Source organism: Schistocerca gregaria, chromosome 7, assembly GCF_023897955.1.
Source record: "Schistocerca gregaria isolate iqSchGreg1 chromosome 7, iqSchGreg1.2, whole genome shotgun sequence".
NCBI classification, from domain to species: domain Eukaryota; kingdom Metazoa; phylum Arthropoda; class Insecta; order Orthoptera; family Acrididae; genus Schistocerca; species Schistocerca gregaria.
In genome coordinates this window covers 506,252,856-506,324,944 of record NC_064926.1, presented here as the reverse complement: position 1 = coordinate 506,324,944, position 72,089 = coordinate 506,252,856, and positions in this window count along the sequence as shown.

Sequence of the window (72,089 nt, the reverse complement as noted above, 5' to 3'; positions counted from 1 at the left end):
GACAGTGCTGTCGAACGTTAATATTGAGCGTGCCAAGTTCAACGTGCTGCTGAACGCTCAGGAACGATGCGACTTGTGCACACGGTACGTGGGCCCCAACGTGGTACACGCGATCGCAACGCACTCAAGTTGCAGTTGCGGGGAGTTTCTAGTTCGTAAACCACACTGTTTACTCAACGGTCTTGCGTAAAATCCCCACATTAGATCTATTAAAAGGCACATTTCCTCCATCGTCCACGAAAAGGAAAGTACCATCTTAAATCAATAAGGACGCAGGCTTATAAAGTTCTATTACAAACAGTGCGGTACAAATTTGGGATACTTCTCCGCATAAGATAAACATTATTTCATCATTCCCACATTTTAGTAAAACCTCAAGGTCAGTCTGACTTAACCACTGTTCCTACCCAGCAACTGAATCTTTGCAACATGTGAATTACGAAGCGTAAAAGAAAAAGGAGCAAAATATCTTCATACGAGTAGTAAATGGTGTCCTGTAGATGAAGACAATCGAACAAAGTCACCCCTCAGAAACAGGTGAACTTATATTTACACAACATCAAATATGATAGTATATACTTATATTAAACTAATAATAAAGTATCAGAACCTAATAAAAACGTGAATGTTTGGAAATAAAATTTAGTAGTGTCAAGACGAGAGCCACCGCCCCAAACAACTCAACACAAGACAGTGACACCACTAGGGTAGTGGCAGCCTCGGTGCAATTTTGATATCAAATTGATATGCAAATTAATTAAATTGATCAATGAATCCTCGCCCGCACCCCGAGGACGACGCCGACCCCAGATAATGTCACATGTTTTCCCAGCTGCACATGTGGCCCAGTCCCCTCCTCCCCCCTTCCACCCTGCCCCCAACCTACCCTATTGGCAAACATTTTGAATTTTGGCGGGAATTTCGAATTTTGGCGGTAATTTCTTTGTCCCAGGGCTGTGCTAACATCCCACCCCACCTCACCACACACCAAGACCTGGGAATTGGTGGGAAAATGACTCAGCCTGTGCCGAGTAGCGTGTATATATGTCTTTTGAGACAGTGCGTCCATCTGATTTGTTCACCATGGTGACCAGAGTCCAACCGAACTAATACACAGCACTGCCACCAGAGGTCACCATCATCCCTCCGCTGACATAATCCAAGATGACAGTCTGGAGGGGAAAAATGGCGGCAAAAGGACGCAGCCTGTTCTGGGCTGCTGGAGAATGGAGGGAGGGAGTTTTATTGATTTTTGGAACAGTTTATATAGGGACAGATTTCACGTAGTTTATTTATTATGCTGATACAAAACACTCACCCTGACGTGCTTGAGGGTGCAGTAAATAGTCTACAGACCTGCAAACTACTCGTAAATAATGCGGTACACTGATGTGGAGAGAGGAAATCAACTTGTAATTTACCAAAATAATGCAGTGCACAGCATAGAGACATGCAAACTGCTCATAGATCACCAAAATAATGCTTGTGTAACGATATGAAAACATGCTCACAACGCTTAACCACCCGAAAATAGTGCAGTGCACAAACACTCTGCGCACTTAAAAAAAAGACAAAGTATCAACGACTCGAACCCTGGTCCTTCAGGGCGTAAAACCCAAGCGCTCTTCCCTAACACAATTAAACCACCAGAGGCACTTGGAATTGACGGGAAATTAAAAATGGCGGTGATCCTCGACTGAAAGTCCAAGTGCATCCCCAACATATGGAAACTGTCCAGATGCAGGAGAGGAAGGTTAGGTTAGGGTACTTTATTTATTTTGGTCGGGAAGCTGAAACAAATATCGATCCTAATTATTTAATTAATCACATACATCAGTCCTAATTATACAACTGTATGAATAGCGCTGCACAAAGACAGGATAAAATCACAATGCAGCGCAAAAAACTGACAATACCATACAACTGTTGTTATCCTGCCGGGAAAAAACTTCGCAATTCCACTCGAAACCAGCGACGGAAACACTCAAACTCTACCCTACATTTACAAGCTGATGGGAAAAAACCTGGGGTATAAGGTACTATCTTTATTCTTTTTTGTGGGAAATACGTTCAACTGACTACATGCTGGTGCTGGACAGAGAGGAGTTTAAAAAGTGCATGACCTGCAAGCATACAGTATTTATCATTGATTGGCATCAGAGTTTGCTACAGACGCCTACTAAAAATCGCCCTACAGCCCAGGTAATTGAAGCCAGTACATGTTATCACAGCTGATGGAAAAAATGCTTCACAGTTCTAATTAAACTTCGAAACTGTCGTGGAGAACCGGCACTCATATTGAACATGTCATAATGCAGCATATGTACTGGGGAAAGTCGTCGCCCTAAAAGACTGCAGAGGAGGTGGCAGTCGAACTTGCGTTCCCTTTGATGTACAATCTCAAACTACCGAATTTCGGGTCCCTCTCCCTTTCTGCCACCAAGCACCTACAGGGTGGATGGACAGGTGGAGGAAGTCACCCCACCAGCAGCCTCGTGGCACGAGCTGACAGCTGTCCGCCTTCAGGCGATGGTCCTTCGCCAGCACAGATATAGTTAACTGAAGGGGACAAAAGAACAGTTGTCCCAAATGCATCTTGGTTGTCTAAAGTATAGTGACACAGCCACCCCTAATGGTTAGAGGTTCAATTGCGGCAATAAGCTGTCACAGACTAGACAGGTCCTTAAAGCCTCCAATAGGCCTCTCGTTCTGGGATGGAAAACATTTTTGTTTATCGTCACGTAGGATGCTAGAGACGGGACCGAGGGAAAGCTATGGTCTCGTAGGAAAGTCGCCCACCGTTCTGTGCTGGACTATCAAACATCAACTCGACTGCTGTAATAAAGCAACTATTAAAAAAAGAAAAAAACATTCATGATGATAATAAATGTCCTCGTTCACGAAAATAGACGAAGTCCATTAAAATCGGTATATCTTTGTATGTTCGACTGCACTCACATCTCATTATTTAGTGATATCCAGCAAAGTGCACCACCACCAATCACAAATGATCAGCAGAGACATGCCCACCCTGCGTAAAATCAAGGAAAGGAAAAAGTTTACTATTTTGATTTGAAAACTACCGATCACGGCAGAATGTCCTCGTTATTTCGAAATTAAATTGATCATGAGAGTCTCTTCGCATGGCGAGCAATTTTTTTTCCTGCTGTCGGATTACACTCACCAGGTAAGTCAAATGGGGAATTCAACAGTTGTACAAATAAAAGTATGTAACACCGAGAAAATCCTAAATTCAGTTTAATGACAATCGACTATATTAGACTCTAAAACCATTATGAAAATTAAAATTAACTTTGGAACATGTAAAATGCAAAGTGCAGAATACAGAATTACATCATTGTACCAAAGTGACTGCCTTTCATGACAACAAAATAACCTTATTCAGAAGATCAGCTAGAGCAACAGCTTCACAATAGATGTAAAAAAGATATGTGCAAGAATATTACAGCAAGGAATCGTCATTAAAGGCGGTAATTGGTATTAAGAGAAATTGATACGCAGCGTAATGATTTATTCACTGAAATGTTTTAAAAGACATCATGATGTTCAAAATGTTTAACTGAAATTATTATGTATATTGATGAGGCGCGTAGCGAATGAATCACATCCGAAGGCGATAGTCAAGTGTTCAAGCCGGCAAGGTAAACACTGCAGTTTTGAAGGTATCCTAGACGTAACACGTTGTTAAATAAATTAGAACGGCACGTGCTTCTATTTGGCAATATATTCAATTTATAAAAAATAATATGTACTGTTTCTCGAACATAATTTGTCACTGAGTCCTGATCTAATTTCAGAATTTCTATAACAGCCTCAGTTTTCATGGAACAGAAGTTTCTCTAATTTCTTAAAGCAGCCTCTGTGTTGTATAATTCTGTTAAACTGAGATACTTTAGCAACAAGACTTCCAAGTGTGAAACAGTAAAAGAAATCTATCAGGAGATGAAGGAATCAAAGAAATGAGTAACATAGGAGTAAAGAAAAGTAAAGAATTTTACTTAAAAATACTTCCAATTGCCTGTAATTCTTTGTCTCAGGAACGGGATTAAGGACTAGAAGTAGTTGGGCAACACTCCGGTACTCTGTTTACGGTGTTGATGTTAAGCTTACTGGATTATGTGGTCATCGTAGCATCAAAGCTAACAGGTTTGCACATTTGTCGGTGATTTCACTGATAGGTTTACCATGTTAATAGTTCTAATAGTTGGTATGATTCGATATGTCTGTCCTTCAGTTTAACAACGTATTCTGTTAGAACTGTAACGACTTACTCTGTTATTGTACCCAATGGTTGTTTGATGAGTATCGATATAACAAATATTTTCAGACCATATACTCATTTTTAGAAAAGTCTCAGTGACAACCTTGTGAAGAACCTACTATGAGTGTTTCAATTTTTCCAGCAGCATTTATAATGTGTGTCCTATCCTGCTCCACATACAAACGGTAGCTGAACGTCCCGTCCCTTTGATAGATAATATCCTCGCTGTTCCCTTGTCTGTGCTAGCGTGTCAGTAGTTTTGTTACGGTAAGTGATGATATGTAAGCTACTGGAACTGCAATAACGTCAGCTGCCTCACGTGTCTGCCTTTTCAGATAAGCATAGAGCGTGATGTGTTGTCCGCCCACCATCCACACCCTTCCACCACCTCCAAGAGCCAGAACACATGATGTGGCGCCAGGGTGTCGAGCAGTGCATGTGGAGGGGTGTGGTTTGTGGCCCGCATCTGTGTACTGATGTTTGAAGTAGTTATATACTGTACAAACTGTACATTATGAAACAAATTTAATAATTTCTTAACATTGTGTATTTTCACTTACGTGAAAAATAATGCTTTGTTCTCTACTTCACCCACTTATGGGTATTTTTTTTTTTATTTCTGAAGTACGCCATGTTCTTCCTCATTGTTCAAGCTATCTCTCTATGCTTCTTTGAATTCGGTTCAACAGTTTAGTATGGGAATGTGGATTAAACACGCAGACTACAAGTTTGTTTGCATGGCCATCCTCCGCAGCAAGTACAGAAATACTTGTAAATAAAGCCGCCTCTTTCTGCTACCACATAATTTATTTTTCCCAGACGGGTTTTGCTTTTCTCTTGTTCTATGGCGCCATAAGAGGGATCTATAACGATACAGGTTTTTTTTATTTTTAGGTTATGAAACAGTTCACGCCGCGATATTTTATGTAAAAAGTACTAACGATTTGTGTGGTCTGTGTTTCCAGTCCTCTGGTTTGGAGGTCGCACTACCGCTATATTCCCGATAGACCACATGAGAGGAAACGCAGACCACAGCAAATCGTTAGTAATTAAGTGACAGGAGGAAAAGGAGGTTTTATTTGCAAAACAAGTAATGCTGAATACAGTATAAGCATTGTAATTACGTTGAATCGTATTACGTAGAACAATTCAACCATAAAAGAATTTTGAAAAGCGTCATGTAGTTCAAAAGTCACAGAGTAAATAGCTTTTTTAAAGAGTAAATTATTTCCCTAATCCGCGTACTATTCTTCAAATCGATAAATATCTTCTGCTACACACTTTCTTAAGTAGCCTGTTTTCTTTACACAGAGTTCACATTAAATTTCATCCAGATCGGTTTAGCTGTTTAGTCGCAAAAATGTAAGACACGCAGCTACTTTCACCTTTGTACTATTAGTATGGATAATATCGCTCACAGTCGTCGGCGTCAGTGAAACCTCTACCAGCAGTTGTTTTTCCTATCCGTACCCTGCTACTCATACCACCCTCCAGCTTTTACATAAATGTTAGCAGACATCTGTTATTGGCAGTGCACATTACTCTGAAGCTAAACAATCTGTGACGTGTGACGATAATAGACACCTGTGCTCAGTAAGGTCGTATCTGTAGTACGCAACCGTCACCGCAGATGGGTGAACTACTTACAAGACAGGGCGTCGACTAGCCATTAGTACAGCAAGACTCCCACAACTGAAGCCCACTAATGAACTACCCAAGATTTCTACCTTAGAGCCCCTTCAAACAAGAATAAAATAATTACGTACTTACAAATTACTGGAGACACATCATAACAAAGCGACCAGGCCACAAACACACACACACACACACACACACACACACACACACACACACACACACACACCAGACCACAGTACCACAGTAAGACCTATAGTCTAATCGATGCCAGCATTCAGGTACGAGGGCGTTCAATAGATGACGCAACACCGTTTCTCTGCCAGTTTCAGTACAAATGATGCGGAATTTGCTGTAGGACATGGTGCGATATTCCTGATTCAGGCCCTATAGTTCCATGAAGTTTCGGTGGGTGGCGCCGCGATACGTAGCCCCCAAAATGGCGTCTGTAACGGAGTGGCATTCCAAGCAGAGAACTGTCATTGAGTTTCTTTTGGCAGAAAACTAAATGATCGCAAGTATTCACAGGCGCTTGCAGAATGTTTACAAAGGCCTGGTAGTAAACAAACACGTTGAGACGTTGGGCGAGGTGTCGGTCGTCATTGCAACAGGGTCGCAGAGTCGTTTCCCGATCTTCCTCGTGCCAGCCGGCTCCAAAAAGCTATGACTCTTAAACTGCTGGAACGTGCGGACACTCTCACTCCAAGTGATTGGCGGATCGCTGTCAACCACATCGCTGCACAACTGGACGTCTGTGTTGGTAGTGCTGACACGCTCGTCCACCATTTGGGATACCCAAAGCCTGCTGGGTTCCTCGCTGCACATCAGAAGACCATAAAAAGCAGGGCCATGTGCGCGCCATTGCTCGCACGTTACGAGGCTGTATCGATCGTCGTCACGGCCAGTGAAATATGGGCTGATCACTCCAGACCGGAAACGAAACGGTAATCCGTGGAGTGGCGCCCCACCACTTCTCCTCCGAAGGAAAAGTTCAAAGCCGAACTCTCGGCCCCTAAAGACATGGCGATGATCTTCTGGGAAAATGAAGGGATTGTTATGCTTGAACTTGAGCCTCATGGTGCAACGATCAACATCGAAGTATGTGTTGCTACCTTCAGGTAACTGAAGAAACGACTGCAGCGTGTTCATCGCTACAAAAATGCTAACGAACTTCTCCTTCTCCCTGACAACGCAAGGCTTCACGTAAGTCTGCGCACGCAGTAGGAGCTCACTAAACTTCGCCGGACTGTTCTCCCTTATCCACTCTACAGCCCGGATGTCGCACATTCTGGCTTCCCCCTGTGTGGCTCTCTGCGGAAAGAAGTACGTAATGCAGCAAGACGGTGGCTCCTACGTCGGGCAGCAATAGGACCAGTAGAGAGGTACCATGAAGGCATACAGACACACTGCCCCCCCCCTTTCCTGTGTCACCAGTAAGGAGGCGTAAGGCCGTCATATTGAATGATGTTATAATGAAAAAGAGCGTTTAGCAGTCGAAAGAGTGAGGAGTGATATGATGTAGCCTATCGAAATCCTGAATAAAACTAATTTGCTTTCAGGAAAAAATGGGTTTCATTACTTATTGAACTCCCTTCATAATTATACACTACTGGCCATTAAAATTGCTACAACACGAAGATGATGTGCTACAGACACGAAATTTAACCCACAGGAAGAAGATGCTGTGATATACAAATGATTAGCTTTTCAGAGAATTCATACAAGGTTGGTTCCGGTGGCGACACCTACAACGTGCTGACATGAGAAAAATTTCCAACCGATTTCTCATACACAAACAGCATTACACCAGCGTTGCCTGGTGAAACGTTGTTGTGATGCCGTCTGCAAGGAGGAGAAATGCTTACCATCACGTTTCCGACTTTCATAAAGGTCGGATTCTAGCCTATCGCGATTGCGGTTTATCGTATCGCTACATTGCTGCTCGCGTTGGTCGAGATCCAGTGACTGTTAGCAGAATATGGAATCTATGGGTTCAGGAGGGTAATACGGAACTCCGTGCTGGATTCCAACGGCCTCGTATCACTAGCAGTCGAGATGACAGGCATCTTATCCGTATGGCTGTAACGGATCGTGCAGCCACGTCTTGATCAAAAATGGTTCAAATGGCTCTGAGCACTCTGGAACTTAACATCTGAGGTCATCAGTCCCCTAGAACTACTTAAACCTAACTAACCTAAGGACAGCACACTCATCCATGCCCGAGACAGGATTCGAACCTGCGACCGTAGCGGTAGCGCGGATCCAGATTGAAGCGTCTAGAACCACTCGACCACACCGGCAGGCACATCTCGATCCCTGAGTCAACAGATGGGGACGTTTGCAAGACAACAACCATCTGCACGAACAGGTCGACGACGTTTGCAGCAGTGTGGACTATCAGCTCGGAGACCATGGCTGCGATTACCCTTGACGCTCTATCACAGACAGGAGCGCTTGCGATAGTGTAATCAAAGACGACCCTGGGTGCACGAATGGCAAAACGTCATTTTTTCGGATGGATCCAGGTTCAGTTTACAGCATCATGATGGTCGTATCCGTTTTTGGCGACATCGCGGCGAACGCACATTGAAAGCGTGTATTCGTCATCGCCATACTGGCGTATCACCCTGCGTGATGGTATGGGGTGCCATTGGTGACACGTCTCGCTCAGCTCTTGTTCGCATTGACGGTACTTTGAACAGTGGTTCTTACGTTTCAGATGTGTAAGAAGCCGTGGCTCTACCCTTCCTTTGATCCTGTGAAACCCTACATTTCAACTGGATAATGCACGACCGCATATTGCAGGTCCTGTACGGACCTTCCTGGATACAGAAAATGCTCGACTGCTGCCCTGGCCAGCACATTCTCCAGATCTATCACCAACTGAAAACGTCTGGTCAATGGTGACCGAGCAACTGGCTGGTCACAATACGCCAGTCATTACTCTTGATGAACTGTGTTATCGTGTTGAAGCTGCATGGGCAACTGTACCTGTACACCCCATTGAAGCTTTGTTTGACTCAATGCCCAGGCGTATCAAGGCCGTTATTAAGGCCAGAGGTGGTTGTTCTGGACACTGATTTCTCGGGATCTCTGTACCCAAACTGCGTGAAAATGTAACCACATATCAGTTCTGATATAATATATTTGTCCAATGAATGTCCGTTTATCACCTGCGTCCTTCTTGGAGTAGCAATTTTAATGGCTCTACTAAACACCCATATTTCAAAAACTCAAAACTCCAAAGTTTCTAACACTATGTTTCTGTATTAAGCATATGTTAACTAAATGTAATTAAGACATTGTGTGTATAATCCCTCCTCAAATGTAGGTATATTTAAGTCTGGCGTAAGTATATAACCGAATTCAACTTACAATTTTTGTATATTTGTTGATTTCTGTACGTTCTAACATACGAGATTGCTTCTTATTGCTACCTACCCAACAGTTCAGTAACCAAATTTCCATTTAGTTTTATCAATTTGTAGCTAGTACTTACCTGAATACTTTTGCTACTATTAATTCGGTAACAAAAATGATTTACCTTGTTTTCTTAACCTGATAAATACAAACTGTAACGCACTATGTCACAGTGCCATAAAAAGTACTGTCATACGAACGTACTAACAGAAAATTACAATAAATATTTGCAAGCCAATGGCTAAAAAAGCAAGTGAAGCACGCTCTAGAATAGGCTGGTCTTGTCCCTGAGGAGAGTGGTGCGGTGTACTGGGTGGGGGCAGAACGAGGGTAGGCTAGTGTAGGTGAGTAGGGAAAAACTAACCCGAATTGTTGGAATACGGCTTTAGCTGTGTACTGCCTGGAACAGACATGTAAATTAAGTACCTAGGAGTAACACTCCAAAGCGGTACGAAATTGAACGAGCACAATAGTAGGGAAGGCAAATGGTCGATTTAGGTTTATGGGGAGAATTTCTGGAAAGAGTGGTTCTATTGGAAGATTAGTGCGCCCCTTTCTTGCGTACTTCTCTACTGTTTGGGAGACCCAGCAGGCTGGATTAAATGGAGCAATCAAAACAATTCAGATGCAGTCTGTTAGATTTGTTACTAGTCGGTTCGATGAGCACGCATGTATTGCGGAGATGATTCGTAAAACCAAATGAGAATCCCTGGAGGGAAGGCGGAACATTATCGAGAAATTTTAGAGATCCGGTGTTGAAGGTGACTGCAGAACGATTCTGCTGCCGCCAACATACACTTCGGCAAGGACTACGTAGATGAGACAAGAGAACTTAGGAATCGTGTGGAGGTATACAGACAGTAGTATTTCCTTGGCCCAACAGGAAAGCAAATGTTCTATAAAATTTCGGACGCACAGCGGCATGAATTTATGCGGCTGCATGCTCGAAATTTTATGAAACAATCACTGCGTCGCTATAATAATAGTACTGCGTCGCTAAAATATAAAGATGCACAGGAAAGGAAATGATTAGCAGTGGTACGGGCTACACTCCACCACAGACCATACGGGGGCTTGGAGTGTATCTATGTACATGTAGATGTAGATCAGCGAAAGGCGATAAAAAGTTTTAATGTTATAACATTCGTAGGACTTTTTATATACACCTTGCATAACAGCGCATTACGAGCACATTTCACGTAGCACGAAGTATTTTTCGAGTAAAATGAGCCGAGCTTGGGCTAGTCTGTCTGCAGGCAGGTAACCTGTCCGGTGACGGTACGTTAAGCAGCGAGGCAGTAAAGCAGGCGTTCCAGCTCCAGGCACCCCACCGACCGCAGCTGGAGACGCCTGCTGGAGCCTGGCGCCGACGCCACAACTCGGCGCCCCGCGGCGACGCCTTCTCACGGTTTTTGTCAGCTCCGGGCAACGCTGCGCTGTCCGTCGTAAAACAAATGCGTGGCTAGGAGTTAAAACTCTTCTCCGTTTTATACCACTCCATCACTGACAAAACCCGTACAAGTACGACGAGCCGAAATCTCCAGCAAAAGGAACACGAACTGGGAATGGTCTCCAAACACTGACGCGATACACTCAGTCGAGGATCACTGGTGACGAAGTCGGGACGGGCAGAGGTTCAGCTGTCTCGACGTACGAACAGCAAGCTCTGTTGTTTAAAGTACATCAGTGTTTCTTAAGTGAAACCCTTTTTAATGTCCTCTTTTATCGGGGAACCCCTGGTATATTTCTGTAGTATGTTCTTCATGCAAAATTCTACAGATGCGACGATTTGAAACAAAAATAACAGTTTCTAATAACATTTATTTGTTTCAAAAAGTAGTTTCAACATTAACCCAAAATCTATTAAACTAAAATCCAAGACATACCACCACTCAGAGCTTTTAAATATTAGTTTTAATGTGTTGAATAATAGTATTGTGTCACTAGTTTCACCTGCAATATGCAGACGACAGTTCTTCTCAAAGCTCACACAACAGCAGAGTTTCAGCTACCAGTAAATTGCTTCAGTAGTGAATAGGAACGGTTTTACCTGAACATCAACAGCCAAAACCAAAGGTTCTCGCACAGTCAACTTCTGGAACTGTTTCTCTTGGTTTCAGGATACACCTTTGGAATAAGCACACCATCAACTGACTGATCATGGGGAAAGGACTTGGAGAACAGAATGTGTGGTGATTAAGTGTTGCCTTTGGACGTCTCACTCATCGAATCTTCCAGAATAAAGATTAGACGTTACATACGGAACTAATGGTTTATGGAGCAGTTGTTGCTTCTACCCTGCTCTATGCTTGCTAAATCCGTTAGCTGTATCGCCGTCACCTTAAGAAACTAGAAGGTTCATCCAGAGGATTAGAAACAACAGACTTACTCGACAAAGTGAAGTGAACACAGCCAGAAGCCCTCATGTCTCTTCTCTGAAGAAGCACTATAAGGAACAATTCAAGAATAACTTAAAGAGTCTAAACATTGGCCCGAGGATGTGCCACAGCAGACTGGTGCACGTCTGCCTCAGCTGCTGTTTTACATTTCGAGCAGAAACATCGGAAACTGGAAAGTGAGAAACGTCAGATATGCAAGCAGGCGCAGCCGCGCCCTCCGCTCTCTATTGTATATAATCTGTATCGTCGCATTTTTCATGCCAGGATTGGTCTGCTAAGCCTTGAAAGGCAGCTCCACACCTGAACTGCAATGCAAAAACAGAAATAAGGAGAAAAATAAAAACTCATATAAGAGTATTAGCAGGCGACGAGGTGTGTTGGTTCCAAATTTGGCAGATAACTTAATATTAGGTTTTACGGGTGAAAGCTAAATTCTCATAGCAGGTTCAGCATCACGTCTGTTGCGATATTTGTTTTTTTGCCGCATATAGAAGAGAACGTATAAGAAACTATGTGGGTTGTTGGGGGTATAAGTGCAGATACTTTTATTAGTGACCGAACAACATTGCATCAGTATTTACTTCATTTGAAGGCTATTAATTATACCTGTTAGGAGTGGTATGTTTTTAGGTTGGTTAATACCTCCAAGTATGTTGGCCAGAGCAAGCCATTAATTGTCTCTCCTTGGCAGTAAGTCAGATGTTGATGTGTGGAACCATGGATGCAAAACGATTGGTCAACACTGACAGATGTAGTCCACTCAGTGGTGCAGTTACGACTGTGCACAAAACATCTGGTAGTAAATTGTATGACAAGTTTGCAGGAACACCCTCTATAGTTGCAGATGTTAAGAGAAGAACCAACAATGACATACCCCCCTGTTGAATATATCTTTTAAATTCCACTAGAACTATGCTAACGATATTAATTCAAGGTTTTCTTCCAACGATGAATCAGATATCAGTTTAATAAAAGTTTTGTATTCTTCTGCTGACATGGTCGAAGGCTGTTTATTGACAATAATGGTTCAAATGGCTCTGAGCACTATGGGACTTAACATCCGAGGTCCTCAGTCTCGTAAACCTAACTAACCTAAGGGCATCACACACATCCATGCCTGAAGCAGGATTCGAACCTGCCACCGTAGGGGTCGCGCGGTTCCAGACTGAAGCGCCTAGAACCGCTTGGCCGCACGGGCCGGCGACTATAGACAATAAACCGGAATGTAATCTGTGTTATTTACTCTTCAACTGGAAAATACTGATTAGAAGATTCATTCAGATCCTTCAAGTATTGAATAACATTTTCATTAAAACTCTCTCCTACCTCAACCCTTTGCTCCACCAAACCGCCTTTTGTTGTTGAGAACAAGATCTCTCTCTCGAACGCATTCAAATATTTTGGAGGGAAGAGTTATTTCGTGACCAGTAACTACTTTGCCCTGACCGATTAAATTAAGGTAACTGGCTACTGATCTTATTAAAGGCGCCTCTTAAGCGAGTAATTGCAAGCAGCCATTCTGTACCAAATAATCAATAATTCAGTTCGAAACAGTTTTCTTGAAGGAAAACATGCACCGCTTCCGTCAAGTAAGAAATACAGGTTAATTTGTTTCTGAGATACTGACCTTAACAAGTAAAACTAGCTAGGTTACCCTCCATTCAGAGGCTGTTGCACGCAGCGACTTTATTGACTTGTAAATAATAGATTTCATCTATCAGTCCTCCTTTTGAAATTTCATTACAGATCTAGAATTCAGCTAGAAACTACCCGTCCTCAATGCACAATTCACAGTTCAATGAACTGTGAATGAAGCCCGACCAACAGGCATTACATGCATTAATCAAAAATGGTCGTGCATTGAGGATGGCTAGTTTCTAGCTGAAATCTAGATCTGCCAATAAAATTGCAAAAGGACGACTGATAGCTGAAATATATTATTTACAAATATAACTAGCTGCGCATGCACACTTATTACGTCCTCACGTAGTATTTTGAATAAACGATTACTTAGTTAGTGATTTTAATTCTCTCATCAAGAGCATACCAATAACTAGGCTTTGTTTTCTTTAGCATCAAGTGCCTGCTTATCGATCATGCAGTGTTTACTAAAACAGTTTTTGGCTATATTTTTAATAATCTACACAGCCCCGTTAATTATATCCCTCATCGGCAGAGATATGAAGGAGTTGTCGCACAACATGTTATTCCATTAAAGAAAAGAATTTGGGAGCCCACATATTTCAACTACAGTACCACATGATGACAGAGATTTGCTTAAAGAAGATCCTTTTGTGTTGATACCTAATTACAATATTACAATTAATACTCAGAGTCCAGCTGCATTGTTAGATTCATTCAGAACTAGGGAATTAGTCATTAAAAGAAGGACGATATTCGCCAGAGCTGGAACTTCACATGAAATTTCAATCACCAACTTTCTCCTCAGAGTGTGAAAATACTTCGTTAGCGCCCATCTACGTAGGCAGAAATTATCGTCAGAATAAAATAAGAGACGTAAGAGCTCCCACGGAAAGATTTAAGTGTTCGTTTTTCCAGCACGCTGTTTGAGAGTGGAGCGGTAGAAAAGTAGGTTAAAGGTGGTGCGATGAACCCACTGGTAGGTATTTAACTGAGAACTGCAGAGTAGTTACGTAAGTGTGGATGTAGAGGTAGCTCACTTTAACTATTAGCTGCAGACATTGTCTTGCTTATTTCAAGAGAAATCAGCACAAAGAAACGAATCACGTGACGAAAACGAATCACTATAATTACGTAACTATCGTCCGGAAAGTGATGTGGCAATCGCGAACAAAGCAGAAAGGACGACCAAGCTAGTTATCCGGTTGTGTGTCGCTGTGGGAGTTCTTTTGCAAACAACTGCCGATCATTTTATTCTGATCCGGGTGTACATCTATGAGTGACTCATGAGTTATTTTTTTTCTATCAGTATGCAGACTTACACTAATAGTTTTAAAATTTATTTGGTTTTTCTCTAATGTGCTGGAATAATGTGATCCCGAACGACCAGTTGTTCCATGTGTGTCTTACCACAGAATTAGAGTGCGAAACTGGAGCTTATAATAATCGTTAAGTACGAAGGGTGTTCCTAAACTATTTTTTTCAGATTACTGCAGAAGGTAGAGAGCATTAAAACAAATATATTTAGCTGTGGTCCGTGATGGCCATTTCTGATGCAAAGGACTACTTACACAGAAGATAGTTTAGCACGCTAATTACAACACTGGCCTTCGCAGGAACTGATCGATTGCGTGGACATCGTCCTGTGTGCACCTAGCACATTGTCGAACCATTGACTGTCGGGTCCGTTCGAAGATTCCTGGCATGTCCGCCATGGTACCATAAGCGACAGCAGTTGCAGCGACAAGATCTTCGTTGTCCACAACGGTTTCACACACTGGTTGCTTCCTATGCCACTGGAGGAAGAAATCCAGACACGTGAGGTCAGCCTCAGGGCACATCGGCCGATCTGTCGTGTCCCTAAGGGGTCTCTCAGGTGATTCGAAACACCCTACATGTAAATATATTGCCGGTCGCTGCGGCCGAGCGGTTTTGAGCGCTTCAGTCCAGAACCGCGATGCTGCTACGGTCGCATGTTCGAAGCCTGCCTCGGGCATGGATGTGTGTGATGTCCTTTAGATTTAAGTAGTTCTAAGTCTAGGGGACTGATGACCTCAAATGTTAAGTCCCATAGTGCTCAGAGCCATTTGAACCATAAATATATTTTCTTGATTTGCTCAATAACTGGATCTTTTTAACGACACCCGAACTCAGAAGATATAATTGCTGAATAGGTCAAAGACAACCTGAGTCTCATTTCAAATATGTACCCCACTCATACCATATAGCCGGTGGTGACTTCAATCTACCCTCGACATGTTGGAAAAATTACACGTTTAAAGCCGTCGGCATGCATAAAACGTCATCCGAAATTGTACTATAAGCTTTCTCAGAAAATTATTTTGAACAATTAGTTCATGAGCCCACTCGAAGCGTAAATGGTTCCGAAAGCATACTTGATATCTTAGCAACAAATAGTCCTGGACTAATAGGATAGTGATGAATACATTGATTAGTAACCACAAGGCAGTTGCTGCTAGGCTGAATACCGTAACACCCACAACCATCGAAGAGAAATGCAAATTACGTCTATTTAAAAAAGCTGATAAAAATGCTCTTAACGCCTTTTTAAGAGACAGTCTACACTCCTTCCGACCTGATCACATAACCCTAGAAAAGATGTGGAATGTGTTCAAAGAGATAGCATCGACGGCAAATTAATAATTGGTGGTACTGATCCCCCATGGTACACAAAATCGGTCAGATCGCTGTTGGAGAAGTAACGAAAAAAAGATGCCAAATTTAAAACAACGCAAAATCCCCAAGATTGGCAAATTTTTGCAGAAGTTCGAAATATAGGGCGTACTTCAATGCGAGATGCTTTTAGTAATTTCCATAATGAAACTCTGTCTAGAAATCTGGAAGAAAACTCCAAGAGGTTCTGGTCATACATAAAGCACACCAGCGGCAAGTTGCAATCAATACCTTAACTGCGCGATAACAACGGTGAAGTCACTTTTTCCGTAGCTCCTTCTCCAAAGACGACGAAATAAATATTCATGAATTTCAATCAAGAACAACTGTCAAGATGAGAAACATAGAAGTAGATATCATCGGTCCGCAGCTCGTGGTCGTGCGGTAGCGTTCTCGCTTCCCGCGACCGCGTTGCCGGGTTCGATTCCCGGCGGGGTCAGGGATTTCTCTGCCTCGTGATGACTGGGTGTTGTGTGCTCTCCTTAGGTTGGTTAGGCTTAAGTAATTCTAAGTTCTAGGGGACTGACGACCATAGATGTCAAGTCCCATAGCGCTCAGAGCCATTTGAACCAAGCTATAGATATCATCGGTGTAGCAGAGCGGCTTAAATCAGTTAATAAAGGCAAGGCCTCCGGTCCAAATTGTATACCAGTCAGGTTCCTTTCAGAGTATGCTGATGCAATTGCTCCACATTTACCAATTATATACAACATATACTGTGTTCGGACATTAAGAATTGCCTAGAAGAAAACGATTTATTGACACACAGTCGGCGCCGATTCAGAAAACAGAACTCACTGTTTATACTCATGAACTAATAAGTGCTATCGACAGGGGATGTCAAATTGATTCTCTATTTTTGGATTTCCAGAAGGCTTTCGATACCGTTCCTCACAAGCGACTTCTAACCAGACTGCATGCCTATGGAATATCGCCTCATTTGTGCGACTGGATTCGTGATTTCCTATCAGCAATATCAGCAAGGTCACACAGTTCGTCTATTGTTCCTGATCTACATTAACGACACAGGAGACAATCTGAGTAGGACAACTGTTGCAGATGATGCTGTCATTTGCCGTCTTGTAAGGCCATCAGATGACCAAAACGAATTGAAAAATGATTTAGATAAGATATCTGTCTGGTGCGAAAAGTGGCAGTTGACCCTGAATAAAGAAAAGTGTGAAGGTATTCACATGAGTACTAAAAGAAATCAGCTATATTTCGATCACGCGATATGTCACACAAATCTGACGGCTGTAAATTCAGCTAATTACTTAGGGATTACAATTACAAATAACGTAAATTGGTACGATCACGTAGATAATATTGTGGATAGAGCAAACAAAAGACTGCGATTCATGGGTAGAACACTTAGAAGGAGCAACAGGTCTACTAAAAAGACTGCTTAACACCACGCTTGTCCGCCCTATTCTGGAGTATTGCTGTACGGTGTGGGATCTGCGTCAGGTGGGACTGACGGATGACATCGAAAAAGTTCAAAGAAGGGCTGCTCGTTTTGTCTTATCGTGAAATAGCAGAGATAGAGGCGCAGACATGATTCGTGAATTGGAGTGGCAAACATTAAAACAAAGGCGTTTCTCGTTGCGACGGGAACTTCTCATGAAATTTCAATAGCCCGTTTTGTCCTCCGATTGCGAAAACATTCTGTTGGCAACCACCTACATGGGGAGAAATGATCATTACGATAGAATAAGAGAAATCAGGCCTCGCACAGAAGAATTTTAGTGCTCGGTTTTCCCATGCGCGTTTATATAGTGGAACGGTAGATGATGATGTTTGGTTTGTAGGGCGCTCAACTGCGCGGTTATCAGCGCCCGTACAAACTCCCAACCGTTGCGCAATCCAATCGCCCCGCTTTGATGAATGATGATGAAGTATGAGGACAACAACAAAGATCCAGTTATGTCGAGGCCGGTGAAAATCACTGACCCCGCCGGGAATCGAATCCGGGTCCCCGTGCTCGGGAAGCGAGAACGTGACCGCGTGACCACGAGCTGCGGACTCGAACGTTAGAGAGACAGGTTGAAGGTGTTTCAAATGGTTCAAATGGTTCTGAACACTATGGGACTTAACATCTATGGTCATCAGTCCCCTAGAACTTAGAACTACTTAAACCTAAGTAACCTACGGACATCACACAACACCCAGCCATCACGAGGCAGAGAAAATCCCTGACCACGCCGGGAATCGAACCCGGGAACCCGGGCGTGGGAAGCGAGAACGCTACCGCACGGAAGGTGGTTCATTGAGCCCTCTGCCAGGCACTTTATTGTGAATAGCAGAGTAATCACGTACATGTACATGACGTACACTCCTGGAAATGGAAAAAAGAACACATTGACACCGGTGTGTCAGACCCACCATACTTGCTCCGGACACTGCGAGAGGGCTGTACAAGAAATGATCACACGCACGGCACAGCGGACACACCAGGAACCGCGGTGTTGGCTGTCGAATGGCGCTAGCTGCGCAGCATTTGGGCACCGCCGCCGTCAGTGTCAGCCAGTTTGCCGTGACATACGGAGCTCCATCGCAGTCTTTAACACTGATAGCATGCCGCGACAGCGTGGACGTGAACCGTATGTGCAGTTGACGGACTTTGAGCGAGGGCGTATAGTGGGCATGCGGGAGGCCGGGTGGACGTACCGCCGAATTGCTCAACACGTGGGGCGTGAGGTCTTCACAGTACATCGATGTTGTCACCAGTGGTCGGCGGAAGGTGCACGTGCCCGTCGACCTGGGACCGGACCGCAGCGACGCACGGATGCACGCCAAGACCGTAGGATCCTACGCAGTGCCGTAGGGGACCGCACCGCCACTTCCCAGCAAATTAGGGACACTGTTGCTCCTAGGGTCTCGGCGAGGACCATTTGCAACCGTCTCCATGAAGCTGGGCTACGGTCCCGCACACCGTTAGGCCGTCTTCCGCTCACGCCCCAACATCGTGCGGCCCGCCTCCAGTGGTGTCGCGACAGGCGTGAATGGAGGGACGAATGGAGACGTGTCGTCTTCAGCGATGAGAGTCGCTTCTGCCTTGGTGCCAATGATGGTCGTATGCGTGTTTGGCGCCGTGCAGGTGAGCGCCACAATCAGGACTGCATACGACCGAGGCACACAGGGCCAACACCCGGCATCATGGTGTGGGGAGCGATCTCCTACACTGGCCGTACACCTCTGGTGATCGTCGAGGGGACACTGAATAGTGCACGGTACATCCAAACCGTCATCGAACCCATCGTTCTACCATTCCTAGACCGGCAAGGGAACTTGCTGTTTCAACAGGACAATGCACGTCCGCATGTATCCCGTGCCACCCAACGTGCTCTAGAAGGTGTAAGTCAACTACCCTGGCCAGCAAGATCTCCGGATCTGTCCCCCATTGAGCATGTTTGGGACTGGATGAAGCGTCGTCTCACGCGGTCTGCACGTCCAGCACGAACGCTGGTCCAACTGAGGCGCCAGGTGGAAATGGCATGGCAAGCCGTTCCACAGGACTACATCCAGCATCTCTACGATCGTCTCCATGGGAGAATAGCAGCCTGCATTGCTTGCGAAAGGTGGATATACACTGTACTAGGGCCGACATTGTGCATGCTCTGTTGCCTGTGTCCTTGTGCCTGTGGTTCTGTCAGTGTGATCATGTGATGTATCTGACCTCAGGAATGTGTCAATAAAGTTTCCCCTTCCTGGGACAATGAATTCACGGTGTTCTTATTTCAATTTCCAGGACTGTATATTACCAGTATCTCTGACGTAAGACATCGGAACTGCACATTTCGAGACGTGGTTCGACAAAACATTTGCTACAGTGGAAGTGATATAGAAATGTGTCTGATTGGTGAGAGACTAGAACGTATTTTATCTAGACCACGGGCAAGAGTGCCGTAGAGTGTAGCTTCGCCACACACTTCTCCCATCGCCACGCCATGCTGTCTGAGCGGCAGGAGGGGGGACAGGTGAGACTACAAATGAGCCGTATTTAAATGGCAGTGCAGTGGCATAGCACATTACTTGGTTTTACGTTTCAAATTTCTCAGCAACATAAATCACAAGCAAAACAATTTTTCAGTGTAATTTAATGCTTTTTGACGCGCTGTAGACATTATTTTTCTCTGGCACAAATCGTCGGCATCCAAACAGATGCAGACAATTTAACGGAGTTTACCACTCCAGCTGCCACGTAATCGCGACTTATTTGTTTTCATAACTGAAAAAGTTCTACCTGCCAACAGCAATGTAGACATCCTGGACAGTTTTAACGTAAAAGTACTTGCCCTTAAAACGAGAATCCTCTTGCAGGTCAGTCAGTTACATCTGCACATGAACAGGGCACTTTAAACGTTAAAGCCAGTAGGTCTGGAAAACAGCTCGAAAGCAGATGTAAGACTGCGTCCTTAAAACCTTTTTAATTGTTTCAAAGCCGGAATGAATTCTTCAAACCTCGTGTTTTTTTATAACGTCACTGAGCTTACGGAAGTGGACTGTGTTTGAAAAAAAAGGTCTCCTTTCTATAAAGCGATTTTCTCATTAAAAGCACCCCCCCCTTTTTTTTGTCATCAGTCTACTGACTGATTTGATGCGTCCCGCCACGAATTCCTTTCCTGTGTCAACCTCTTCACCTCAGAGTAGCACTTGCAACCTACGTCCTCAATTATTTGCGTGACGTATTCCAATCTCTGTCTTCCTCAACAGTTTTTGCCCTCTACAGCTCCCTCTAGTACCATGGAAGTCATTCCCTCATGTGTTAGCAGATGTCCTATCATCCAGTCCATTCTCCTTATCAGTGTTTTCCACATATTCCTTTCCTCTCCGATTCTGCGTAGAACCTCCTCATTCCTTATCTTATCAGTCTACCTAATTTTCAACATTCGTCTATAGCACCACATCTCAAATGCTTCTATTCTCTTCTGTTCCGGTTTTCCCACAGTCCATGTTTCACTACCATACAATGCTGTACTCCAGACGTACATCCTCAGAAATTTCTTCCTCAAATTAAGGCCGGTATTTGATATTAGTAGACTTCTCTTGGCCAGAAATGCCTTTTTTGCAATACCGAGTCTGCTTTTGATGTCCTCCTTGCTCCGTCCGTCATTGGTTATTTTACTGCCTAGGTAGCAGAATCCCTTAACTTCATTGACTTTCGTGACCATCAATCCTGATGTTAAGTTTCTCGCTGTTCTCATTTCTATTACTTCTCATTACCTTCGTCTTTCTCCGATTTACTCTCAAACCATACTGTGTACTCATTAGACTGTTCATTCCGTTCAGCAGATCATTTAATTCTTCTTCACTTTCACTCAAGATAGCAATGTCATCAGCGAATCGTATCATTGATATCCTTTCACCTTGTATTTTAATTCCACTCCTGAACCTTTCTTTTATTTCCATCATTGCATCCTCGATGTACAGATTGAAGAGTAGGGGCAAAAAGCTACAGCCCTTCTTAATACGAGCACTTCGTTCTTGATCGTGCACTCTTATTATTTCCTCTTGGTTGTTGTAAATATTGTATATGACCCGTCTCTCCCTATAGCTTACCCCTACTTTTTTTCAGAATCTCGAACAGCTTGCACCAATTTATATTGTCGAACGCTTTTTCCAGGTCGACAAACCATATGAACGTGTCTTGATTTTTCTTGAGCCTTGCTTCCATTATTAGCCGTAACGTCAGAATTGCCTCTCTCGTCCCTTTAGTTTTCCTAAAGCCAAACTGATCGTCGCCTAGCGCATTCTCAATTTTCTTTTCCATTCTTCTGTATATTATTCTTGTAAGAAGCTTCGATGCATGAGCTGTTAAGCTGATTGTGCGATAATTCTCGCACTTGTCCGCTCCTGCCGTCTTCTGAATTGTGTGGATGATGCTTTTCCGAAAGTCAGATGGTATGTCGCCAGACTCATATATTCTACACACCAACGTGAATAGTCGTTTTGTTGCCACTTCCCACAATGATTTTATAAATTCTGATGGAATGTTATCTATCCCTTCTGCCTTATTTGACCGTAAGTCCTCCAAAGCTCTTTTAAATTCCAATACTGGATCCCCTCTCTCTTCTAAATCACTCCTGTTTCTTCTTCTATCACATGAGACAAATCTTCACCCTCATAGAGGCTTTCAATGTATTCTTTCCACCTATCTGCTCTCTCCTCTGCATTAAACAGTGGAATCTCCGTTGCACTCTTAATGTTACCATCCCCATCCCCATCAAATCAGAAAGAAGTTGTTTCCCGCCTTTCAGTGTCTGGCTGTAGCCAGCGTGGAGCCAAGCCCACTGAAAACGAGAGGTCTGCAAGACATTCCGCCTGTTATAATTTATGTTCGTGCACTCCTTTTTCCTTCATAAATTTAACAATAGCATACTTTAAATCGGAAAACCGTTCTAGGCTTGCCCCTTAACCTAACCAACGTACTTGCAGTAATATATAAATTCTGTAAATTCCTCGTTCAGTTCCATGAAAAACAGTTTCAACTAAAACTAGACTAACGCATGCGCCATCAGAAATGTTACTATCCTTACCGCCAGAGTTTTCATCTGCTGCATGACTGCAAATTTAACACAAAGTACTCCTTGCTGAAATGAACAATGAATCTCATCTGTCGATCGTTGCAATTATTCGGACTCTCACTTTGAACTAATTATTTAAATTCTTACTGGTTAGTATTGTAATATCATTTCTCAGCAAATTTGCACTACCGCGTCCAACTCGATAGCTGAGGCGTCCGCGCGACCGATTGCCATGCAAAGTGGCCCGCGTTCGATTCCCGGCTGAGTCGGAAATATTCTCATCTTAGGGACTGGGTGTTGTTTTGACTTCATCATCATCTCCTCTCCATCGGCACGCTATTCGCCGAACTGGCGTCAACTACAAAGACCTGCACGAGGCGACCGGTCTACCCGATGGGAGGCCCTAGACATACGACATTTTTTTGCACTACCCAAACCTTACGCAACTGCGTAATACGCTACTGGCCATTAAAATTACTGCACCACGAAGATGACGTGCTACAGACGCGAAATTTAACCGACAGGATGAAGATGCTGTGATATGCAAATGATTAGCTTCTCAGAGCATTCACAAAAGGTTGGTGCCGGTGGCGACACGTACAACGTGATGACGTGAGGAAAGTTTCCAACCGATTTCTCATACACAAACAGCAGTTGGCCAGCGATGCCTGGTGAAACATTGTTGTGATGCCTCGTGTAAGGAGGAGAAATGCGTACCATCACGTTTGCGACCTTGATACAAGTCGGATTGTAGCCTATCGCGATTGCGGTTTATCGTATCGCAACATTGCTACTCGCGTTGGTCGAGACCCAATGACTGTTAGCAGAATGTGGAATCGGTGGGTTCAGGAGGGTAATACGGAGCGCACTGCTGGATCCCAACGGCCTCGTATCACTAGCAGTCGAGATGACAGCCATCTTCTCCTCATGGCTATAACGAATCGTGCAGCCACGTCTCGATTTCTGAGTCAACAGATGGGGACGTATGCAAGACAACAACCATCTGCACGAACAGTTCGACGACGTTTGCAGCAGCGTGGAGTATCAGCTCGGAGACCATGGCTGCGGTTTCCCTTGACGCTCCATCACAGACAGGAGCGCCTGTGATGGTGTACTCAACCACGAACCTGGGTGCACGAATGGCAAAAAGTCATTTTTTCGGAAGAATCCAGGTTCTGTTTACAGCATCACGATGGTCGCATCCGTTTTTGGCGACATCGCGGTGAACGCACATTGGAAGCGTGTATTCGTCATCGCCATACTGGCGTATCACCCTCGTGATGGTATGGGGTGCCATTGGTTACACGTCTCGGTCACCTTTTGTTCGCATTGACAGCACTTTGAACAGTGGACGTTACATTGCAGATGTGTTATGACCCGTGGCTCTACTCTTCATTCGATCCCTGCGAAACCCTACATTTCAGCAGGATAGTGCCCTACCGCATGTTGCAGGTCCTGTACTGGCCTTTCTGGATACAGAAAATATACGCCTGCAGCCCTGGTCAGCACATTCTCCAGATCTCTCACCAATTGATAACGGCTGGTCAATGGTGGCCGAGCAACTGGCTGGTCACAATACGCCAGTCACTACTATTGAACTGTGGTATCGTGTTGAAGCTGCATGGACAGCTGTACCTATACACGCCATCTCTGTTTGATTCAATGTCCAGGCGTATCAAGGCCGTTATTACGGCCAGAGGTGGTTGTTCTGGATAGTGGTTTTTTAGGATCTATGCACCCAAATTGTGTGAAAATGTAATCACACTTTAGTTGTGTTATAATATATTTGTCCAATGAATACCCGTTTATCATCTGCATTTCTTCTTGGTGTAGCAATTTTAATGGCCTGTAGTGTACTACTTGAGGACTCACATCACACTTTTCTGGGATTCTCATTCAATTTTAAAGACTTGTCACGATCGATTACTAGACTGTTTCTGTTTGTGCAAAGATCCAGGGGACCTGTGAACGTCCTTCTCTCCACGCACAAATAGCGAAGGGTACACGGCACTGACTCCACGATTCTTCCGAATTGAAGACAGTTGTCGCAACTGAAAAATGCCACACCGCAGGAGTAGTGAAATGTCGCTCTGTACCGAGTACCTCCGGATAAGGAACGAGCAAAGGCGATACAGGTGGAGCCGTGATTCTCACACTCTGCGAGCGTGGAACTTTGCACGCCGTGGCCTGCCCTGGTCTAGATGGTGGGTGGGCAGGGGAAGACAGCTGTGGCTAGCTGACTCGCCGTTACCTTCCCTGCCTCATCTAGCGCTCTGCACGTGCTCCACTGCTGCTAACTGCCATACATCACTTCGTCACTTTATCTGATTCGACTCTATTTGGTGCGTGCACTGCTCGCTCTAACTGTACGTTTTCTGTTACACTTGCTCGGTTCTCTCGAGAAATGTTCTAAAATAAAGTAGCGCAAGGTTTTCGCTTGCCGCGTGCAACGGATAAATTAACTAGTTACTACAGTAAGAAAATCTAAAACACAAAAACTAGGTAAAAAATCTGAAGAGTGAACGACGTCGCCAAAGGAAGCAGTTGAAACTGAGTCATTACTGTTCGCATCATCCAACGTCACTTCTTCTCCTTGTATTGAGGATGTCAATCAAGGCCATAAACAGTGGCAAAATGTTGAACTTTTGAAAAAAAGGGCGAGCTTTGTAAAATATACAGGTGGCCTCTTATACACAACAACAAAAATTTGGTTATAAAGTTTGCCGACAAGTTGAAAAAAATCAGGCATGAATACGTCTGTGCAGTAGACTGGATCTGATATCACTAGTTCGGAGGAAACGTGGGCCAATCATTGAGAAAAAAGATATTTGATTACAAAGACAGTGCTGCACAGGGAGCAAGTGGAAACGTTTTACCAGAGCCCCAAAAAAGAGCACTAGAAAACGTCTCTTTGAAAAGAATATCAAAAGAGAAAGACGTTACGACGAGAGCCTTTCTCACTGCCTCCAATTCTGAATCAGAAATAGATGTTCAAGAGCTGAATGCACGCGTCATACTCACAGAATGACAACACGAAGGAAGAATCGAGTGTAGAACAGTGGCCCCTTGATTTCTACCGTATGCAGCCCTCAACACTGGGATTGTATTCGCCCCGTTTCTGATCTCTATAGGACAGTTGTGTTTCCCGAGGTGCATTTGATAGTGGAACAGCAAACTGAATGACTAGCAGTGGTGCAAGGTACCCCCCCCCCCCCCCCCCCCAACACCACCACACATGCACCGTAATGTAGATGTTGGCTCGAAGAAAAATCTACGCTTCCACCAGACAAAACTACTCTGACATACACGAGCGATATAATTTCCCGAATGGCTCCCCGTCCAGCCAAGCGCCGTGTCTGCAGAAACTCGGATGGACTGGCGCGTTGGGTCCTCCACACAGGGGTAAGGTGAGACCCGGCGCGGCTTGTTTTGGACCGGCCGGAAATCCGCCAGGACCCGTCAGTCTATCTGACAAGTCCCTGAGTGCGAGGTCGTAAGTTCAGTCTTCAGTAACGTTTATTTGAAAGAACAGTGTTAACAATTATGACACGAAAAATATTAGCTGCTAATGGTTCACCATGTGCATCAGGAGGGTGACAGTAAACGAATACCCAGAGGTACAGAGATCAATCCTCTATGGCCTGTACACTATTTGATCATAAGTATTCGGACACCCCCATAAACATACTTTTTTTATTAGGTGCATTCTGTTGCCACCTATTGCCAGGTACTCCAAATCAGCGACCTCAGTAGTCATTAGACATCGTGATAGAGCAGAGAGGGGTGCTCTCCGGAACTCACGGACTTCGAACGAGGTCAGGTGATTGGGTCTCACTTGCGTCATACATCTGTACGCGAGATTTCCTCACTCCTAAACACCCCTCGGTCCACTGTTTTCGAGGTGATAGTGAAGTCGAAATGTGAAGGGACACTTACAACACAAAAGCGTACAGGCCGACCGCTTCTGTTGACTGACAGAGACCGCCGGAAGTTGAAGAGGGTTGTAATGTGTAATAGGCACACATCTATCCAGACCATCACACAGAAATTCCAAACTGCATCAGAATACACTGCAAGTACTATGACAGACGGAAGGTGAGAAAACTTGGATTTCGTGGTCGAGCGGATGCTCATAAGCCACATATCACGCCGGTAAATGCCAAACGACGTCTCTCTTGGTGTAAGGAGCATAAACAATGGACCCTTAACAGTGGGAAAACGTTGTGTGGAGTGACGAATCACGGACCACCATGTGACGATCCGATGGGAGGGTCTGGATATAGCGAAAGCCTGGAGAACGCCATCTCTCAGCGTGTATAGTGCCAACAGTAAAATTCGGTGGCGGTGGTGTAATGACGTGGTCGTGTTTTTCATGGAGGGGGCTTCCACCCCTTTTCTTTGCGTGGCATTATCAACCCACAGGCCTATCTTCGTGCTTTCCACTGTTGAAGAGCACTTCAGGAATGGCGGCTGCATCTTTCAAAACGATCGAGCACCTGTTCACATTGCACGGCCTGTGGCGAAGTTGTTACACGACAGTAACATCCCTGTAATGGACTGGCCTGGCCTGAATCCTATAAAAGACCTTTGGTATGTTTTAAAACGCCGACTTCGTGGCATGCCTCACCGACCGACATCGATACCTTTCCTCAGTCCAGCACTACGTGAAGAATGGGCTGCCATTCCCCTTGCTACACGTGATTGAACGTATGCCTGCGAGAGTGGAAACTGTCATCAAAGCTAAGGGTGGGCCAACACCATATTTAACTCCAGCATTACCGGTTCCACGAACCTGTAAGTCATTTTCAACCAGGTGTCCAGATACTTTTGATGACATAGTGTATGTATTACCTTCACGAAATGGACATTGTAGACATTCAAGAAGTGTTCGAAACAAAGCATCAACTTGCACCATGAACACCGAATGAAAAATGGACGTGCCACAGTGATCACAAAGTATCGCACCATCAAGATCGAAGGCGAATACCTTGGGACTTATAATCCGTGTATATGACGTTCAACTAGGTATTCACACTTAAACAATGCTTCTAGAATGTTATTTTTGTAATGGGTGGATGAGAACTGACAGAATGTGACGTCATACAAGCAAATGTGAGACCGTCTTTCGTGGAGCTTACCGTAAAACTGGCTATCCTTCAAGGCATAGCTGCAGATAGGGTAACAATATGTTTTACAGACACAGAAAAAACGAACATGAAGAGGCTGCATTTGACTAATGGTTGCAGGTGGTATGAATTGCAATGTCACATCTTTCAGGAGGTATAGTTTGCTCTAAAGCAGTATGATTACTATTCGGAGACAACGAATGAAGCAAAATCAAGTTATTTTGACCAGCTATTGGCCGAAAGCAGTGCTCATTCCATTGTTGTAGTTCTGGTACGCTCATTTTCCCACTCTTGTTTGTTGTGAGGTAAACGTTCTTTAATGACCTTGCAAGATCACTCACACGAGAAAGAATCACAAGAAGAGAGTACCTCCAACTTCTCGCAGCACAATAAGTAACTTCCCAGCCTGTTTACCAACCAAATCAACAGTCGGCATAATTGTATAGAATGCGTTATTGTATTGATGTAAGTTGAGCTTGATGCAACTCTTTTGTTACCTACAATTTCCAGGGTTCCTTTCCTCTTCACTTTCCGGTTAGTTGGAGTTGAAAATAAATTTCTAACTGACCGTTGGGATAAGTAAGCAAATCTCATCCAAGAACGTTCGGGCCGACTTCGCAGTTTGCAGTGCATCGTGATGCTGATGCTTTGTTTAAAATTACGTTATGTTGAGGCTTCCAATTCTGTAGCACTGTTTGAAGTTATGTAACCATCCATTGCCTCCTTTGAAATAGCTGTTATCTATGTCGCGCAATTCGATGTGCATAACGTAGTAGAGGACTACCACGCACTGAATGTAAGTTGCATCGAGCATCCTTGGCACGCAAAAACACCACCTTTTGGACCAAGTGCGCCTTGTCCTCTAATGATTAATCCTAGACTTTCTTAAGCGCTACGCGGTAATATTGCTGCGGACTTATTCGAAATCTGTAATTATTATCATTATTGTCATTGTTATTATTATTATATAGCTGGCCACCTAAATTGCTGAACGAAGAAGAAATGCAGACGATAAAGGGGTATTCATTGGACAAATATATTATACTACAACTGACATGTGATTACATTTTCACGCAATTTGGGTGCATAGATCGTGAGAAATCAGTACCCAGAACAACCACTTCTGGCCGTAATAACGGGCTTGATACGCCTGCGCATTGAGTCAAACAGACCTTGGATGGCGTGTACAGGTACAGCTGCCCATGTAGCTTCAACACGATACCACAGCTCATCAAGAGTAGTGACTGGCGTTGTGCCGAGCCAGTTGGTCGGCCACCATTGACCAGACGTTTTCAATTGGTGAGAGATCTGGAGAATGTGCTCGCCAGAGCACCAGTCGAACGTTTTCTGTATCCAGAAAGTGCCGTACAGGACCTGCAACAAGCGGTCGTTCATTATCCTGCTCAAATGTAGGGTTTCGCAGGGATCGAATGAAGGGTAGAGCGCGGGTCGTAACACATCTGAAATGTAACGTCCACTGTTCAAAGTGCCGTCAATGCGAACAAGAGGTGATCGAGACGTATAACTAATGGCACCCCATATCATCACCCCGCGTGATACGCTAGTATGGCGATGATGAATACACGCTTCCAATGTGCGCTCACCGCGATGTCGCCAAACACGGATGTGACCATCATGATGCTGTAAACAGAACCTGGATTCATCCGAAAAAATGACGCTTTGCCATTCGTTCAACCAGGTTCGTCGTTGAGTACACCATCGCAGGGTGAGTTGGGATGGAAGTCTTTACAGCATAGACGTTTTTCGTCGCGGCGAGACCTTTTTACGTAATTTCAGTCACCAACTTTCTCTTCCGAATGCGAAAATATTTTGTTGAGCCCAACCTACATAGGTAGGAATGATGATCAAAATAAAAGAAGAGAAATCAGAGCTCGAACAGAAAGGTTTAGGTGTTCGTTTTTCCCGCTCGCTGTTCGGGAGTGGAATAGTAGAGAGATAGTATGATTGTGGTTCGATGAACCCTCTGCCAAGCACTTAAATGTGAATTGCAGAGTAGTCATGTAGATGTAGATGTAGATGTAGATGTAGGTGCTCCTGTCTGTGATGGAGCGTCAAGGGTAACCTCAGCCATGGTCTCCGAGCTGATAGTCCATGGTTGTTGTCTTGCAAACGTCCTCATCTCTTCACTCACGGATCGAGACATGGCTGCACGATCCGTTTCAGCCATGCGGATAAGACGCCTCTCATCTCGACTGCTAGTGACACGAGGGCGGTGGGAGCCAGCACATTATTCCGTCTTTCCCTCCTGAACCAACCGATTCCATATTCTGCTAACAGTCATTGGATCTCGACCAACCCGAGGAGTATTGTCACGATAGTATAAACCGCAATCGCGATAGGCTACAATCCGACCTTTATCAAAGTCGGAAACGTGATGGTACGCATTTCTCCGCCTTACACGAGGCATCACAACAACGTTTCACCAGGCAACGCCGGTCATCTGCTATTTGTGTATGAAATAGGTTGGAAACTTTCCTCGTGTCAGCACGTTGTAGGTGTCACCACCGGCGCCAACTTTATGTGAATGCTCTGAAAAGCTAATCATTTGCATACCACAGCATCTTCTTCCTGTCGGTTACATTTCGAGTCTGTAGCACGTCATATTCATGGTGTAGCAATTTTAATGGCAAGTGCTGTATTTACCATACTACGGATGATTTTTCATGTACGTAGTTATATTTAGTATCGGCTTCTTGGACAACGACTGTCCTTTACTACCTTTCACTGAAGACGGTGTGTGGCTTCCTGTCCGACAAGGATGGTGAACTACGTGGCTAGACATCTGTTACAGTATCAATTTCACATATTAAGAACGTATCGTCATTGCAGTTCTTCTCATGTAAATTGTCCGCGCTGTCGAGCGTATATGACACCACACATTCCACAGACTCATCATGCAGACATGCTTATATTTCTTCTGACACTTCTTTCTCAGTCTGCGAAATTCCTTGGGTGCCTTTCTGACGAGATGTTAACTTCGGCAACTTCGTTGATATAACTCAGTGCTTGCTTTATCTGTCGTTGCCATTACTGTGCTTTGTATCAACCCCGTAGCACTGTAGCACAGTTGTGAGTTACTCGTCGACTGAGCATTTCAACTACGCTCCTTAGACTTATGCTGTGCTCACCATTGTTTACATCCAGTCCCACTACGTGTTGGCATTAGCAGCTGGTATTGTGGTTGCATGGTAGACATTATATGGAGCACAGAATGCCGTAAACACCATTGGCCTTTTGCGACCTTGCGCTCAAGGGATCCCTTGAGAGATCCTCCACATGCGGTTGAGTTCGACTCGGCGGAGAGGCTTTCGGCCTGCAGTACCACGCGTCTCTGGCGGCCTGTAAGGATCTCGGCGACAGCACCGGCGACGAGCGGCGACCTGGCTGCAGAAAGTGAACGGTTTTACTCGGCCACGGCTGCGTACTCTCCCCGCAGTGCGTGTCTGGGGTCGGCGGCGCTCGGCACGGTAAGCGCCGTGTCTCCCCGGTCACCAGCCAGGCGGCCGCGCGGCTGCGTTTTCATTAGCCAGAACGAATTTGCATGTCGTCAGATAAGCCGGCCTGACGTGACGCGCTAATTACAATACAATGGCTGCCGGCCCCAGCAGAGCGGAGTAATTGGCCGCTGGTCGCGGCACTAAACTCTGTCTCCCCCTCGCCCACGGCTTTCACTTCCGCGGGCCTAGCGGCAGCACTGACGAAGATCTGCCGGCCCGGGAAGCACGAATCGCTTATCACCAAGCGAGAGGCGAAACAGTGGCAGTCGCTCTCCTCGACGTGGACACGGCACCCACTGCGGCTGCAGCTGCGTGCACAGAAAGGTACCGGCAGAAATCGAGTCCAGCAGAGACCTAACACGAAGGTCGGATAACCCGTGAAGACGAATACGCACTCCCCAACAGAGTATTTAGAGCAAGTGTGCAGCTAGAGTTTCTTAAGGAATCAGCCCACGTCATTTTGTAAACATCTGAGCAAGGGCACCTTACGGAATGCTCTACTCTCTTCGAGTTCCTTAACACTTATAGGAATTAAATATCAGTGCCCAGAAATCAATTTACTAAAGCATTGTGACGTTTAAAAAATTAATAAATAAAAAACTTATAAAAATGGAAAAAACTTCTTTGAAGATTACAAGGTTTTCTGCCACTATTAACTATGAAACATTAGTAAAGTATTGCTATGTTTGTCGCTAGATGAACTCGCTGGGTAGAATCTCACTCGTGGCAAATGCTTTGTTATTACTGTTATTGTAATTCCATACTTATTAAAAACGAAATAATAATAAATACAAAATCATAATAATTTGAATTAAAAGCATATACTTTTGAGCACTGTATCACTGTGTGTGTGATAGTACGACCGGTGTATAGATTGCTGAGTCCCCTACTTTGCATTTTGCACTTAAAATTATACCCTTTACGTTGCTTGCATTTTAAATGTAACTTAAGCACTCAAAGTAGGTTAAAGAGCGGCATAAAGAAAAAATGTTAAACGAAGGATAAGAATTTTATAGAACGGTTATTTTTCATTCACAACAAACAAAAACTTCGCTTTCTATAGATGTCTAGTGGGTAATATATCGACAAAAATCAGAATTTATGGAATTACAAAGAAACATAAGTTCCATTTTTAGACTGAAGATAGACACAAATAATTTCAAAATAACGAGAAATTACTTTTCAACAGTGAAGGAACGTACAGTCATCAAAAGAGATTTTACCATGATGTTATTTTTTTTCATTTCCACACAATGAAAAATTTTCCGTAGCATTTAATTTATTAACGAGGAGAAATTTAATTTAAATATAAACTGAAAATAACGTACTTCTTCATACGACATACATAGTTACGCCAAGTTAAATTCCTCCATCGTCCTAGAAAATAATTCTATTATTTTTTTAAAAAGAGGAAAACAGATTCATTATTAGCGTATAATTTCCTACTCCGATTTAAATTGCACATTTATTGAAAAATGGGTCTATTACCAAACAAATATCGAATCATAAGTATTTAATTAAAAAGTTATATTTTTAGATTACATTTGTATGAAAAAGCGCATATTCACAATAAACTCAAAACTTTGTACACAAAAACGAAACATCAAACAGAAAATAAAAAACTGTTAATTTCTCGAGATCCATGTATATATATAAGTTTCTTCTTCTTTTAACGAATAATATTTTACTCGTCTATATACGATTTTAATTTATTTTCACATCTGCAACGGTGAAATATAAAAAAGTGTTATTTTTATCAAGACATTATAATATAATATTTTAATTTACTTTTGTTAGTAAATATGAAATTTATACGAAGTAAAAAAAAAAATGAATGCTACTAGCGACTTTATGATAATGATCGTACTATGCTGTTTATTTATCTGCCGATAGAAATGGGCATCTGCACTAATGCTATACATTTACTCTTCTAACCTTTAAAGGCAAGTTTTTCAAGTCTTTTTTTTTAAAATTGCTTTAGGAAATAGATGCTTCGGCACTGACCATATCCCATAAAGATGACGTAAGTAGATGAGCGCCAGTCAATATAGTTTCCTCGCGAGACAACTAAGATGGTGGCATCGAAAGTTCCAGTGCCAGCAATAACATACGGTGTACAAAGGCAATAAAAGGAGGGCTGCTCTCCAAGACTTAATTTCACTGCAGTGAACCTGCTTCCTTACTGTCAAAACAGTTGACGCTGGGTGTATAGATTGACGACGAGATCCATTTTCTGTGTGTAGAAGTATACAAAAAATCTAGCTGAAAACTAGAGCATAAGACGTGGAAGAAAACAATGATGCACGTGTCGGAACATGACCGTAAGGGTTTCTGGACAACACAGCAAATCAACAGTAGCCAAACACCACCTGGGATGCGGTCGACTCATCCGTTTCCAAGAAGTCCGTGTGCTTGCCCAACAGCCATGGATGCAGCAGCGGAAGGCACAAGAGACTACTGAAATACGCCCCAGCAGCGCAAAACGGGACGGTCGGTACAAGTTGTCGATAGCTTGGCTGTCAGTGATCCCAGGCGTACAGCCTGATATGTTCGCCATCTAGCAGCTCCCCCAAAGCTCAGTTCTGCCGTTCAAACGAGAGTCCAAGAGAGAATTAGCGTAGGGCAGCGACAGGTTGCTGCAGGGAGACACTGGCCTTGGATACAAGCTGCCGATGCGCCAGCTGATCACCTGAGACAACATTCCGTGCAACTACTCTTCCACGGTCACCGAAAGTTCGGGACTGGCCAAGGACGTTCCTAAAACGTGACCTCAGCTGCCATGTTACGACCAAAACACGACAGTATTCAGGGAGGACCAGCCTCAGAACTCAGATATTTCGTCGCTACAGGCAGGTGGCATTAACCCCACAAACAAGATATCTCTCGCAGTCTTGACAGTCCTAGAATAGCTAAAGAGTTTCAAGTTGTAAATAAACAAATAAATAAATAAATTAGCTAGAAACATTACTCAAAGGGTAGAGTATTCTCTTATGTGGATAATACATAATACTCATAGTATTCAGCGTATCATGGCGATGAAGTACTTATGGTCCGCAAGACCCCAGAAATACTGTTTATTTAAGTTTTTGAATAGTGTGCGTATGTGTGAAACACAACACTACCTCACCTAAGTGAAATACCTGGCAAAAGTATGCTACTGATACGGGAATCGCGAGAAACAATGTTGGGAATCGTGACATATTAATACTGAAAAATTACGCATCTGACCAAAATAACTACATCAAATTAAATCAGTGCCTCTCTCAGCCTTAACCATATATAATTATAAATGATGACTGGTAATAGCTACTTGAAGGAAAGGTATTATGTTCAATGAATTTTGTTTCTTTGGAACAATAACAAAAAAAAGGCTCACTGAACATGTATCAGCAACACTGCTGATTGAATGGGGAACTTAAACAAGAGTTACTGAAACACAAAATGAGCTGAATTAATTGGTTGAGAAATGTTTTTAACGCAACGGAAAAGGAATGAAGCTAACTGTTTTATGTGTAAGTGAGGGTTTTCCAGGCTTGTTTCATCTATGAAATCATCTTCGACTATCGGGCGAGCGGCGTCGTCATCTCGTTCCAACGTTTCAATGGATTCCTTATCCATCACCTTCGCCTGAAGATAACGGATACGGAATCCATTGAAACATTGCAACAAGACGACGACACTAGTCGGCCGATAACCCGAGAATATTGCAAAGCTATCAGTTTTCATATAGCTCATTCCGTAAAAAATATACCTTTACTAATGAACTATGAATGTACATTATAACATTAAAATTGGTCTGCACAAGGTCAAGTGAATCAGGGTAGAGTCATCAATTTCCTTGAACTGCGAAGCTGAACAGTACTTTATTGTATCGAGCATGTGTGCTACATCATCATGGCACTTTATACAGTCACATTTGGTGGTTAGTGGCAAATATACGACTAATCCTGCCCTACGCCAAAAGAAATACCGAAAGTCCCTGTTAAAATTTACGTTAATGATGTCGACATAGTGTGTCCATGCCAGTGCAAAACCCGTCTTTATACTTTCAAACAGCCAAACCAAAACGTTAAGAAATAATCTGTTGGTATGAGTAAAATCAGAAGGACTAAATTCAATAAAATATGTGATCTTGAGTGACGATCTCATACTCCTACTACGACTTAAAAATGGTAAGTTCTCTACACCTTCAGACATCTCAAGCAGAGGTTTGTCAAATCTCACAGCTAATGACAGATTTTAATCTTACAGAGTTGAAAGTTAAACACAAGGCTACCTACTCGGCTGCATGCTAAGGCATAGTACCAAGCGGAAGTTGTCCCTGACAGCACGCCATGGCAGAAATCTTCCTGCAGTCGCATGAAGTCAAATAGACGTCTGTTCGATCTGGTGAGTCTGGAAACAGTTTCCATACTGGCCTGGTACCAGAGAGTGGAGTGAAGCATGTGCCTCCCATTAGAACCTATGGAACCTCGTACCCTCACTATACAGGGTGGTCCACTGATCGTGACCGGGCCAAATATCTCACGAAATAAGCGTCAAACGAAAAATCTACAAAGAACGAAACTTGTCTAGTTTGAAGGGGGAAACTAGATGGCGCTATGCTTCGCCCCCTAGATAGCGCTGATATACGTCAAACGGATATCAACTGTGTTTTTTTTAATAGGAACCCCCCATTATTTATTACATATTCGTGTAGCACGTAAAGAAATATGAATGTTTTACCTGGACCACTTTTTTTCGCTTTGTGATGGATGGCGCTGTAATAGTCACAAACATATGGCTCACAGTTTTAGACGAGCAGTTGGTAATAGGTAGGTTTTTTAAATTACAATACAGAACGTAGATACTTTTGAACATTTTATTTCAGTTGTTCCAATGTGATAATTTCTGAGAACGCATGCTGTTACAGCATGATTACCTACAAATACCACATTAATGCAATAAATGCTCAAAATGATGTCCGTCAACCGCAATGCAGTAGGCAATACGTGCAACGACATTCCTCTCAACAGCGAGTAGTTCGCCTTCCGTAATGTTCGCACATGCACTGACAATGCGCTGACGCATGTTGTCAGATGAATCACGATAGCAAATATCCTTCAACTTTTCCACAGAAAGAAATCCGGGGACGTCAGATCCGGTGAACGTGCGAGCCATGGTATTGGTGCTTCGACTACCAGTCCACCTGTCATGAAATATGCAATTCAATACCGCTTCAACCGCACGCGAGCTATGTGCCGGACATCCATCATGTTGGAAGTACATCGCCATTCTGTCATGCAGTGAAACATCTTGTAGTAACATCGGTAGAATATTACATAGGAAATCAGCATACATTGCACCATTTAGATTGCCATCGATAAAATGGGGGCCAATTATCCTTCCCCCCAAAATGCCGCACCATACAAATAGCCCGCCAAGGTCGCTGATGTTGCACTTGTCGCAGCCATCGTGGATTTTCCGTTGCCAAATAGTGCATAATATGCCGGTTTACGTTACCACTTTTGGTGAAAGACGCTTCGTCGCTAAATAGAACGCGCAAAAAAAAATTTCACCGTTCCGTAATTTCTCTTGTGCCCAGTGGCAGAGCTATACACAACGTTCAAAGTCGTCGCTATGCAATCCCTGGTGCATAGAAATATGGTACGGATGCAACCGATGTTGATGTAGTAGTCTCAACACCAACGTTTTTGAGATTCCCGATTCTCGCGCAGTTTGTCTGCTACTGATGTGCGGATTAGCCGCGACAGCAGCTAAAACACCTACTTGGGCATCATCATTTGTAGCAGGTCGTGGTTGACTTTTCACATGTGGCTGAACATATCCTGTTTCCTTAAATAACGTAACTATCCTGCTAACGTTCCCGACATTTGGATTAAGTCGTCCAGGTTACCGAGCAGCATACATAACACAATAGGCATACATCAACAAGATATCGACCTTTTCCGCAATTGGTAAACGGTCCATTTTAACTTGGGTAATGTATCACGAAGCAAATACCGTCCGAACTGGCGGAATGTTACATGGTACCACGTACTTATGCGTTTGTGACTATTGCAGCGCCATATGTCACAGAGCGAAAAAAGTGGTCCATCTAAAAAATTCATATTTCTTGACGTACAACACGAATATGTAATAAAAAATGGGGGTTCCTATTTTATAAAACGCAATTGATATCCGTTTGACCTATGGCAGTGCAATCTAGTGGGCCAAACATAGCGCCATCTGGTTTCCCCCTTCAAGCTAGACGAGTTTCATTCTTTGTTGTTTTTTCGTTTGATGCTTATTTCGTGGGATATTTGGCCCGGTCACTATCAATGGATCACCCTGTATTTATATCTTTTAACCCGTCTTTTCCAGTCACAGGTCCGAGCACTCTGAAAGTCTCCTCTCTACAAGAAGAAAAGAGTCTTATCCAACTACCCACTTAGCTTCAGTCTTATTAGCAAAGGTGGGGGACAAGAGAGAAACCACTCTTATGTAACAACTTCTTCACCAATAGGAATTGCTCAATCTGAACGCTACAACATTCTCACGCTAAGTCTTCGAGTTAAAAAGAGAAAGTCAGTAAAATGGAGCGTACCAGCATGTTTTCTGCTTCGCAAGCTCTGAAGCCAATTGTTAGTTGTCCCAGCCATTCTTCGAGCCGTTAGAAGACAGCTAGCCGTTTACCGGCAGCCCTCTAGGTGAGTGGAGGCGTCGGCCCAGCACTGCTAAAACAGCAACACGACCGGCGCCTCTGGAGACGTCATACCAGCGTACCAGGCTCGCTCCAGCCATTATGAGGATTTCATGCCTTGTTTCTTTACCGCTCACCTCCGACAAGAATCTTCTATACTTAAAGCTACCCCATGTACATCGTAGTAGCGATCTGCAATTGTAATACGAAATGAAAATGATGTAATCTACGATGGTTGTCCAGAAAGTGAGTCCCGATCGGTCGCGAAATGGACACCACAGTGAAAACCCCATGAAGCTTTGCACAGATGTGTTGGGTGGTCTCTCTAGTGTGACCATCGATCCCATGAAGACGCTGTGAGCGCACTGTGAGCGAGTAAATGTGGGTAGAACAATGATGTCTCCCGCCAAGTAGGAGGGCCCGTTGAGAGTCTTCGCCTTAATGAATGCAACCCACCTAACACAACTGCCACGCACTTCCTTCTTCATGGCAATTCTCAGCCGCACTCTGCAGGGGCAGTGAAGACGCTCCTGCAGCCTTTTCGATGGGAAGTGTTCGATCACCCACAACACAGCCCTAATTGGCTCTTCCTGAGCATCATCTCTGTCCACATGAAACCCTGGATACGGAGACAACACTTGGGCAGAGGCTACGCGCTCTAGACCAGTGTAAAGAATTATCGGAAAGCACAGGCGGTTCCTTCTATGACGATGGTGTTGGAAATTCGGCATAATGCTCTAACAAATGTCTAAGTCAGAGCGCCGACTGTGTAGAGAAGTATCTGGGAAGTGTAGCTAACTACAGCAAATAAAATGTTTCTGATTTCCAATGTGGTTTTCGTTTAGCGACCGATCAGAACTTATTTTCTGGACGACCCTCTTATATTAGAAAAGGAAGTATATGCACACACATAGTTTAGATATTACTGAGTCATTGCTAATCTGCATATCCCGTCAGTTGCCTTATAGACTATTTAAAAAAGGTAATTAAAAACAAATTAAACATGAAAAATGTGACCTTAAATCCACGACTTTTTAAACCCTTTTTAAAGGAAATGGGTGATTTTATTAAGGGAATTCATAGCTCATGGAAAGAAGTATAGTGTAGTGTAGAAGCTGTGTGGAAGAACGTCAAAAATGTTGAAAGCTGGGCGTTACATTTCAAGTTTCTATATTTAATTTCCTATTTTTTTACGATTCATCTATTTCGTGGTGCTAGTTATCACAGGCTTGCTGCAAAGATGAGATTCTGTACCTGGCATCGATTCCGTACAACGTAGGTATCTTTCGGTCTGCGTGTGAGGTCTTCAGGACGTATGGTATTAGTGACAGCTGCGCCGGCCAGTCACGTCGCAGCCCACCTCGCTGAGAGTGCTGTGACACGTGTTTGAAGAAAGGACTCTGGCGTGTTGTGCTGAGCGTAGTAGAAGTTAGTGTTGTGCGCATTGATGGAAAAGGTTGCTGTTTGCAGCTTTGTAGTGTGAAAAGACGTACTTGTAGTTTGTAAACATATTTGTACACGAATTTGTGATTCGTTAACGGAAATTGTGTAGTTCATACGCAATGATTGTCTCGGTTCGTACTGCGAAACTGGCGGTAAGGAATTTCACTGAAACTTTCACCGCCTGGAGTCGTCTCTCCCACGTGGAGGTGATATCGTTGTGTTTTTGTGAGAAGAGTAGGTTCCGATACTCGAACAGAATCTGTTTTCGATTCATCTGACTAGTAAAGCATTCAGTGTCTTCACAAGAATTGTTAATTAATCTTGGTCAAAATTTTGTAATTTGTTTCGAATTTTCTACGTTTAGCTTCTCCTGTGTAGGAGCACCGTGTGTCACATGTTATCTGAACATATTATACGTGGTATCATCATTTTAAAATCTTTAGAGGCCGTTAATTGGAATTACGGTGTAACTTTCTATCAAACCAGTTTCCTTGTTTATCAGTTTCCTCTTAATGCAAGTTTATGTCGACTCGTATGCTTACAATCACTAAACGCGAAACGTGTTATTTGCTTTCAGCAATTAGTAAAATCTTAAATGATTTTCTCGCTGGGGTTGATATCCAAACTAAAGTCGTTGAATGCGAATATTACACATCACGTTTTTATGCATGATCTTTGGGCAGAAACGCTGTGTTCGATATGACGCTGGGGAAATGGCAGATCTTCAATCTACACTCCTGGAAATGGAAAACAGAACACATTGACACCGGTGCGTCAGACCCACCATACTTGCTCCGGACACTGCGAGAGGGCTGTACAAGCAATGATCACACGCACGGCACAGCGGACACACCAAGAACCACGGTGTTGGCCGTCGAATGCCGCTAGCTGCGCAGCATTTGTGCACCGCCGCCGTCAGTGTCAGCCAGTTTGCCGTGGCATACGGAGCTCCATCGCAGTCTTTAACACTGGTAGCATGCCGCGACAGAGTGGACCTGAACCGTATGTGCAGTTGACGGACTTTGAGCGAGGGCGTACAGTGGGCATGCGGGAGGCCGGGTGGACGTAACGCCGAATTGCTCAACACGTGGGGCGTGAGGTCTCCACAGTACATCGATGTTGTCGCCAGTGGTCGGCGGAAGGTGCACGTGCCCGTCGACCTGGGACCCGACCGCAGCGACGCACGGATGCACGCCAAGACCGTAGGATCCTTCGCAGTGCCGTAGGGGACCGCACCGCCACTTCCCAGCAAATTACGGACACTGTTTCTCCTGGGGTATCGGCAAGGACCATTCGCAACCGTCTCCATGAAGCTGGGCTACGGTCCCGCACACCGTTATGCCGTCTTCCGCTCACGCCCCAACATCGTGCAGCCCGCCTCCAGTGGTGTCGCTACAGGCGTGAATGGAGGGACGAATGGAGACGTGTCGTCTTCAGCGATGAGAGTCGCTTCTGCCTTGGTGCCAATGATGGTCGTATGCGTGTTTGGCGCCGTGCAGGTGAGCGCCACAATCAGGACTGCATACGACCGAGGCACACAGGGCCAACACCCGGCATCATGGTGTGGGGAGCGATCTTCTACACTGGCCGTACACCTCTGGTGATCGTCGAGGGGACACTGAATAGTGCACGGTACATCCAAACCGTCATCGAACCCATTGTTCTACCATTCCTAGACCGGCAAGGGAACTTGCTGTTCCAACAGGACAATGCACGTCCGCATGTATCCCGTGCCACCCAACGTGCTCTAGAAGGTGTAAGTCAACTACCCAGGCAACCAAGATCTCCGGATCTGTCCCCCACTGAGCATGTTTGGGACTGGATGAAGCGTCGTCTCACGCGGTCTGCACGTCCAGCACGAACGCTGGTCCAACTGAGGCGCCAGGTGGAAATGGCATGGCAAGCCGTTCCACAGGACTACATCCAGCATCTCTACGATCGTCTCCATGGGAGAATAGCAGCCTGCATTGCTGCGAAAGGTGGATATACACTGTACTAGTGCCGACATTGTGCATGCTCTGTTGCCTGTGTCTATGTGCCTGTGGTTCTGTCAGTGTGATCATGTGATGTATCTGACCCCAGGAATGTGTCAATAAAGTTTCCCCTTTCTGGGACAATGAATTCATGGTGTTCTTATTTCTATTTCCAGGAGTGTATATAGAGTGTGGTTATGTCATGTCATGTATTTCTGAGCAGCACAAGGCTGTAAGTCACGTTGCTCTCAAGTTTCGATATTCAGGTTCACGTAAATTCTAAATTCAATTTCCTTTTGCCGTGCCCTCTGTAAATCGACGCATTGTCACTGCTTGCTGTGTAGGTAATATGCCACAAATTGTCAGGCAGATGGAGTTACTGATTTTCTTCCTAGGGCGAAACATTATATGCAAGAGGGCATTTCGTTTAATTGGGGACATATGCAGACTTACATTCATGGGCAATGCATGGTTAAAACTTTGCAGGAACTGTACAATGTAAGGCTGACGCCTGCAGAAAGTGCACAGATTAACTTCATGGCTCTGAAGTGTCATACCGAGACTGTAGCTGTATTGTGCCGACAGTCTTCCACTCTACAGCTGATACTTCTGAAGAACGGAACAGCACTGGTTATAATACCGTCTAAGAGTGAAAGGAAAAAAGAAACAAAAAACAAAAAAAAAGACGAATCACGAATGGGACAGAAGTCGGTAAAAGTAGAGACACGTAAATGATTACAACTTCAGAAAATCTGGTTGATTTGTTCATCTAGCGGTTTAGGCGCTCAGTCCGGAACCGCGCGACTGTTACGGTCGCAGGTTCGAATCCTGCCTCGGCCATGCATGTGTGTGATGTCCTTAGGTTAGTTTGGTTTAATTAGTTCTAAGTTATAGGGGGACTGATGACCACCCGTAGTGCTCAGAGCCATTTGAACCATTTTTGATTTGTTCAAGAGAAAGAGTTTCACAAATTGAGCAAGGCAGTTATGTGGTGATCCACCTCTGGCTCTTATGCAAGCAGTTGTTCGGGTTGGCAGTGACTGAGTTGTTGGATGTCTGCCTGAAGTTTATCGTGTCAAATTCTGTCCGATTGGCGCTTTATATAGTCAAAATCCCGATCTGGTTCGAGGGCCGTGCCCATAATGCTGCACACGTTCTCAACTGGGGAGACACCCGGCTGCCTTGCTGGTCGAGGTAGGGCGGGGCAGCGCTGTCTTCCTGAAATGTAAGAGGAAGACAGCTTGCTGTAAAGAGCAACAAAACGGGCCATAAAATGTCTGCGTACCGCTGCGATGTAAGTTTGCCGCGGATGACAAATGAACGAGTCCTGCACTCCAGACCATCATTCCTGGTTTGTCGGGTCGTATGGCGGGCGACAATCAAGTTGGTACCCTACCGCTTTCTGAGGCGTCAGCATCTCACTGAACAGAGTAGACTTGCCTTCAGTGATGAGTCCCGCTTGTAAATGAGACCGGACGACCAGCTGAAACGTGTCTGGAGATCCTGGACAGAGGCAGGACACCAATCTGAATGTCGTCTATTCTACTGCGTGACAAGCCAGGAATACAGTCCGAGGCACTATTTCATTTCATGGCAGAATCATTTCATTTGTCATATGCGGCACTCTTGCACCACTGCGGTACGTCAGTGGTATTCTACTTCCCGTTTTATTGCCCTTAATAGCAAGGCATGCTGGGCTTACATTTCAGCACGACAATGCCCACTGACATACAGTGAGAATTACTAGTGCCTGTCTTTGTGCTTGCCGAATCCTATTTTGTCCTGTAAGGTTGCCGGATGTCTTTCTAATTGAGAACGGGATTTTGACGATCGAAAGCGCCAATTGGTCAGAATTTGGCACGATAACCTTCAGGAGGATACCCAAGAACTCTATAGATCAAAGCGAACTACCATAATGTACAGGGACGCCGCGAGTTCGATGTGGGCGAGGTGGATGGGATGTAGGGGCGAATGAAACTCATTCATTGAAAGAAAATACCTTCTGTTATTGCAGTTTATAGTTTACAGTGAAACCGTCCAGGATGGATGTTGTTTTTCTAAGTGCTAGTCGCATAGACAACAGTGGTGAATGGCCAAGACTTAAAAGATACCAGAAATGAACATTAATGTAATAGGGACGACTAGTGATAATAGAGAGAGGGACAGACGTATGTTCGAAAAAAAGAAAAGGAGGTAGCAGACGAAAAATACTAGAGAGGCAGGAACGTGCAACATAAAGCCATCTGCACGGGAACATGGCTAAATCACAACAGAGTGAAATTCAAATGCTTGCAGCCGCGAAAGGCAGTCACATGGTCACTCTCACACGCATCGTAATTGTTTACTTCAAGAATGCTCGGCTGATCTGCGTCTCGGTGCAGACTCTGTGCTGCCCTTGTGCTTATGTCCATCTTTTCAGTACGCATGAACCAGAATGCATAGAATGCATAATCAACTGGCTACTGAACATAAAATCTTCATGAGGTGAAAAGATAATAAAAATTATTAATTTCTTGGGGTTCATGTTGCGACTTACAACGGGTTTGTACATCTTTATTATTACACCACTGACCATTAAAATTGCTACATCACGAAGATAACGTGCTACAGAGGCGAAATTTAACCGACAGGAAGAAGATGCTGTCATATGCAAATGATTAGATTTTCAGAGCATTCACACAAGGTTAGCGCCGGTGCCGACACCTACAACGTGATGACGTGAGGAAAATTTCCAACCGATTTCATACACACAAACAGCAGTTGACCGGCGTTGCCTGGTGAAACGTTGTTTTGATGAATCGTGTAAGGATGAGAAATGCGTACCATTACGTTTCCGACTTTGATAAAGGTCGGATTCTAGCCCATCGCGATTATCGTATTGCGACACTGCTGCTCGCGTTTGCTGTTAGCAAAATATGGAATCGGTGGGTTCAGGAGGGTAATACAGAACGCCGTGCTGGATCCCAACGGCCTCGTATCACTAGCAGTCGAGATGACAGGCAGCTTATACGTATGGCTGTAACGGATCGTGCAGCCACGTCTCGATCCCTGAGTCAACAGATGAGGACGTTTGAAAGACAACAACCATCTGCACGAACAGTTCGACGACGTTTGCAGCAGCGTGCACTATCAGCTCGGAGACCACGGCTGCGGTTACCTTTGACGCTGCGTCACAGACAGGAGCACCTGCGATGGTGTACTCAACGACGAACCTGGGTACACGAATGGCAAAACGTCATTTTTTTCGGATGAATCGAGGTTCTGTTTACAGCATCATCATGGTTTCATCCGTGTTCGGCGACATCGTTGGAAACGCACATTGGAAGCGTGTATTCGTCATCGCCATACTCGCGTATCACCAGGCGTGATGACATGGGGTGCTATTGGTTACACATCTCGGTCACCTCTTGTTCACATTGACGGCACTTTGAACAGTGGGCGTTACATTTCAGATGTGTTACGACCCCTGGCTCTCCCCCTCATTCGACCCCTGCGAAAACCTACATTTCAGCAGAATAATGCACGACTGGATACAGAATATGTTCGACTGCTGCCCTAGCCAGCGCATTCTCCAGATCTCTCTCCAATTGAAAACGTCTGGTCAATGGTGGCCATGCAACTGGCTCGTCATGATATGCCAGTCACTACTCTTGATGAACTGCGGTATCGTGTTGAAGCTGCATGGGCAGCTGTTCCTGTACACGCCATCCAAGCTCTGTTTGGCTCAATGCCCAGGCGTATCAAGGCCGTTATTACGGCCAGAGGTGGTCGTTCTGGGTACTGATTGCTCAGGATCTATGCACACAAATTGCTTGAAAATGTAATCACATGTTAGTTCTAGTATAATATATTTGTCCAATGAGTACCCGTTTATCATGTGCATTTCTTCTTGGTGTAGCAATTTTAATGGAAAGAAGTGTATTATTACATATGTTACCGGTCTTTGTCATACCATTTATGACTACTTGTTCTTCCAGTTCTTCCATTATTCTTTCATTCGTTCGCTAAAGACTCTTTTCCTTTCTTCGGTCAACTTTGCTCTCTGGGCTTTAGGTGCTCTCTCCTCTTTTTACTTCCCACTCGTGTATTTTGTGGCTATAGACGCTTTTGACTGTGATGTCCGCTGAATCGACCTGTGCTTGTTCCAGATCTATTTTGACTTGTGCCATCCAGGGTGTAGTGGTTTTGAGTCTCTGTATGTATATGAGTATTCTGTTGGTGTGTCTGGTCTAAGGGAGCCTGTTGACGTGACCTCAAAATTTTAGTCGCCTTTTTCCGATGCCCGCTGCGAGGTTGGATGACTTCTCTGTGGTGTCTCTGGAGTGAAGCCTGTATCCTTCCTCACTTCAGATCTCATTATAGTACTGTAGTGACGCAGTTTGACGGAAGTGGGCACATTTTATGTTATAGGTACCCTGTGCTTAATATATGGCTCACTTCATCTTGAAAAACCTGGTGTTCTGCGTGATTTTCCTCCCTCCTGCCGTTTCGAGCACTTCCCCTACCTATTGTTACTGTGTTAATTTTGCCATATTTTGTGTTTAAATTGAGTGTGTTGAATTTCGTGCAGAAGAACTGTGTTTCTTGGTAGGCGATCTGCAGACCTACTTTTTCCGCTCACTGTTTGAGCACTAATGCCTGCCTGATTGCTGTTGTCTCGTTGTTTGCAAGTATTGCCAGTTTATCCGCGAAAGCTAAACAGCCAACTTCTAATTCATCCTTGGGGTAGTCCTAGTCTCACTGGCTTCCAGTATCCTTGATATTTCAGCTCTTTCTCCCATTGCTTGAAGAGGAGTGGTGAGAGACCATCTCCTTGACGCACGCCTGTCCTGATCTCAAAGAGTTCAGAGATTTGGTCCCTAAATTTCACTTTTAATGTCGTGCTTGTTGAGAAATCGCAGTGTCTTGTTGTCCACACCTTGTTCATATAGGATGTTGAACAATGACTGGCGGTCATCGGAGTCATACGCTTTCTCAAAGTCAACGAAAATGCGTGTGACTGGCGTATTTCTGAGGGATTTGATTTTCAGCGTACTTTTCAAACTGAAGATTTGTTCTGCGCAGGAGCGACCAGGTCGGAAGGCCGCCTGGTGCTCGCCCATCTTGTGTTCCAGCTGGTCCTGTGTTCTTTTGAGTAGGCATGCTGAAAGGATCTTGTATGTGACTTGTAGTAGCGAAATACGCCTGTACTTGTTTACGTCTGTGCGGTCGCCTTTTTAATGTAATCGTGGATAAGGGCGCATTTACAGCCGTCTGGCAGCTTTCCTGATGTCCAGATGTCTGTGATAATCTGTGTAACTCCTCTATGTGAGCTTGATCCGAGGTTTTTCAGTAGTTCGGCCACTATACCGTCTTCAGCAGATGTTCCGTTGTTTTTGAGTCTGAGGACGTGTCTGTGGACCTTCTCGTGTGTCGGGGTAGTGAGTCTGTGTGCTTCTCTGTCGGTTCTTCCTCTATGAATCTCTCTGTGTGTTCTGGGCAATTCAGAAGTTCTGAGAAATTCTGTGCCAACATGTTGCAGTTATCCTCATTTGTTAGTCCCTGTTTCCCATCACTTTTCCTGAAGAAGAGGTTTCGTTGGTGTGTGTCCTATGATCTACCCTGCAAATGTCCTATAGAAATCTTTTGTAGTTGTCCATTAGCCGGCCGCTGTGGAAGAGCGGTTCTAGGCGCTTCCGTCCGGAACAGCGTGATTGCTACGGTCGCAAGTTCGAATTCTGCCTCGGACGTGGATGTGTGTGATGTCCTTAGGTTAGTTAGGTTTAAGTAGTGCTAAGTTCTAGGAGACTGATGACCACAGATGTTAAGTCCCATAGTGCTCAGAGCCATTTGAACGATTTATTTTTGTTGTCCTCTATGGAGTCCAACTGTTCTTTCATGAATTTTCTCTTGGCTTGTCTGATAATTTTTGCAGTTGTTTTTCGCCTTTCGTCGAAAGCCTGCAAATTTGCTAGAGATATTTTGCTGTTGTTTGCAACTTTCCTAGAGACGAATTCATTCTCGCAGTCGGTATCCCACCAAAGATGTTTGGTATTCTTCTTCAGAGGAATGAGGGCTAGTGCTTTTTCTGTGATTTTTCGGTCAAAATTTTCACAGTCTTTTACAAGCTATTTTTCCCAGGCTTCTTTCGCTCCAGATTCTGCGGTCTTATTAGAGTCAAATTTTGGTAAAGGGGCTTTCTTACTGAAAGTTCTCTTTGAGGTGAATCTGACTTTGACACGATTTAGGTAATGATCCGAGTCAATGTTAGCTGCCGTGCGTACCTGCACACTGTGGATCTCTTTTTGTACTGGGTACGAGATTGCCACATGGTCGATTTGGAACTCACCTAACTGTTGGAGTGCTGATCGCCAGGTTTTCTGGGATCTTTTCTGAGGGATGTCGACATGAGCTTGAGGTTGTTATGTTGGCAGAGTTCTATGAGTCGTGTCCATTTTTATTAGTAGATTTTGGCGCTGGATAATTTCCGACTGTTTTCCTGTGTCGTTTTTCTCTGCCAATCTGTGCGTTAAAGTCGCCCAGGAGGAGTCTGACGTCATCTCTGTGGACTTTGGACATCACTTTCTCGAGGGTCGACCAGAATTTTTCTGCGGCCTGTGGGTCTTTCTTGTTACTCTGGTTAGTGGGGCCGTGTGCGTTAATCAGTGTGTACCTTTTGTTGGCGCATTGAACTCGCATAGTCATCAGTCGGCTGTTTACTGGTGTAACGTCTTCAACTATGGTCTTGTGATCGATGAAGGCCATTCCCAGTAGTGGAGCGCCTTTGGCAACGCGGTAGTCTGTTTCGCTTTTGAAGATGCGGTATTTGCCGTAGTCCGTGGTGTCTCCTGGAGCTCAAGGATTAGAATCTTCTTCTGTCCATCGAGTTCTGTCACTAGATTGTGCAGTTTTCCAGGCTGTATGAGAGTGTTAACGTTGAGGGTCACTAAGCATTTCGTTGTCTTGAATGGGAGTTTGCCAGAGAACTCCGATTTCCTCTGTATTAGTGGAGGTCCGGGTCTTCCAGAATCCGAAATCCCGGTTGCCGTCTGTTGGCGGATGGATTGGTTGGACTGGTAACCACCTGAGGTATTGCTGTTATTACTTGCACGAGCCATAGTTGCTTGTAAACAACGGTGTCCTATGGCTGCCCGCTAGGTTTGTTAGAACCGGGGATCGTCAGTTCCTGGAGCACATGTTGCAGCCTCACCCCTTTCTGAACAGCCTCTGACCATACTGTCGCTTGCTCCCAGTCAGAAGCAGCATGGGTTTTGGTTGTCATTTTGGTCGGCTGGTGGTATTTTATTTCCCACATACCCTGCATATCTGCCGGGAATTCCTCTATCCACCACATGAGGACGCGCCAGATCCCACATCTTTATATATAAAATTCCAGTGTGCGTTTGTTCGTAATTCTTCTCCTCACAACCAGCTTGACTAAATTTGTATTTATGATGTCACTCGGATGCTTCTTACCATCCGGTAGGTAGCGCTATTGTAAAGACCTAGAATTTTTTTTCTAACTTTCCAATCAAATTTTTTTTATTTTTATTGATTTTGATTTCTCACATAAATATGTAATCCCAAAATGTCAGCCTACTAGCGGCTCTCATTACCCACTTACGCATCAACACATGAGCAAGCTCACTGCATCGTGGTTTCGCACTGTTTTGACATCTCGATTTCAGATTGCTGAGTTTTAAAATATTCCATGTACTGTAAATGCGTGAATAATGAATGAATTATTTATAGATTGATTTGACATTGATATGACTAATGAAGTGTATTTGAAATAATATTTTGTTCTGATGCATTCTATGTACTGTAATTCCGTGGATACTGAGTGAATTATTTATCGATTAATTCGACATTAATATAAATAGTAAAGTTTAATTTAAATAACACTCTGTGAAAATGTGAAATATCCATTGCTTGAATTGAGGCTTACACACATGTTCATTTGGCAGCAGTCCGTAATAACAGCTGTACGCCGTTGTGATTGAACCATGTTTGAAATTATCCAGTCTGTAGAGAAATGTACAGATATTGTCAGTGACCATAAATAAGCATATAAAATTGCAAAACAATGCATCAGCAGGTTCATTCTCCAAAAAATGCTGCTTACCGATAATGGTAAAATTCGTTTGCGTGTCGATACGCATACAATTAAATTGCCAGATAACTTCTGCGTCATCGCAACTTGTAAAAATGAATTAATAGAAAGTATATTCTTCATATTACTCGATCAATACATCAACCACACGAATCTCAGTGAACTAGAGATTTTGACAACTAAAAATATCTATGTTAATGGAATCAGTTTGCCAATACGACGAACGTTATGCGAGAAATTAATGTCATTCAAACCGGTCGACATTGGCTGATGTAAACGAAGCTGTCAGCTACCCCACTCAATTCTTAAATTCACTAGATTAACTGAAAAACCGAGGCACCAATCATTTTCCTTCGCAACTTAAATGTACGAAAACGTGCAACGCCACGATATTAGTGATCAAACTAACAGTGGGAAATGTCATAGGAGTGACAATATGGAATGGATAATTCAGACGCTCCTATTCGGTTCAAGCGCTTATAATTTGCTAGCCGTCTGGCCTTTGTAAAGATCATACATGAGCCACAAGACCAAGCATTGGGAATGTGTGAATTTAATCTGGAAAAATCTATGTTTCTCTCATGGATAACATTGTTGCGTGTTCTCAGGTAGGCAAACCGTCAGACCTGTACATTTACCCACCTGAAGGAGGACTAACCAAAAATATAATACACACATTAGCATTAAGATGAATTCATATCAGCATCGATTGTTATTAGGGAACATTTCATACACGAACGACATTCATTATTTAAATTTAAATTCTTTCTTAATTTTGCCCTTCGTTACCTAGCAACATTAATGTATTTGAAGTATTTCAATTATACTGATTAAAAGATTTGAGAGTTCAACGCATATCATTTGGTAGGTCTGTGGTAAGACAAACTCTGCCTACCAGGTGCTCTGGTTAAACTTGTAAGAGCTGATGTCTCTTAACAATTACCAATTAATACAAATTAGGCAGACGAAACTAGTTAAATTCATTGTAAAGAGCAACTTGCCAAAGAAAAGTAAATTCTAAAAATACGGACGAATACTCAAGTTCGATCACGGAAGTTAATATGTAGGTTGCAATCGGTAGGCGGGAAACTTACAAGGAGTAGATGGGGAAGCTACCTCCGCTATACTTCTTGTTCATATAGATACTTGGACAGAGTAAAACTGAATTACAGACAAAGTTCAATGTACAATTTTAATAAAAATTTTTGGAACAGTGATCAAACATTTTTTAAAATTTTTCTTTTTAAAATTCACTCTTGATTACACCACGTATATCAAAAGAACATAGGTGACCGGTCATATCACATGACCATCATCAGACCTGTGATATAATATGACAAAATGGTTATAAGGATAAAATACAATAAGGCTTGTTATACCCATGGCAACCTTCGACGATGGTAGGAGGAGCACACTTCTCAGCTGCTGTGATGTCAACTGGTGCCAGCAAGTGACGAGCATAAGTACGAAAATGCTCCGCCTACCTCTTCTCCCTCCACCTCACGTCAACCAGTCGGTATAAAATGAGTTCACACAACCGTCAGAATGTAAAAGAAGACAATAATAGCATAAAAATAGTTATGTATAAAATATATCTTTACAACTATGGAATTACTTAAATATTGTATAAAATATCAATTAAAAGTTTTAAAATATCTGTCCAGACGATGTATACTCAGTGTGCCCTCTATGGGCTAAGGTGGTACTACCACAATGGTTTCAAAGTCAACGATGTTGTGGAGGTCTTCGGCATTGTGGCATCATATCGATATGTGAGTTGTGACTCGACTGCAAGTATACATCTATGCCAGATTCAGTCTACCTATCTTATATTAACTTTATTTTGCACTGGAGATATATGTAATGATGGAATGATCAGCTGCAGAGTGGTATGACATTACACAGATTTTTTAAAATGTCATAAAACTTGGCTGGTTCAAATGGCTCTGAGCACATCTGTGGTCATCAGTCCCCCAGAACTTAGAACTACTTAAACCTAACTAACCTAAGGACATCACACACATCCATGCCCCAGGCAGGATTCGAACCTGCGACCGTAGCGGTCACGCGGTTCCAGACTGCAGCGCCTAGACCCGCACGGCCACACCGGCCGGCGTCATAAAACTGATTTATTAAAAATGTAGTCATATTTCGTAATATTTCTAGTTGGAAGTTTAAAATTGTGATATAAATATTTACGTACTGTTCTTAGGTACATTTCTGCCATGGATACAACTGAGCCCTATGATTTTCTGAACAAAGGAGTACATATGTGTTCATAGAATTTCGTCAAAGAGATCATAAAAATGTTTTTCACGAAAATCCAATTCTTCATTGAGAAGCACTGACGGTTCATCTTTATAATGGGCGTATATCTCGATCTCCTCCAAAATATTTAATAATAAGCCTTTAGTAGCGTAATGAAGGACTTGCAAATTCTGTTGTACTATCCCTTCGGCATGCTTGTTAAAAGTTATGTGATGGGCAAAGACTGATTTTGCTCGTGCGGTACCTGATGTATGTTCTTTGTATCGTGTAGTAAAGCTCCGGCCCGTCTGGCCATTGTATATTTTTCTACGATCACCGTACTCGATCTTGTAAACCCCTGATCTGAGACATATATCGTTATCATTACCTACAGTATGTCTTAATTTATTTTGCAAAATATTGATAGTTTCAAATGCTATTGTTATTTCAGAATTCTTAAACAGATTAGTGATCCTCTCTGACATGTTCCCCATTTAGGTCATTTTTCGTATTTATGAGCTCCTATTAGTGGTGTACTGAGTTACTGTTGCATTTTGTTAAACGTAATGTCAACCTGACTTGTATCAAAAGAATTGGTCTTCGCAATCTGTTTTAGAATAGTTGTTTGGTTCAAATGGCTCTGAGCACTATGGGACTTAACAGCTGAGGTCATCAGTCCCCTTGAACTCAGAACTACGTAAACCTAACTAACCTAAGGATATCAGATACATCCATGCCCGAGGCAGGATTCGAACCTGCGACCGTAACGGTCGCGGGGTTCCAGACTAAAGCGCCTAGAACCGCTCGGCCACACCGGCCGGCAATAGTTGTTTATTCTGACGTTTATGTGAACCCATTTTATACTGATTGGTTGACGTGAGGTGGAGGGAGAAGAGGTAGGCGGAGCATCTTCGTACTTAAGCGTATGCTCGTCACTTGCTGGCACCAGTTGACAACACAGCAGCTGACAAGGGAACCTCCCCATCGCACCCCCCTCACATTTAGTTATAAGTTGGCACAGTGGATAGGCCTTGAAAAACTGAACACAGATCAATCGAGAAAACAGGAAGAAGTTGTGTGGAACTATGAAAAAAAGAAGCAAAATATACAAACTGAATAGTCCATGTGCAAGATAAGCAACATCAAGGATTGTTAGACAGCAGCAGCGCCGTGGTCCCGTGGCTAGCGTTAGCAGGTGCGGAGCTAGAGGTCCTTGGTTCAAGTCTTCCGTCGAGTGAAAAGTTTAATTTTTTATTTTCGCAAAGTTATGATCCGTCCGTTCGTTCATTGACGTCTCTGTTCACTGTAATAAGTTTAGTGTCTGTGTCTCACGACCGCACCGCAAAACCGTGCGACTAGTAGACGAAAGGACGTGCCTCTCCAATGGGAACCGAAAACATTTGATCGCAAGGTCATAGGCCAACCGATTCCTCCACAGGAAAACACGTCTGATATATTCTATACGACACTCGTGACGGCATGTGCGTCACATGACAGGAATATGCTGTCGACCCACCTAACTTGTACACCTGGCAAATGGGTAAAAAGATTCTTCTACCTTGCCCGATTTAGGTTTTCTTCTGGATGTGATAATCACTCACAAAAAAGTAATGAAAACATAAGAGTAGGTCACATAAACTGCATGCAACAGATGAATGCAACAGTTTCACAGTCGCACAGTTTTCCCTGTCCTCTGTCAAAACATAAGTTTTTAACGTTTTCAAATTTTTCCGTGTGTAGACCGTCAAATCCTGCATATGTCCAAGCAAATCTGAACATGCCCTGTAATTTTGGAGAGCGAAGTTGATTATGTGTGAGTGCCTGCACTTTGATAATTGTCTGATAATAAAAAATAAAACTTTTCACTCGAGGGAAGACTTGAACCAAGGACCGCTCGTTTCGCATCTGATCACGCTAACCACAGGACCACGGCGCTCCTGAGCTCTCACTATCCTCGATGTTCCCTGTCTTGCACATGGACTACTCAGTTTGTATATTTTGCTTCTTTTTTTCATAGTTCCACACAACTTCTTCCTGTTTTATCGATTGATCTGTGTTCAGTTTTTTAAGGCCTATCCACTGTGCCAACTTATATCTAAATATGAGAGGGGTGCGATGGGGAGGTTCCCTTGTGAGAAGAGTACTCCACCTGCCATCTTTGAAGGATGCCATGGGTATAACACGTCTTATTGTATTTTATCCTTATAACCATTTTGTCATATTTTATTGTCAATCTAGTAAGGTTTCTATTACTTTCTAAATTAAATTACAGGGCTGATGATGGGCATGTGGTTGGTATGACCGAAACCGGTCACCTACGTTCTTGTAACATACGTGGTGTGATCAAGACTGAATTTTAAAAAGAAAATTTTTAAAATTTCAATGTGATGACTGGTTGTCATCTTGGTTAAACAAAAACGACAAATGTACGAAACAGCAGGCAATCATGTTAGAGGATTCCCTGGTCTCACAGGGCTACGAGTACCGCGTACAGTGTGCAGGGCCAGCGACCAGCGGCGCCGTGCCCCGCCTGAGTCAGCGTACCTGATGTCACCGCAGGTCTATTCGGGGCGCAGCGCACACAAACAGACGGGGCCGTTTAAACCGGCGCTGCGCTGCGAGCTGTGTTTGTCTCGCAGCTGCAGCCGCAGTCACCGCAGTACTTTCGTCATCATTAAACATACACCCCCTTCTCCCCACCCAGGCCCGTGACGCTCTTCGTGCGTCAGCAGGTAACAAATCCAGCAGCCAGCTCGCCTCTGAGTTGCTTCGATGTCTTCTTTGAGTGCGGTCATAACCCTCATCTGCTCGTTCCATTTCATATCGCTGCGCAACATTCAACTCAGATATTTACATGGCGTGACTGTGTCAAGCACGACGCTACTAATGCTGTATCCGAACATTACGGGTTGAGCTTATTGCTCATCCCGATAACTTAAATTTTTCTACATTAACAGCCAGGTTCCATTCATCGCACCAACTAGAAATTTTGTCTAGGCAATCTTCTATCATCCTAAAATCACTGATCTTCCACACCTTTCTGTACACCACAGCATCATCAGCGAACAACTACAGACGGGCGCCAACCCTGTGTGCCACGTCATGTATGTATGTAGAAAATAGCAACGGTCCTATCACACTTCAAAAAAGGGTTCAAATGTATCTGAGCACGACTTAACTTCTGAGGTCATGATTCCCCTAGAACTTAGAACTACTTAAGCCTAACTAACCTAAGGACATCACAAACATCCATGCCCGAGGCAGGATTCGAACCTGCGACCATAGTGGTCGCGCGGTTCCAGACTATAGCGCCTAGAACCGCTCGGCCACTACAACACACTTCCCTGGGGCACCCACCCATGACGTCACCCCTGTCTCCGATGAACACCTACCGTCGAAGATAACATACTGGGTTCAATCAATGAAGACGTCTCCGAGCTGCTCACATGTCTGACAGCCTTTTCCGTATGCTCGTGCTTCGTCTGCAGTGCGGTATCGTGTCGAATACTTTTCGGAAATCTAGAAACATAGCATAAGCCTGTTGGTCTTTATCCATAGTTCGATTTACGTCAAATGAGAAAAGGAGAAGGTGGGTTTCGTGCGAGCGGTACTTTCTAAGGCCATGCTGATTGTGGACGTGAGCTTATTGGTCTCTAGGAAATATATTCGAACACAGAATATGCTCTAGAACTCTACAGCAAACCGATGTTAAGCAATTGGTCTGTAACTTTGCGGATCCGTTCTCTTACCCTTGTTATACACAGAAGTCATCTGTGCTTTGTTCCAGTCTCTTGCACTTTACGCCGGTGGAGGGATTCGCGATAAATGCAAACCAAATGATGGGCCGGTGACGTTGAGTACCGAACTGGGATTCCATCCCGACCCGGGACTTACTTATATCCATTTCTTTCAATTTTTTCTCTACGCCAAGGATGCTTACTACTATGTCATCCAGTGTACTTGTAGATCACTAAACCCTGTCCCTATACTGACGTCATCGATAAGGTCCGGGCTGTTTGTAGCTACAAAGTTTAAGATACTTCCATTGCATGTTGGCTGCCGAACTCGCTGCTCAAGACTGTATTTGGAGAACGTGTTCAAAAGTACTTCACAACACTGCAATGAATCTACACTCCTGGAAATGGAAAAAAGAACACATTGACACCGGTGTGTCAGACCCATCATACTTGCTCCGGACACTGCGAGAGGGCTGTACAAGCAATGATCACACGCACGGCACAGCGGACACACCAGGAACCGCGGTGTTGGCCGTCGAATGGCGCTAGCTGCGCAGCATTTGTGCACCGCCGCCGTCAGTGTGAGCCAGTTTGCCATGGCATACGGAGCTCCATCGCAGTCTTTAACACTCGTAGTATGCCCCGACAGCGTGGACGTGAACCGTATGTGCAGATGACGGACTTTGAGCGAGGGCGTATAGTGGGCATGCGGGAGGCCGGGTGGACGTACCGCCGAATTGCTCAACACGTGGGGCTTGAGGTCTCCACAGTACATCGATGTCGTCGCCAGTGGTCGGCGAAAGGTGCACGTGCCCGTCGACCTGGGACCGGACCGCAGCGACGCACGGATGCACGCCAAGACCGTAGGATCCTACGCAGTGCCGTAGGGGACCGCACCGCCACTTCCCAGCAAATTAGGGACACTGTTTCTCCTGGGGTATCGGCGAGGACCATTCGCAATCGTCTCCATGACGCTGGGCTACGGTCCCGCACACCGTTAGGCCGTCTTCCGCTCACGCCCCAACATCGTGCAGCCCGCCTCCAGTGGTGTCACGACAGGCGTGAATGGAGGGACGAATGGAGACGTGTCGTCTTCAGCGATGAGAGTCGCTTCTGCCTTGGTGCCAATGATGGTCGTATGCGTGTTTGGCGCCGTGCAGGTGAGCGCCACAATTAGGACTGCATACGACCGAGGCACACAGGACCAACACCCGGCATCATGGTGTGGGGAGCGATCTCCTACACTGGCCGTACACCTCTGGTGATCGTCGAGTGGACGCTGAATAGTGCACGGTACATCCAAACCGTCATCGAACTCATCGTTCTACCATTCCTAGACCGGCAAGGGAACTTGCTGTTCCAACAGGACAATGCACGTCCGCATGTATCCCGTGCCACCCAACGTGCTCTAGAAGGTGTAAGTCAACTACCCTGGCCAGCAAGATCTACGGATCTGTCCCCCATTGAGCATGTTTGGGACTGGATGAAGCGTCGTCTCACGCGGTCTGCACGTCCAGCACGAACGCTGGTCCATCTGAGGCGCCAGGTGGAAATGGCATGGCAAGCCGTTCCACAGGACTACATCCAGCATCTCTACGATCGTCTCCATGGGAGAATAGCAGCCCGCATTGCTGCGAAAGGTGGATATACACTGTGCTAGTGCCGACATTGTGCATGTTCTGTTGCCTGTGTCTATGTGCCTGTGGTTCTGTCAGTTTGATCATGTGATGTATCTGACCCCAGGAATGTGTCAATAAAGTTTCACCTTCCTGGGACAATGAATTCACGGTGTTCTTATTTCAATTTCCAGGAGTGTATGAAAGTCCCGGTCTATACTATGTAGATTAAAGTCACCACTAACTAGTATTGCATGATCTGGATATTTATGCACAACTAACCATAGACTTTTCTTACCGTTATGCGTAACCAGGTAACTTAACTATCACCCTCATTTTCAACTTCAGTAAAGACAATATTTTTGTCGACTGCAATTAACACTCCTCTCCTACTGCGTCAATTCTGTCTTTCCGGTAAACGTTCCAAGACTCGCTAAATATCTCAGAAATTTTTACTTCGGGTTTTCAGCCAGCTCACAGCCCCAATAAAAATTTCATGTTGAGAACGTTTCTTGAGGGCATTAAGCTGGGGGAACTTTGTTACGAATACTTCGACAGTTTACTGACAAAATTTTGAAGTCGAACTGTTTTTACTCTGAACACGGTCTCATTTCCCAATGTGCGTATCGACTGGCAAGTACCTCAGACTACTCCCTAGCCTAAGAAACCATCATGTGCATTCCACAAGTAATCTACTACCCGAGTAGCTGCCTCCTTTGTACTGTACACCCTTGACCTATCAAGGGGAATCCTACAAATCCCCACCCGAAAACATAGGTCGAAAAATCTGCAGCCAAGACCGTCACAGAGACGACGAAGCCTTTGGTTGAGTCCCTCCACGTGGCACAAACCAAAGGACCCCGATCAACTCTGGAAACAATGCTGCAAGTTGCGAACTCTGTGTGCGGACCACGTACGAGGCCGGCAGTCTTCACCACTAACGCCAGTTGCCTGAAAGAACTGAGAATGGCCTCAGATTCCGTTATATCAGGAGTCATTTCTGCCACAACTTGCAGACTATTACATCCTGCACTCTCGATAGCTGCAGAATAGGCCGTCTCCACATCTCGGTTGAGCCCCCCTCCCCCCCCCCCCCCTCCCCCGGGAGACAGACCGAGTCCACGTTGGCTTTCTTTCCAGCCCTGAGTGCCATCTTCCTAAGGGGCTCCATAAAGTGCCTAACATTGGAGCTCCCAACAACTAGCAAACCCCTGCCCACTTTTTCTTGCTCCGATCTTGCTGAAGGAAAGGCCATCTTTCACTCACAGGGTGAATAGTGGAGGCCATATGGCCAGCCTCCACATAGGCCCTCCGTCTCGAGCGGTGCAAATGCATCACCACCTACCACTCACCCTACGGGTGCACCGTGTTGGGTACTCTAGAAGGTGCCTCGGTGGTAGAGCCCTTGGGCGAAACAAGCGACGGCTAAGGAGTCACATGCTACGCTCCAGACTCTCCGCCAGAATCTACGCCCCGGGACGGTAACCTGAAAGCGACTGGTCGCAACCAAAATCACAGTCAAATGTTCGTAAACAGCAGCAGCCAGCTCCACCTGTATGCACACACAGCAGGTACAAGTCCTATCCACCCTACCAAGGACAGCTGAAGAGTAAACAGCAAAAGCTGGCAGAAACCGAGGTAAGCAAGTTTCTATCCTGTAACCGAGGCACGCTGATACCTCAATGAACTACAAGAAAAGTACACCTGCCTAATATAGTGTAGGGCCCCAGTGTCCACGCAAGAGTGCCGCAACACGATGTGACATTCACTCGGCTAATGTCTGAAGTTGTGCTGGAGGGAACCGACAACCTGAATCCTGCAGGGCTGTCCATAAATCCGTAAGAATACGAGGTGATCTCTTCTGAACAGCACGCTGCAAGGCATCCCGGATATGCTCAGAAATGTTCATCTCTGCGGAGTCTGGAGGCCAGCGGAAGTGTTTAAACTCAGAAGAGTGTTTCTGGAGCCACTCTCTAGCAGTTCTGGACGTGTGGGGGAGTCACGTCGGAATGCACATTTGACATGAAGGTATGCACGTGATCAGACCGGATGCCTATCACAATCGTTTCTAAACGTATCGGGTATCCCATAACGCTCTAACTGCACACGCCACACTCTATTACAGACTCCACCATCTTCAACTGTCCTCTGTTCACATGTAAGGTCCATGACGTCGTGAGGCAGTCTCCATACCCGTACACATCCATACGCTCGATACAATTTGAAACGAGGCTCGTCCGACCAGGCAACATGTTTCCACTCATTAACACTCCAGTGTAGGTCTTGACGGGCCCTCGCTAGGCATAAAGCTTTGTGTCGTGCACTCATCAAGGGCATACGAGTGGGCCAACGGCTCAGAAAGCTCATATCGATGATGTTTCGTTGAATTATTCGCACGCTGACACTTGAAATCTGCAGCAATTTGCGAAAGGATTGCACTTCTGCCACGCTGAACGATTCTTAGCTGTGATCGTTGGTCCCGTCCTTGTAGGATCCTTTTCCGGCAGCAGCGATGTTGGATATTTGATGTTTTACAGGATTCCTAATACTCACGGTACACTCGTGAAAAGGACGTAAGGGAAAATCCCGACTTCAACCCTGCATCGGAGGTCCTGTGATCCCCATGTCTCGTGCGATGACATAATACCGCATTCAAACTCACTTACATCTTAATAACCTGCTATTGTAGCAGCAGTAACCGAGCCAACATATGAGCCAGAAAAAAAAAGGTTAAAATGGCTCTGAGCACTGTGGCACTTAAGTTCTGAGGTCATCAGTCCCCTAGATCTTAGAACTACTTAAACCTAACTAACCTAAGGACATCACAAACATCCATGCCCGAGGCAGGATTCGAACCTGTGACCGTAGCGGTTGAGCGGTTGTAGACTGTAGCGCCTAGAACCGCTCGGCCACCCCGGCCGGCTTGCGCCAGACACTTGTTGTCTTATATGGGCGTTGCCGACCGCAGCGCCGTATTCTGCCTATTTGCATATTTCTGTATTTGAATACGCATGCCTATAGCAATTTCTTTGGCGCTTCAGTGTATATGGCTGGCTGTTGAGAAGAAATGATAAATGAACTGCAGACTGTCTGAATTAACACTTACAGGTAACAGAAAAGCGAAACTAAAGTTCTTAAATACAAAAACGCGCCGTCAATTAAACAAATATACGCTATTAAGTAAACACAGGAAAAGCTAAGTACGTAACTTAATGTCACGAAAATGTCACACGCGATAGCTGGCACGGACCTGAGGGGCTAACTACGCCGATAACAACTGTCCAAAACAAGCCGGTCGCAAGGGTAATGGCATCAAGTGAATAAAGTGGCTCTAGCGACTTCTGCAGTGGAAAACAACATTGGAAAGTAAGCTCACCCATGACAAAGAAACGAAAAGTATGCGAATTCTTGAAAATCACTACAAAAGAACAACTACTTCATCAACAACTGCTCGCTTTTGTTCAGAAGTAAGTTAGAATACCACTAAACGATATAAACAAACTGTGTACAACCGATCAGCTGGTTCTGCTGCCCGCACTTCTCTCATGCCCGACCGGAACACCACAGGTGGCGCAGGGATGCTCGATCTTGCCAGTCAGGAATAGGACTGGAACCTGTCGACTTGGCACGCAGCGGTTGGCCCGACTTCTCAAATCCAAGCAGGTGTGGGGAAGTGTATTTGAAAAAAGCCTTCCTGTTCTGGGGAGTGTTGATTTGGACTGCCCTCTCAGATTCTCTAGCTACGATGTTTGTCTTCATGCTACCGAACTTTCTCAACAACTTTTCTTTCCGTTATCAGTCTAATAGAATTCTTTCTACTCTCGTGATATGCCCAAAATACTATGGTCTTCTAGTTTTAATTCTGTTCCCTAAGTCTTTACCCTTATTGATTTGCTTTAAGAATTCATTATTGGTAAATCTTTGTGTCCACAATGCTTGGAAGACTCGTCAACGCAGCCACATTTAGAATGCCTCAATTCTCCTCACCGTTGCGTTATGAATTGTCCATTCCTGCATTCCATAGAAGAGTACTGCAATTACGAGACATTTAATCACTTAGAGTCTTTATTGCAAGTTTTAATTACAGATCTTAAAAAGTGGCTCTAGCTCGTTCTATTCTGTTATTGATTTCTAGTCTGATCGAATTTATCATTCATCCATGTACCGACATATTTGTAATTTGATTCCCTCCGAATGGGTATTATCTATGAAAGAAAAGTATAATAAATGCATATGGTATAGTATAAACAGTTCTCATTTCAAGACAGCTTCCACGATTTTTTGGTATGTTATTGCCTTAGTTACCAGGAGAAAGAAAACTGGCGTTCTACGGATCGGAGCGTGGAATGTCAGATCCCTTAATCGGGCAGGTAGGTTAGAGAATTAAAAAGAGAAATGGATAGGTTAACGTAGTATATAGTGGGAATTACTGAAGTTCGGTGGCAGGAGGAACCAGACTTTTGGTCAGGTGAATACAGGATTATAAATACAAAATAGGAGTAGGTTTAATAATGAATACAAAAATAGGAGTGCGGGTAAGCTACTACAAACAGCATAGTGAACGCATTATTGTGGCCAAGATAGACACGAAGCCCACGCCTACTACAGTAGTACAAGTTTATATGCCAACTAGCTCTGAAGTTGATGAAGAAATTGATGAAATGTATGATGAGATAAAAGAAATTATTCAGGTAGTGAAGGGAGAAGAAAATTAAGTAGTCATGGGTGACTGGATTCGACAGTAGGAAAAGGAAGAGAAGGAAACGTAGTAGGAGAATATGGATTGGGGCTAAAAAATGAAAGAGGAAGCCGCCTGGTAGAATCTTGTACAGAGAATAACTTAATCATAGCTAACACTTGGTTCAATAATAATGAGAGAACGTTATATACATGGAAGAACCCTGGAGGTAGTAAAAGGTTTTTGATAGATTATGTAATGGTAAGTCAGAGATTTAGGAACCAGGTTTAAAATTGTAAGACATTTCCAGGGGCAGATGTGGACTCTGACCACAATCTATTGGTTATGACCTGTAGATTAAAACTGAAGAAACTGCAAAAGGGTGGGAATTTAAGCAGATGAGACCTGGATCAAGTGAAAGAACCAGAGGTTGTACAGAGTTTCAGGGAGAGCATAAGGGAACAACTGACAGGAATGGTGGAAAGGAATACAGTAGAAGAAGAATGGGTAGCTTTGAGGAATGAAATAGTGAAGGCAGCAGAGGATCAAGTAGGTAAAAAGACAAGGGCTGGTAGAAATCCTTGGGTAACAGAAGAGATACTGAATTTAATTGATAAAAGGAGAAACTACAAAAATGCAGTAAGTGAAGCAGGCAAAAAGGAATACAAACATCTCAACAATGAGATAGACAGGAAGTGCAAAATGGCTAAGCAGGGATGGCTAGAGGACAAATGTAAGGATGTAGAGGCTTATCTCACGAGGGGTAGGATAGATACAGGCTACAGGAAAATTTAAGAAATCTTTGGAGATAAGGGAAGCACTTGCATTAATATCAAGAGCTCAGATGGAAAGCCGCTTCTAAGCAAAGAAGGGAAAGCAGAAAGGTGGAAGGCGTATATAGAGGGTCTATACAGGGGCGATGCTCTTGAGGACAATATTATTAAATGGAAGAGGATTTAGATGAAGATGAAATGGAAGATATGATACTGCGTGAAGAGTTTGACAGAGCACTGAAAGACCTAACTCGAAACAAGGCCCCGAGAGTAGACAACATTCCATTAGAACTACTGACAGCCTTGGGAGAGCCAGTCCTGACAAAACTCTACCATCTGGTGCGCAAAATGTATGAGACAGGCGAAATACCCTCAGACTTCAAGAAGAATATAATAATTCGAAACCCAAAGAAAGTAGGTGTTGACAGATGTGAAAATTACGGAACTATCAGTTTAATAAGTCACAGCTGCAAAATACTAACGCGAATTCTTTACAGACGAATGGAAAAACTGGTAGAAGCCGACCTCGGGGAAGATCATTTTGGATTCTGTACAAATTTTGGAACACGTGAGGCAATACTGACCCTACGACTTATCCTAGAAGAAAGACTAAGGAAAGGCAAACCTACATTTCTAGCATTTGTAGACTTAGAGAATGCTTTTGACATTGTTGATTGGAATACTCTCTTTCATATTCTGAAGGGGGCAGGGGTAAAATACAAGGAGCGAATGGCTATTTACAATTTGTACAGAAACCAGATGGCAATTATAAGAGTAGAGGTACATGAAAGGGAAGCAGTGGTTGGGAAGGGAGTGAGACAGGTTGGTAGCCTCTCCCCGATGCTATTCAATCTGTGTATTGAGCAAGCAGTAAAGGAAACAAAAGAAAAGTTCGGAGTAGGTATTAAAATCCATGGAGAAGAAATCAAAATGTTGAGGTTCGCCAATGACATTGTAATTCTGTCAGAAACAGTAAAGGACTTGGAAGAGCAGTTGAACGGAATGGACTGTGTCTTGAAAGGAGGGTATAAGATGAACATAAACAAAAGCAAAACGAGGATAATGGAATGTAGTCGAATTAAGTCGGTTGATGCTGAGGGAATTAGATTAGGAAATGACACACTTAAAGTAGTTGATGAGTTTTGCTATTTGGGGAGCAAAATAACTGATGATGGTCGAAGTAGAGAGGATATAAAATGTTGACTGGCAATGGCAAGGAAAGCGTTTCAGAAGAAGAGAGATTTGTTAACATGGAGTATTGATTTAAGTGTTAGGTAGTCGTTTCTGAAAGTATTAGTATGGAGTGTAGCCATGTATGGAAGTGAAACATGGACGATAAATAGTTTAGACAAGAAGAGAATAGATGCTTTCGAAATGTGGTGCTACAGAAGAATGCTGAAGATTAGATGGGTAGATCACATAACTAATGAGTAGGTATTGAATAGAACTGGGCAGAAGAGGAGTTTGTGGCACAACTTGACCAGAAGAAGGGATCGGTTGGTAGGACATGTTCTGAGGATCACCAACTTAGTACTGGGGGGGCAGCGTGGAGGGTAAAAATCGTAGAGGGAGACCAAGAGATGACTACACTACGCAGATTCAGAAGTATGTAGGTTGCAGTAGGTACTGGGAGATGAAGCTTGCACAGGATAGAGTAGCATGGAGAGCTGCATCAAACCAGTCTCAGGATTGAAGACCACAACAACAACATGCATTAGTTAGACGGAGTAGTGAGACTGGAAGTTTGATAAGGCACGTGCCACTTATACACACGGTTAGGAAATTCATTGGACTACATTTGTCGCTTGGGAGTAAAGCTACTTGTCTGTGCTGTCAAGATCAATAGTCCCATACCAAACCCGAAGACAGCAAACTATAGACTCTCCTATTTAAGAACAGACCTTAATCTAAGAAATCGGGTAAGACTTCGCAGTATGCCACTTTCAGTATGACATCAGACGAAATCGTACGGGGAGGCACGAGTGTCCTCGTGCAAGCTTTTTCCAGTCTGGAGCTAATGAGCAGCTCTACCAGTAAGTATTTTAAAGCCGTTTTTGGCTGGAGTCTTCTAGGATGCTTAAATGCTAGTGACTTTCCCAGGAACGCAAATGTACACAGCAGCTGCTAGAACTAAACTTCTAAAAATCCAAGTCCTTGCTGTAAACAACACTTTGTTCCAAAGGAGTGCTGTTAGAAAATGCATGAAATGGCCAACGTAAGTGCCTGTAATCTGCTCCTTACTGCCAAGCCTTAATGTTACAGCAATATCAAGGAGCTCACTCAACAGGAAAGCCTGTTCACAGCTCTCGCGGGTCGAGGAGGCAAGCTGTGTAACCCATTGGGAAGAGGTGGTGTTTGATAGTGCACAAAGTTGGTTATCATTAGTGATCTATACGAAAGCCAACAAGAATTTGAAAGTACTTTCTCATGAGAGAACGTGGAACTCTGCTAGATCAATCTCAGTTTTCCAAGCGAGTGTAGCAATTTTGGAGAATGTGGATGCACTGAGTAGAAAGTAGCCTTATACGACATGGAGCCACCATTTAGCTCAATGTGATGTTTAATAAAACAGGCGATTATACTGGGGTCCAATTGAAGCTAACAAATTTCTTTGCCTTCCAAGAAGAAATATTTACTGTTGTTGTACATACATAAAACTGCAACCTGTCACTTTTTTTAAATACACTACTCGCTGTTAAAATTGCTACATCACGAAGATGACGTGCTACAGACGCGAAATTTAACCGACAGGAAGAAGATGTTGTGATATGCAAATGATAAACTTTTCAGAGCATTCACACAAGGTCGGTGCCGGTGGCGACACCTACAAAGTGCTGACATGACGAAAGTTTCCAGCCGATTTCTCTTACACAAACAACAGTTGACCGGCGTTGCCCGATGGAACGTTGTTGTGATGCCTCGTGTAAGGAGGAGAAATGCGTACCATTACGTTTCCGACTTTGATAAAGGTCGGATTGTAGCCTACGCCGTCTGCTGTTTATCGTATCGCGACATTTCTGCTCGCGTTGGTCGAGATCCAATGACTGTTAGCAGAATATAGAATCGGTGGGTTAAGAACGGTAATACGGAACGCCGTGCTGGATCCCAACGCCCTCGTATCACTAGCTGTCGAGATGACAGGTAGCTTATACGCATGCCTGTAACGGATCGTGCCGGCCGCGGTGGTCTAGCGGTTCTAGGCGCGCAGTCCGGAACCGTGCGACTGCTACGGTCGCAGGTTCGAATCCTGCCTCTGGCATGGGTGTGTGTGATGTCCTTAGGTTAGTTAGGTATAAGTAGTTCTAAGTTCTAGGGGACTGATGACCATAGATGTTAAGTCCCATAGTGCTCAGAGCCATTTGAACCATTTTTGTAACGGATCGTGCAGTCACGTCTCGATCCCTCAGTCAACAAATGGGGACGTTTGCAAGACAACAACGATCTGCACGAATAGTTCGCCGACATTTGCAGCAGCATGGACTATCAACTCGGAGACCATGGCTGCGGTTACTCTTGACGCTACATCACGGACAGGAGCGCCTGCGATGGTGTACTCAACGACGAATCTGGGTGATGATCGCATCCCTGTTTGGCGACATCGCAGTGAACGCACACTGGAAGCGTGTATTGGTCATCGCCATACTGGCGTATCACCCGGCGTTATGGTATGGGGTGCCATTGGTTACACGTCTCGGTCACCTCTTGTTCGCATTGACGGCTATTTGAACAGTGAACGCTACATTTCAGATGTGTTACGACCCGCGGCCCTACCCTTCATTCGATCCCTGCGAAACCGTACATCTCAGCAGGATAATGCACGACTGCATGTTGCAGCTCCTGCACGGGCCTTCCTGGATGCAGGAAATGTTCGACTCCTGCTCTCGCCAGCACATTCTCCAGATCTCTCACCAATTGAAAACGTCTGGTCAATGGTATCCGAGCAGCTGGTTCGTCACAATACGCCAGTCACTACTCTTGATGAACTGTGGTATCGTGCTGAAGCTGCATGGGTGGCTGTACCTGTACACGCCATCCAAGCTGTGTGTGACTCAATGCCCAGGCGTATCAAGGCCGTTATTACGGCCAGAGGTGGTTGTTCTGGGTACTGATTACTCAGGATATATGTACCCAAATTGCGTGAAAATGTAATCACATGTCAGTGATCGATATTTATTGTAGAGTACTGACTAGTGCGGAATGATATTGATCGTGTGAGGTCGGTGTCGACGGTTTGCACAGTATACTGAATAAACCTGCAGGACTTTAAAAGTAATGACTCTAGTTCAAAATATTTTGCAAATATTGTACCACGTAAGGATGATATTACGCGATACACGTCAGCTGCTGCCGAGAATCGCAGAAATTCAATTTGCTAGAACAAATTTAAGAAAGGAACTGAAAGAATTAAATTACAAACGCTCGGAACGTGAACTGGAAGGGGTAAATGAAAGCACCATGTGGTACTTTGAACTGATGAAGGAACTTTCAGATACCCCGTTGTCCACAGTAGAAGAGGAAACTGAAAATCATGGCGTAATAACGGTAAGTACAAATCTTCATTTTTACCTGTAGCTGTCCTGAGAACTGAGAAACGAGGTCAGATCGAGTGACCGTACGCGTTTATTTTTCTTGCTTATCAGGGTACGCATCACATGTAACTTAAACAGCATAGGTTTGTGTCGTTTGCAACAGCTGTAACACTAGAGAAATTCATAGAAAACGACCCATCTACACGATAAATTATACGGTTTATTTGCTTAATTTGTAATTAGGTGCCGTTGTCGTTTAATGTTTTATAATTCCTTGAAAGAGTCCCAGGTCCATGGAAAGTTTCTCCGGCTCATTTCACCTGTTCTGAATAATTCAGCCTTGTGTTTGTGGGTTACACAGTTCAGTCGCAATACACGACTACATCATCGAGCGCCAACATGTTAACTGTGATATCAGGGTTTTAACAGACGCATCCTGGACACAAATACTGCGCAATAATGAGGTACTGTTCTTGGTCTCGCACTTTCACGCCATATATTAACACAGTACTACTGTATCGATAACATTAAACGAGTGAGGGCAGCTTAGAATGCGTGGATTCTGGTTCCGTTTAAGAGTAGGAATTCGCGTGTGGCCATGGAACCTTCTTGGATAAGACGAAGTGAATGTTCAGGTTTTCTTGTTGTCAGAGCAGGTCGGCAGTTGCTACTTCGCATCCGAGGCTACACTGACGTAACCCAAGCAGATGCCTTTATACGGCAGCTTTGTCACCGGGTCGGGGAACTAATAATGAAACTTCTTAATAAAATAAAATTTTTAGTTAAATTGCAATGAATGAGAAGATGAACCTTCTTTAGTAAGTTTTTACTTAATCTGCTGAGTGAAATTGATTATACTGTTCCTTTGCTTGCCTTTATCATTTCACATCTGACTCTGCCCTAACTAACAGAACTCAAACTTTTCCTATTCATTAAATACTCACAATATTCAAAGGTAACGCGATCTGACTGTTTTGAAATTAACTCAAAATAATGGCCCTGAAATAGAAGAAATCCTAACAATAACCCATACATATCATAAGTCTCACAGAAAATCTTCATGACACGAACTACAGCGATACAGGCGCCAATACCGCCAGCTAAATAAGAGATTCTAACTGCTGAAGTCTCTAACTACTAATAGGCATGTGGTTAGCAAAGGGAAGACTTTGTTGCAGAGCAAACAATGTATTTAGCAGATTTTACCGCACTCAAGTGACAACCAATTCAAAGAAATTATATAATCATCAGTATTAAATCTCCATGACGGATACACATTCAGACCGTCCGCTCGCGCTAATACTGCAAACCTCCAACACTGCTAATTATTAACCTCTAACCTCCATCACTGCTAACTACTCACGCCGGCCGCGGTGACCGGGCGGTTCTAGGCGCTCCAGTCCGGAGCCGCGCTGCTGCTACAGTCGCAGGTTCGAATCCTGCCTAGGGCATGGGTGTGTGTGATGTCCTTAGGTTGGTTAGGTTTCAGTAGTTCTAAGTTCTAGAGGACTGATGACCACAGCAGTTGAGTCCCATAGTGCTCAGAGCCATTTGAACCATTTGACAACTCACTCCCAACTACCAACACTGCTGGCTGTTCACCTCCAAGTGCGAGTCCGACCAGTAACAGAGTCTCTTACAGAGTGCACACAGCGCTGTCAGAGTTATTAATGCAGACCGCTACGTAGCGCTGCCAACATAACAAAAACATAAACAGCCTACTTAAAGTAGTTAGCTGTTGAAGGTATTGGTCGAAGAAAGAGAACTGGCCAGAATAAACAGGACTGGCCAATTTCATTAAAGCAGGAGTAACTGTACATTGCTTGATTTTGATGTGCCTTCATGACGTCAACGCTTTTGGATGGTTATCTACTGACTTTTTTCTTCGCTGAGATTACCATGGACGATGCAAGGAGCCAATCAAAGTTGAAACGGAGGCTATTGGCATTTATGTTTTCATTACAGTGATAGGATACTGGGAGGCGGGTTCCTAATCGACAGTAATTAACAAATCAGGGTTGTCAGATTTTATTCTTATCCGACAGGCTAAAGCAAGGCATTGACCCTTTGCAAGAACTGATACATAAGTATAGTAGTAAAAAGCGACAGTGTTCCCTGTTGTAGAGTGATCCGAGGACCCCACGTCATGTAGGTTTGTTACAAAGAATACTAGTTCACTATCCTTCGATTTAAAGACATGATACCCAAACTGGTGGAGGAAGAATGGGCAGAGCATGATGATTTACTGTCTGCCATTATGGGCAATACTACGATGTGATCAAACCAGTAATTAAAAAGGAAATTTCAGGTGAGCGGGAAGTTGGTAACTACCGATACGAATGCGTACCAATCATGGTTTAACACCTTCACACCTATATAGGATAGGCAACAAGGATAAACCTACCTGAAATTATAAGAAATATGAACGAGATACTAGTAACTTTTTCGAAGCACAGAAAAACCTCTTCCTGTAAAATCCGGTTTTACTGTGTCGAGATCCTGACATGTACAAAGCCTGCTTCGTTTTTATACCAAATAGTGACGCATGTTAATGAAATTTTGTTTGCTATCAGTGGTTGCGCAAACATTCCAATCTCCAGATGTTGCTCCCTAACCTATGTCAGTTTCTGTATTTCATTTTGTAGCTGGTGTCACTACAAGAGTCTTAAGCTGTTGGCGTTGTGCCTGTGTGAATGCTGTAAAATAATCCAAAATCATTCTTCAGATTCTTTGTATTTATCGAAGTCAATATATCTGTAAGTAGGCTGTTTACGATTTCTTATTGGTAACGCCACGTAGCGCTCTGTATGAAAAATCACTGGCTGTGCCGCGTGCATTCTGTGGCTGGTTTGCATTGTTGTCTGCCATTGTAGTGTTGGGCAGCGGCAGCTGGATGCTAACAGCGCGTAGCGTTGCGCAGTTGGAGGTGAGCAGCCAGCAGTGGTGGACGTGGGGAGAGAGATGGCGGAGTTTTGAAATTTGTAAGAATTGGTGTCATGAACTGATATATATATTATGACTATTAAGGTAAATACATTGTTTGTTCTGTATTAAAATCTTTCATTTGATAACTATGCCTATCAGTAGTTAGTGCCTTCAGTAGTTTGAATCTTTTATATAGCTGGCAGTAGTGGCGCTCGCTGTATTGCAGTATCTTGAGTAACGAAGATTTTTGTGAGGTAAATTTTTTCTAAGGGAACGTTTCATATGTCGACCCTTAGCCAAGGATACCTCACTGGAATCTTCTGATTTTTTCTTGTAGTTTGTGTAGTTAGTGTAGCCTTTGTTTATTGCTAGCGCGTAATCATAGAGAGAATTTCCTTTGTAGTTGTAGTCTTTCATTGTTGTACAGTAAAACAGTTGTGGCATGCATGTAGATTTGCACCAAGTATTTCGCAGCTGCGCTTGCAGTTAACTAGATATTATTTTCAGTGCTATGTTAATGTGTTCTCTTATTTTTGCTCTTCAAATTGTGTTTTTCTGTGTTGTCATGTGAAATATTGTGACAATAATGGCGTGTGAAAAACGTAACACTAGGCTCCAAAGTAAACTGAGAAATAATAGTGACGACGAGCGTCGCTTATTAGCACCACTGTGTAGTGAATTAACAGACATTCGAAGTAGTAATTTGGTAATTGTGCATAGGGAAATGGAGCGGGCGGCAAGTAATGGTGTAGAAAATGAAACAAGTAGTGAACAGGGAACAATTATCGATCGATCAGTCGGCAACAGCTCGCCTCAGGAATCCGAAATGACAGAACACAATATTGCAAATACTGTAGACTTAGGTTATGGGTCCTCACCGTTTTCTCAAATGAGTCAAGACACATTTTCTGCCTGTCAAAATGTAAATGTTGCCGGTGAAAATGCACTGCCAAAAAGCATAGAAAAACAGATTCCAGACACTAATACATTATTATTGCAGTTAATGCAACATATGGAACAAAATCAGAGACAAACACAGCAAAAGCTTCAAAAGTTAGACACAATGGAACAAAATCTTCAAAAGTTAGACGCAATGGAACAAAAGCTTCAAAAGTTAGACTCAGTGGAACATAAGCTTGAACAAACACGTGAAGATTTAACTACTGAATTACATAAAATCGAATCGAAATGTCAAAAAGTCTGTAATGACGTAAAAACACAAATTTGTGAGCATTTCCAACCTATTTTTTCGCGGCATGAAAATGCATTACAGAATCACGAAGCAGCCATAAAAGAACTTCAAACTATTGTTCATGAAAATCATGAGACCTTGCAAGCTAAAATTGACTCAGTTGTATCTACCGATTCGGTTACGCAACTTGCAAAAACTCAAGAAAACTTAAAGGACACAGTAGATACTCTGAAAATTGGTTCAGAAAGACACATGGAGGACATTAGTTCATTATCAGAGAAAGTAGTTGAACTTTTGGATCAGCTAAATAATTTGTCTACGAAGGTAGATGATAATCTGAATGACACAAAACCGGTAGTCTTTAATGACACAGAAGAGTTCGAACAAATTAGGAAATTCAAACAAAATTAGAATCAAATTAATACGCAACACCAAAGAGAAATCCGGGAAGTACAAGATCAGCTGACACAGGTAATACAAGAATTGCGTATTTCAGAGGACACTCGCACTCCAATAGGGGAATAGGGACATAAAAATACGGAACTGCCACAAAATAATAACACAGGGCACTTTGGAGATTATGAAAGAAATTGGCAAAGTACACCGAATTTTGAGATGGAACCGCCGAAACGACGTAACAGTGACCAACATGCGACCCGCCGACACGATGATTTTGACTATAAGCTGTTCATTACCACACGTAAATTCAAAACATTTAAGAATTCTGGCAACGACATTCATCCACAAGCGTGGCTTCATCAATTCTCTCATTGTTTTCCTCCCAACTGGTCACTGCAGCACAGATTAGAATTTATGTGTGGCTACTTAGAGAATGAACCAGCTGTAAGAATGCGATCGGTCGTTCACAATTGTCACAGTGAAGGAGAATTTTATCATGCCTTCCTCTCAGCATATTGGTCTCAAGCTACACAAGACCGAGTAAAACATAGCATCATAATGATG